Consider the following 72,089-nt stretch of genomic DNA (forward strand, 5'->3'; position numbering starts at 1 on the left):
ACTAATTTAATTAGCTTAAGAATATTAGTAACTAAGATTGACGCGATTAGGAAAGAAAAATACTACTGTTATATGGTGACTTCAGTAAGCAAAAACTCTTTCTGTTTCCCTTTCTGCGGGTGCCATCTCTCTGGTCCGGTTTTCTGTGACCTCATGCCCTGCCGTGAGCCTCCGAGGCAAGGGGGCCGTGGCAGAGCGCGCTGGCAGAGATGGACGTCATGCACCATTGATCATCATTGTCATTTGAGTCTATTTTTGCTTGAAGAAGGGAGAGGAGGCACAACAAAACAAAGAAAAACTCTTTGTTTTTTTCTCTCTGGGGTGCGATCTCGAGTCCGATTCGTGGCTTCAGGCCGCCACTTCTGTTTCATCGATTTTGCAGATTTCTGTGCGATCTTTTTGGCATGATTGATTGATTGTGTATTCACATTGGGGGCTGCTGATTGTGCTTTAGGTATGCTAAGGAAGTTCGGTTTGACTCTGTTACTAGGTTTTCTCGCTAAATCTCTTACCTGGAAAGCAAGAACCGTTTAAGAAAACTTTTTCGGGCAAATATATGTCATCGAGATTGGTTGAGCCAATGCCAACACAACTAAATTGATTAGGTAATTTATTACAAACTGTTTGGTCTAATAGATGGTCTGCTGTTTTCAACATGGAATGCTAGCATCAATCTCACTTAGGTCCCGAATGGTTGAAGGCCATACTCTCTATTACGGCCACCAAACTCACTCGTGGCTTGCTCTCGGTTTTCCAGTTCCTTCATTCAAATCAGTCAGCAAAAGGTTCCCTTCTATTGCTCGAACTACCTGATTACACGAAGCAGATTGGTCTACTAGTGTGGAATAAGATTTGATCTTCGTGTAATCAGGTAGTTTGAGCATTCGAAGGAAACTTTTCCCTCAGTGATTTTAATGAAGGAATTATGCCAAGACATTGCAGACCATCGATGGCCCTGGAAAGCCAAGAACAAGCCACAAGCAAGTTTGGTGGCCTCATAGCGAGTATGGCCTTCAACTATCTAGGTTCTGGCTATGGTGTTCAACCGACTACCGAAGAGATGGAGTTGGGAATAACGGCAGAGGATGGTCGTCACGCTAGTGGAAGCTCTTAATATTAAGACAAGTTGCACAGTTCCATGAGATCTGACCCGTGGCCGCATGTTAGCACTTTTATTTGTATAAAGAAATGGACCAGATCTAGGAAAGCCAAAAAAAACACATCGTGTTTCGTTATGTTTATGTTGCTGATTTGAGTAAGTATAATTCAAGTTATTTTATTAACTGTCAACGCTAGTTTAGTAATGTGTAAGATTGGAACTACAAAAAAAATCATAGCAGGAAGGCTCTTTCTTTTGATCTTATAGGAACAGTTGGTTGCTACAATTTTTTGGTTGGAAAGTTAGAGAGCCTGGGCCGTTCTTCATAATGCTTAGAAGAGTTTTCTCTCCTAATCTTAATCTTTTCCTGGTGCGATCAGTGTGTATGATTCTAATCGTCCATACTCCACAAAAAACTCGCCTGTACCATGATACTGTAATATAACATTGCAGTTTTATTTCAACATTTCACATAGAGTAGTCTATTATGCAGACTAAGGTGGTAGAATCTTAGAGAAATAACCGAAACAATAAGTCTAAGAATGACTTCTATGGTATTGTGCCTTTAGGCTTAGCCAAAACCGTCATATATTCTGCGCAAGAATTTTTGCTCGAGCAAACTTGTCTCTCGACATATTAATGATGACACCCAACAGAAGTAGCAAAGCCAATAAAATTTTAGTATGATTTTTCTTTTTCCATTGCAATATGATAAACAAAATTCTTCGACCTACATATGTATACAGTGCTTTATTCAACAATCATACTCTTATTAAATCATCAACAATCCTCACTGGATCAGGCAATACTTGGGAGACCACTAGAGGATGTGTCGGATTTCAATCCAATTAGGAATGGAAAAGCATGTCTTGTAGCAATACACTGTACGGAAATCTGCTAGCCAATCACATCTTGGTTAAGAATCTCATATCATTCACTTGAACTCATTTCACGTTATCAGACAATGTTTGAGGATGAAGATTAAGCAATGCAAGGAATTATTAATGGGCAGATATTATTCCCACCTGAAACGAAAATTAAGTTGGATTCTCAAGAAAGAATCAAGAATATAATCAAACGAAAAATTTCGCATCCAATCAACTTAATATTTTTCATTAACTAATTATTCAAAAACATGGATCCTTTACCAACCTACAGATTGTTTTTGGGCGCCAGGGGGAAAGAGTCTTTGTCCTTCGGCTAGAGTCCTCTCCATTAAAACCTTCACTTTGAAAATACTCTATTTCATTGTTTTGCTTTTCTATTGTTAGTAATAAAAACACGTTGTTGGGATTTATTTTCTTTTTAGTTTTTTTTCTCTTTTCCTTTTTCTTCAATTAAGCTGGTTCGTTTGTTAAATTAAGATACGTTTACCCCTCAATTATTTTTTTTTGTGTAAACGGAGAAAGGCCATACATTAATTCAAGATAATTCTACATGATTCTCTCTAATATTTTAATTTAATAATAGATTGAGACGTCAATAAATTGAAAAATGTTAATCTCAGAAAAATAAAGATTGCGAATATCGGATGTATTCACAATTTTATTTGTTTTATCACTGAAGTCCGTCACATTTATAAATTCTAAATCTGCAATTTTGTACGTGGTTAGTTGGGGATCTCTATCTGATTTTAAAATTCCTCAGGAATTCAAAACTTAGAATCTCTTTTAGACCCTTAAGATTAAATTAAGCTACTTTGCCCAATTCTGTTTGGAAAAGTAAACCTATTCCTGCTTTAATCCACGATGTCTATCCCTCTATAAATAATCCATTCGCTAAGCCTTCAATAGTTTGTACATTAAGGGTCTCAATATCTCTCCTACGGGTTGGAGATCAAATTCATAAGGATTCACCATTCTTCTTCGGAAAGTTATGATGGCTGTTCTCAAAAGAAAGCTGCATTGGCTCGTTGAGAAGTTGGGAATAGGCGAGAAGCTAGCAAGAAAAGGATGCTTCGCAGTGTACATTGGCGAAGAAAGAGAACGTTGCGAGATCCCCGGTGAACTTCTTGCATTCTATAATGTTGCAAGCACTGTTGAATCAGTGCCGAGATCAGTTGGATGAGAGTATAGGGGTCTGCTTGGATTGCTTGCCCGAATTGCTCAATTGGGTTCTTCAAGTGGCCATGGCCGAAGTAGGAGAGACCAACCATAATCATCCGATCAAGAATGATGGGATCACACTTGTCGATATGCACTTGATTCAGTCGTTTAGTAGTTTCACTGTAATGCCGTAGGACTTGATCTTAGTTTTTCCGTTGGATTAGGTTCTAATGTACATGCGAAGATCATGTTTTGTAATTTGACTTAATGACTGAATTTCTCTGCAGGTATTGTTACTAATGTGTTTATTTTGTGATGAATTGCTCGTAAAAACTAGTACAAGCCATCACTTTTAGAGTCTTTTCTGCCATGGATATGTTCATCCTAGGTCAAATCCATCTAAAAGCATTTATCAAAGAGATTCCTAATGCGGCTCATGTTTCGATTTTTTCTTTTCAGAGGATTGAATGCCCAAAATGATCTCTGAAGAAAAAGGTTTCATGTTGACACATGTGGTCTCCGAACAAAAAGATATTATCTTGTTCAAATGAAATATTTGCATTTATGTGACAAGCAAATATTCTTAGCCCAATTATTTCAAGCATACATACGATATATCAATGTTTAGATAAATTGTTATCGCCTTATGCTTGGTATCGGATTTTATTGTGAAAATCATTTTTAGTAGTAATCATTGCCCGATTTAATCTACTGGAAGTGCTTTTTATTTTTATTTTTATCACCAATAGTGTCAAATGTAAAACTTATAGCCTCTGTTCCGATAAGCATGCCAGAATATTCAACTCCAAAAATTTGGCTATAAGGTAGAGACAGATTACATGAATATGAGACTCGAACGAGGAGAGATCGGTTGGACACCCCACCTTACAAGCGAAACAACAAGCCACTTCAAAAATTGATAATAAGATAAACAAAAATATTGTATTGATGTTAGACTATAATATAGTTAGACACATTGTTTTTCTCCGGAGTTTAATTTGTTAAGATTCGGATCACGATTATAAATGTTAGCGTATTACTAAAGAATGACCAATTGCGAAGCTATGGACTTTCTAAAAGTAATGATAGAGGCAGGAAGTCCAAACCATCTTCGTGATCAATGTAGGAGTCAACTTCGCTTTCGAGTTCTTTTGCTCCCACTCGAATTCATTCTGTTTATTTTAGAAAAGGCAAAATTAGATTGACTCAAAAATTGAATTGAACAAATACAATCACTCTAATTCGTTAATGTGGATTATGTACGATACTTTATGAAGATGAAGTCAATATAAGTCCGAAAGATAATATATGTAATTAATCACATCTATGTCATTTACTTATTCATCTCACTAAGGAAAACTGATTGTATTATTAAAAATATAGTGAATTGTCGTCTCATGTAATTATATGGTGTATGCTATATAACTCAGAAATTTAAAGCAAATTTGTGGAAGTCTATTGAACTTAGGTTCAACGAAAAGCAAAAAGAGAAATTTGAAATACAAAGTCAATTTGAAAAAGAAAAGGAAATGCCAAAGCTATGCAATGGAAATGGAGAAAAGTGAAACTAAGGCTACATTTGTTTTATGAAAAATAAATTATTTAAAAAATATTTTTGTAGAAATGATCGCTTATATTGCTTAATATGATTAGTTGATGGTGAATTTTTTTTTTCCGTTCACTCATTTTTGTAAACATTTTTCGAGTCATTCATTTTTTGCTAAACAAACCAAGCCTAAGTAATAAATAAAGTTTGACTATGTATGCTCTTATACACTCATTAAAGCCCAAAAACAGAAACCAAATTAAAATTTTCATAGTAATTACTATATAACAGAATATAACAGAAATATAGTCCCAATACCCTGGACAACTCTGGAATAAACTAAAAATATAGATCTAAATAAAATCGCACATAATAAAATATGATACTATAAAAAGGACTTTTAAATTTGGTGTCCAACCCCAAATTGACTAAATTACACCTAAGGTTTATACGATTTCACAACAACAAAATCGAAGATGGTAATTTTATCCATTTGACTAGGTAATTTTTCTGTTAATTGTCTGGTACTTTGATAAAACCACTCTTTCATTTGGAAAATTATAAAAAAAAAGTCCTAAAACAATTGTAATTGTGCCGATTCATTCCTAAACTTTTTTTATTTATTTATATATTTTGTCGATTCAATCCTGAACCTTTTGCAATTATGCTAATTCGGTCCAAATTTTGGCAAGCCGTCCGGCGACATAAACATTTCAATTCTTTTGTAATTTTTTATTCTTTTATTTTATTTTTCATTTTTTATTTTATTTTTCTTTCTTTTTTCCCCTCTTCTTCCTCTGACCGATCGCCAATATTAGAATATTGTGTCGCAACAAAGTCCCGTTTTCCCTTGATGTCCCTACTGTCTAAATGCAAATTACCCGGTGTCAATCTTTTTCAAATGAGATCGAGAGAGATATGTATGTGACTAATCGATCTAGGGTACCGCATACGAAAATCTACTTGTGATTATGTTCGATTTTGAGCTGTCATATATGACAACGAGCTTTGAGAGTTGTTGATCGCATGGATTATTTGCCCATATGAACATTGCGGTGAGAAGAGAAATAGAGATGTTTAGCCCTTCATGAGTAAGTGGGATATGTTGGAACGTTACGCCCATTTAAAGGCAAAATTGATGGCAATATTGATTATTGCTTTTATTCCAATATTTATTCTGATAATAATGGATATCTTGAATTTCCTAATTAATTATATGAGGTAGTTTTGGTAACTCTTCAATATACACCCTTCAGAACGTACAACGTTCTGTTACCTCTCCCAAAAAGCTCTCTCTCGTTTAAGACTCTCTATGGGTATCAACAACGGATGATTGGGGGATTCGGATTCGAACTCTCCTGTGATTGGGGCTTCTAATATGTGGCTATCGAGGTATGTCCGTTATATGTAATTTATCTCTTCGATTAGCGATTCAAGTCAATCTAGGGCTTGTATTTAGATGTAATCCGCCGTGTATTTGTACGTATTTCATCGGGATTCGTTTCCTTCAAGAGGTTTATCAAGTTCCTCTTTGAGGCATTTAACAAGAGTGAGATGATGCCTATGAAGTTGTGTTGCGGGAAGATGGGCTGCACTCGTGCGGAGGGTTGAGGAATGCGAGGAGTAGGTCTAGAGGAAGAGTCAATTGGTTCTAAAGCACGACACACTTCACTAGTGTGTCTCACCGATTAGTAACAAGGAGAAGAAGTTGAGTTCTCTAATGTAGCCGACTGAGGAATGTCGCAAGGATTAAGATTCAAAGAAGGAGGATGTGGAGGTGCTACAACAAGAATTGGACTCGAAGGAGAAGAAAGTTGCATCGGTGTAGAGTCTACTCAACGAAAATGCTCGAAAACTTGATTCGAATGTGGAGAAGTTGGCTTGCTGAAGTGTTGTCTTGATCATCGCACTAAGGCAGTTTAATTGACATTGAAGGAATTGAGTATAGTGTAGAGTCCACGAGAGTGAGAAGAGGTTGAGATTTTTGGAGTGCACAATTGAAGAGTGGGATAAGGAGGTCGTGAGCGAGAGAATCGCAATCCCCCAAAGATAAGATAAAGAACTGTCAGGTTGAACTTAAAGTTGAGGAGATGGAACTCTAGGGAATCCATAAATCCATGGAAGAGTGGAGGTCCAAGGAGCTTAAATCTGAAGAGTCAATTTGATTCCATCAATATCCGATTGAGAAGCATAAAAAGGAGCTTAAGTCGAAGGAAAAGGACTTTGAGAAAATCAATAGGTTGATCAATGAGCGGTTGATGGCACTTATTTTGAATGATAGGGAACTAAGGTCAATTGAAACATCTATTTGAAAACTATCCAATAGATATATCAATAGATCCCAATTCCTTGTCTTTCAAAATCAGTGCTATTAACTGCCCATAGATAAACCTGTTTATTTCCCCATACTCTTTTTCCTTGGATTTGAGCTCCTCTTTATGCTTCGTCAATCGATATTTTGATGGAATCATCTTGCCTCTCTTTAGATTCAAGCTACTTGGACCATTCGTCAATGGATTTACGAATTCCCCAGATTTCCTCCTCTTCCACTTTCAATTCAACCGGACAATCCTCCAATCTTATCATTAAGAGATTGGGATTTGCCTACCACAACGTCCTTGTCCCATGAACTCCAAAACTCTCAACCTTTTCTCACTCTCGTGGAGTGTCTCGAATCAATCATCAAGCATACTCCGTACCATACTCAATTCCTCTCTAATGAATTCAATCGCCCTAGAGCACTCATCAAGAGAACGTTTCACTAACCCTGACTTTTCCTTCAAATGTAGCTCCTGAGCATTTTCCTCGAGCAAGCTCTACACCAAGCGACTTTCTTCTCCTTTGAGTCCAATTCTTTCACAACACTTCCACCTCCTCCTCCTTTGTATCATAATCATTGCTACATTCCTTACACAGCTACATCATAGGACTCAGCTCCTTCTCCTTGTCCCTGACTAGCAAGATACACTCGTTAAGTGCATCGCACGTTAGAAACAACTGAGTCTCTTCCTTCTTATATTCATCCTTGCATTTCACAAGCCGCTTTTCCACTAACCTCTAGTTGCTTGTCTTCCTCCGGACCTTCTCGACCCTTCGCCACATAGAGTACAGGCCATCCTCCCACAATGTGACTTCGTGGACGACTTCTCACCCTCGTTGAGTGCCTCGGAGCAGCACTTGAGCGACCTTTGGTTGCTATCTAAATGCTCCTCCAGGTCCTTCCACTAGAGAGTAAGCAAGAGAATCAAGGCTGTAGACGCCTGCACTTGCTTGTATGTCCTTCTTCGGCTCTATCTACTTCAACTCAATACAAGCTTTTCTCCATCGAAGAACCAACATCAGAAACTACCTGAAAAGAGAAAACCCACCTACCATGCTTTTAAAAAAAAGAACACACGATATTAATCTCTCTCTCTTCTGTGCTCTACCACGGTATGTCGAGATCTCTTTTCTCTTGTCAAAGCTTAATGATGGAGGCTCAGCCAATGTGGGTTACATGTGGGTTATAGCAAACTGATAGAATTTGACTCGCAATACCTTTGGCTCGGCCAACGTTGGTTACATATCTTGTCAAACATTGACAGACTATCATATGGCTTACAGCAGAAAGAGTAGCACTCTGGGTTATAGTAGCTTTCTTATCGCCACTCCCTTTACAACTACCAAGGTTGTAGAGAGCATTAACTTCCACCTCACATTCAAACCATGTCACAGAGCTAACTACCTAGAGAACAAAGTAATTCAAGTAAAAAATTTACATGTTAAATTTCCAATTCCACTTGATCACGCGAAAAAGTTTCAATCAGGTCAAGTAGTTGATCTTAGTTAGAAAAGACCATAAAATGCATTTATCCAAGGAAACCAGTAATATTGAAGTTTATACTTTTGAGAAAAACTTAGCCTATATATATGAAAGAGGTCCTACAACGTTACAATTAATCACCTGACATTATAGATTCTTGCATAGAGCAACTTTGCTTTTCAACAACCTTACCCAAAAAAAAAAACCTTTGCTTTTCAACAAATAATCCTTAGGACTAAAAAGATTTGAAATTAGTGACTTGCCAGATATAGGGTTGGGTAGGGCCTCCATCGAAAGTCTCAGACTGAGTGTTCAGGGTGGCCCACAATTTTTGCAAAAACCCACGTGGCCCAGCCCACAAAAACCCCTATCTCCAACAATATATCCATTTATGGTAACCCAAATTCTGCTCAAAGAAATTACACTTTAGATTATCGAAAGCCCTTAATTTTTTCTCCCTCTACATTAGCCAAAAATTTGATAGAGGGGTAGTAGCAAGTATTAGTCTCTTCTCTTTATCAAACAGAAAACAAATTCCTTTCAAAACTCAAAGTTCAAGAGGCCTCGACCCAACGAATGCTTAAAAGTCACAATACAATATTCTCCTAGTTGTCTCACTCCATTGCTGTATTCTGACTCAAATGTTTTACACAGAAAGCACCTATTTACAATCTAAAACCTCTCTTTTGCAAGTTTTCAGTTCCAAGTATTTGATCACGCAAAAAAAAAAAAAAAAAGCAAATTATATTTGCTACTTTAGAGCTTTATTAACAGCAAAAGCAAGATACATATGAAAAAGGGAGGTTGTTAAAGTCAACATAGAAATGGAATTCTTGCCTATGAAATCTCTCTTTTATCAAGAGAGTCATCAACGGAATGGAACCAGTCTAAAATTGCAGCATAGTGTATCACATATAAAACAAGTGCTTCATAAATGTTTGGCCTTTTCATTTACCGAGTAAGTACTTGTTTAGTGGGAATGCCAAGCGACTCTTGTTTGGATAATACAACATCATTGTGTATCGTCACACAATCATTAGTAATTTTTCAAGGCATATCAACATAGATAAGCAACAAAAGATCCAGCTATACTATAGAAGAAAAAACTTACTGGAACACAAGAAGCAGCATCCATCTGCAACCCAGTCGCAGCATTTAGGTTCCTTCAATTCCGTCAATGACATAATTGGAGGTATTTTTGAATAACTGCAAGCATCATTGTTTCTTGTGATGATAAAAGGAAAATCTAGAGCTGTTTTTGGTAAATCCCCAAATTCAGCAAGACAAACTGCGAATCAAAAGATCTGCTCCACTCTTGCAATAGCACAATTATCACCAACAACTTCCCTACATTTGGAATACAGAGGAACAAAGGTTTCATTCTATCGGACATCCTTACTGTTGCCTTCAGAATAAAAAAATAAAGCCTTCTTGGAAGCTCCATACCGATGGTTTCACTTTGTTTCACCATTTTTTCAACCAGGAAAAGATAGAAGCCAACATGACATAGAAAGAGAGTTCCAGTTCTGACAATGGCTTCTTTCTTTTATCACAATGCTTTGAAGTTAATCACGGTGGTCTCTAGCAATCTAAATAGTTGTGGTAATAACAAATTTTGATCATATTTACATATTAGGAAAAGCAAGAACGCAAGCATGTCTTATGGCGTCTTAGATAAAACGAAAAAGCTATTTTATTCCCATCCACTCTGAATGGGATAGTTAACCCAACAAAAAAAATCATCAAGGACAACTATTCTCTATGCCTATCCCTTGGTCCCATGGTAATAGCAAATGAAACAAAGACAAAAGTAAGTAAAAAAAAAAAAATACAATATTGCCTCGATTCTTTTGGGGTGCAAGGACATATAAAAAGGAAAATGATACCTTCTGCTTTTGCTCTCCGCTGCCAAGCCTACATCTGAGCACAAAGATAGCAGACAGTGATGGTAATCTGAACGCCATTTAGTACTTGTGAGATGGCTAGCAATCACAAGAAACCCGGCAGGAAGAGTCTACAACAATATGGAATAAGTCAAAATCCATCTAGTAAATCACAGCATAACGTCACAAACTCGACAATTTTCCCTAGTACCACTTGCAAAGAATACTAAGGGAAAGTGCGTAGACCTCAACATGTCCTGTTGTGGCTTCTCGGCCAAGGTTTTTCTTGCAGCCGATCCTAAGCTCAAAAGCTTTTTTTTTTTTTTTTTTTTTGGTCGATAAACTCAAAAGCTTGCTCAAGTAGCTTCTTATCATAAAAAACCATGGTCTCATGAATGACCTCTCAAAGCCTATATTCGCTATATGAGACATAGCATCCAGCAGCTGCAGCAAAAGCAACCTTGAAATTTTACAAAGCAAATTTATGGGTAACATTCCAATTACATTAGAGAACATAAGCGTCCTAAAGGAGATGTCCGTACACAAATCCACGGTAAACCAGCAGTTGAGGCATGGCCCTCTTCTAACATTTCAATATGAGGCGGCAGTATCATATCCACAATTTAGGACTTACTAATAGCAAAATTCAAATCTACAGTATGCTTATCAGATTAAGTTGCACAACAGGAAGTGCTTGCTTCTCCTTTCCATCCGGAAATTAGTAAATATTGCATACACATCTAAACAAAGATAGTTGAAATTGAAAAAAGAAAATTTAAAAATACCAAAAGAATGTCATCAAATTATAGTTATAAAACAGGTAACGAGGTAACAATGAGACTCAAGTGGACTCCAATCGATGAAACACAAGTAATTTGAGAAGAACATGCTCATATCTTACATACAGGTATTACTCGGCCAATATCGACTATAATGCTTCTCTGATATTCATCCAACCTGTTCAACATAGTCATTCCTTTCCCGGTCACGCCGCTAATCCCATGATAGAAGTGTCCATACGAGCCCGGTCCTTGCTCCAGCCATATTCAATCACTTCACAGCTTGCTTTCGTTACACTTTCGACCTTGCCTACTGGCCCACGCATCAGCCTGCGGCAAATTGTAGTCCTGAGAAAAGAGTTTTGTGGATGAAAACATCAAACATAGTAAAAATTAAAAGGTCGAGTTATCATTTACATAGATTAAACTGATGCTAGCGACACGATCGGAAGAGACGATCACTAGAGAAGGGAAGAAGGTGAAGTGATCGGAAAGAGATCAGTAGAGATTTGATCAAGATTGCAGGGATTTGTTTCCTAACTAGATTGGTTATTCTCCTGGTTTTTAGCATATTTTGTGAACCATGTTATTCATGTATCTTTCATGTAGTTAGATAAGATTCTATCCTCTATAAACCAAACTGACCAGAATACAAAAATATTTTTGAATGATTGACGAATATTGAAATATTTCGTAAATGTCGTCTTTATCATCTATAATTGATTCGGTCAAGATTACAAGGATTTGTTTCCTTAGTTTTTAAAAATTCAAAAAAAAAACTTCTTCATCCAAAACAAGCTTCCTATGGCGCACATACCTATGCAACTTGGAAATTCGAAACGTGAAAGAGGATTGTGCTACTGTATGTGGGTTATACGAAGAGATTGTTGATGGACGAATTTTCAAAGAACTGTTGCATATATATATTTAAAGGGACAAGAACAGTAGGAGTGCCATAATTTTTGTTTGATGCTTACTCGAGTGCCATAAATTTTTTTCACTCACTTATGTGTCACAAATATATATAATATATATATATAAAGAAATTACTTGAATGCCATCGGCAATAGAGAGCGGACCGTCATCCTATATCGAACTATCTTTTACAATTTTCCTTTTTCTTCTAAATATGAAGAATCCATATCTTAAATTTTCATTCATGATGAAACTAGGTCCACTACTATCACCGAGGAAGGTAGCATTTAGTTAGGGTGAAAACATTATCATAATTTTAGTTTGATGGGTCATTATCAGTGGATTGTTTGCTCACGAAAGACCATGACAGCTACATTATGCCTTTTTTTAACACCAAAAAAGCTTGTAGTTTTTATTGAAAGCTTCAGCGATGGCCCACGCACCTATGCTGAGATCAATTGAAAACACCACTCCTAGCTATTTCATACACTGACTAGTGTTACGAGATTACAAATTACATTGGCTTCTTTCGAATTATGCTTTACTTATACTTAAATTATCATAGGGATTGGTTAGGAAAAGATCAAGATTGAAGAAGATACTCTAGATGCCGAGCTCAGTTGGAGCTTAAATCAAGTGAGACATTTGGATAATTGAATGTTGTCTACAGATTGAGCCCCGTGCATGGACCAAGAGACACATCACCCACCACCATGGTTGGATTAGTAAACTTTTTTTTTTATTTGCTCTAGCCAGATCAATGTGAAGTACAGATTTTTCGGTTCTCTCCCTTGGAGAAACTTAATGGTTTCAATGATTGAAAGTTAATGGATTCTGATATGTGTTGAAATATCAAGGACTTTGTAAGATCCGAATTCCTAACAAAAGATGTGGACATATAATTGAAACAAATAAGGAAATTGCAAGTAACTTTTATTGAATGAGTACAAATTATTTAAATTCTTGGACGCATGCTGCTTAATGACTGGACTTCAACAATAAACATCTCCATGGAAGCCAATAATGTGCATAGAGATACTAAAATGCTTAACATACTCAACTGAAACGCTTTTATAACCGAAGATAAATACTCAACCAAAGAAATATAATCTACTTTGACTTTCGAATTCAAGAGTCAAGCAAAATCTACTCTGAAAATCTGATGGGCTTCTTGATTGATGTTGTACAATTCTTGTTTGAAGTGAATTGTCTGCATTGAATGTCTAGAAAGACATATCTGTCATCCTTGATTCTTCCTTATCTCTAACAGGGCATTTCGTTTCCTCCCAAGAATCCCTAACTGTCTTTTGAGATTCGCCCTACTTCATGGATGGCTTGTAACCATTTATGATCTTTTAGCTACAGCTATCCCTTAGTTGATGCATACTTCTTGCCTCATATTTTGACTTTCTTTCATGTTTCGGTTACGTTTATCGTTGACACGTGTAACGAACTCCACCTTCCATCGATGGGTTTCGTAAGCTACTTGTGTTATTATGACCTTTAAGATCGATGAGCTTGTTTGTCCAACTTTCCGCGGTGAAAAGGTTCATGCAGCTATTGTAATCTATGAAATCCCTAGAGTAAAGAACGTCACCAACCTTTTTAACCTCCAAATCATTGCAATCAATAGAAAAAAGAAAAAAAAGAAAAATTAATAAAAAATTCAGAAAAATTCAGAAAAATTCAAAATTCAAAAAATCCACATCAACATCAATCGTGCCACGTAAGACGATCATTATTAAGAGGCTATGTTGGCAAATTATCAAAAGCTTAGGCTGAACTGGACAAATTGAAAGATTTAGGACTAAATTGGAACAAGTATAAGAGATTTAGGACTTTTTGCAAGACGCTTATTTTTTGTTAAGTGAATTTTATTTCTTATGATTTTATTGTATAATTGAGTGCACAATTGTCATTTGTTAAGTATATCATTATCATTTTGATTTTTTATTATTTATTAATTAAAATGATCTTTTTATTAAACTTTGTTGGGCAAATTTTCATTGAGCAAAGTGCGCACTCACCTCTTCGTGATATTCGCATGTGTCAAGTTCGTCCTTTACAACTGAAGCAATACAATCGCGGGTTGCCGTAGCTAACACAAATACATATCAATCAATGCAATGCACCATAATTCTCAATTAAAGAGAATTATATGATTGAAGTCCACGTGTTTGAATTTAACCCATGGAATTGCTCAGTGATTAGAGGACAAATTTAAGTGTCGTTTAGAACAGGACACGTGTCCGATATCACATACTATCAAGTATACATGATTCAGGTCACCAACATAAAATGAACTTATATGTCCCACGTCACTTCTTTCTTTGTTGTTGTGGTGAAATATTTTGTCTCGGAATATCGTTCAAGCAGTGTTATGAAAATTTTAGTTCTGATTTTCAAATATTTATCTCTATCGGATTTACCGACCTGTTTTCTATTTATGGTAATGGGTTTTATTGGTTTTTTTTAAGACTCCAAACAAGAAAACAAGTCTTGGGATCAGGTTTCCCTATCCAACATGAAGATTAAGAAAAAAAAAAAAGTCAACACTTTTACGGATAACAAGATAAATCACTTCTTTTTATCCGAACTCTAAGAAGAAACCCGTTCGATAGTGCCTCTTCAATCCTTGTTATATCTCTATCTGAACTCTAAGAATGGATATGTCTTTGAGCCCTTCTTCTCAATCTCCATGGAATGGAGTGGATACAAGACCAAAAACGTTTTTTTTTTTTTTTTGTTAAATTGGTGGGCATCATAGAATGAAAAGAAGGTAAATTTTAAGAAATCTAAAAGTAAGACAAAGAAGTATCTTCCCATCTATTTACTAATAAAAGGTGCACAGATATTGCATGGTTGTAAAGATTTGACATTTTAAGAATTTCATAAAGTTGTTTAATAACGGATTATTCGAATTATTTATTAATAGAAAGAAATTGTTGAAATAGTATCTGAAGAACCTGTTCATACATTGTATAATTTGTTAAAGATTGAAACTTTTCTTTTTTTTTTTTTTTGGTAATATAGGAACTTTAAAATTAATGGATTTTCCTTGATGAAATATTTATAAAGTACCCAACTGAGGATATTTTGAGAAAGAAAGTATGAATGTCATCCACAAAAATTAAGACTATTTATGTTATTAGTAGAACTTAATTCGATCATGATATTAGAGCTTAAATATTCAAGCTGGGGGAGGCAACAGAACTGTGTTACAGTATTTAAATATTAAACAACACTTTATTTAACAATTAAAAATTTTAAAATAATTGACACTGATGTTATCAAATTTTACGGCATTTTATGATGTCACCGTGATGGAGATAAAAGGCGTGAATTGAGGGATTGACTTCCCAAGAAACCGAGGGGATTCCTAACCGACTTTTGTATTTCTTAATCGAGAATCACGTTTCATTTGTTGCAGTCGCGTTAGAATTTGGATGATGTTTTTTTATGCCAAATATTCATATCCATTTGGCGTCAGTTATTTTCTCACTCATATCTAATTTTTGATAGCTCTATGTTAGGGAAAATTGTCAAATAAGTCCTAAACATATTACACTTTTGTCAATACAGTCATAAATTTTTTAATTTTGCTAATTAAGTCATAAACATTTTAGATTTGTGTCAATTCAATCCTAAACCTTTTACATTTATGCTAATTCAATCCATTCGGCCAACTTTAACTAGTCGAAGCTGGCGTGAACCGACCCGGTCTTGACGGGGCAGTTTTTAATAATATTTTAATAATTTTTCAATTTTTTCCCTTTTCTTTTATTTTTTGTTCATCTTCCTCGTGAACAGTAATGAAGCCGGCCACTATTCATCTTCTTCCTGAACGCCGCCACTGTTCATCGCGAATTTTGCAAGTGCCGGCCATACCTGTTGAAAGTGCTCGGCCAACCATGGTGTGGCCAAATCTGAAAACGGGTGCTCGAAGCTTTTAATTTTTAAAGAAACTTGCAAACTTGTAAGGATCTGCTGTTTCGTTTGCTCTGGGAAAACTGTGACTGAGCCATGTCCATTGGGATTCCATCGCAGTCAGCATCCTCCTCCTCTCTCACAACCTTCCAAGGTTGTTGGATCTTGGATCACCCACAAGAAAAAACTACACAACACAAGGACCAACAAAGTGAAAAATCACAACTTTCTTTCTTGCTGTTGCTGGGATTATTATGCTGCTTTCGCTTTATGCATCTGGATGGTATCTCGAGCACCTATTTCCAGATCTGGGCCCAGCTCGGCCAGCCATGGCGTCGCCAGATCTGGGCCAGCTTGCCATGGCAGGGCGAGCTTCCAGCTCGCCCAGATAAGGCAATGCCATGGCTGGCCGAGCACTTGCAATAGGTATGGCTGGCACTTGCAAAAGTCGACGAGGGTTAGCAGCCTTGCCCATTCCGCTGCTCGTGATTGCAAGGATCGCGATGAATAGTGGCTGGCCTTGCTACTGTTCATGAAGCAGATGAACAGAAAATTAAAAAAAGGGAAAAAATAAAAACATTGAAAATTTTTTAGAATATTATTAAAATCGCCCCGTCAGCGTCGATCGGTCAAAGTTGGTCGGATAGACTGAATTGGCACAAATGTAAAAAGTTTAAGATTCAATTGACACAAAAATATATTTAGGACTAAATTGGCATAAATCTAAAAGGTTTAGGATTTAATTGGCAAAATTAGAAGGTTTAAGACTAAATTAGCAAAAGTGTAATAGGTTTAGGTCTTTTTTGACAATCTTCCCCTCTATGTTATGCTTATCGTTATGCGTGCAGTTCCGCGAAAAATTGAGCAAAAAGCCATTGCATTGGCCCTTTATATACAAGACAGAATGCAGGTAGGACATATCGAATGAATCCTAGTTAAGTAAAACACCAACGAAATGGTTTAAACGAAAAAGGAGAAACGAGAAGATGAAGTTCTACCTTATTCAGGCCTCTTTGATGTTTTATAGCTTGAATAACTGTCAAAGGATGTTTGATGTTTTACAACTTGTGTTTACAGCTTGTATAACTGTTAGCATTGGAGTACGAGCATTCTTGTTGGTTACAAAGTTCCTATGTGCTTTAGTAACTTGATTGTGATACTTACGTTTTTAATCTTTGCTCTTCATGTCTGCAGTTATAATGTCAATGTAACCGCAATTCAGTTCTTAAATTCTTGGAGACATTCGAAGGTACCGGGTGGAGCACTGTTTGCGGCTGCATTTTTGTTGGAAAGGGTTGGTGATGTTGGGAGGCTCTCTTTCTTACACTGTCGAGCCTCGATGAAAAATTTGAGAAACTCGATGCTGCTACCATAGACGCGACTTCTGAGGTGACTGCAAGGCAATTCCTATAGCTTGGAACATTAATTTGAGAAACTCGATGCTGTTATAATAGTTGCTTCTTTTGAGGCGACACAAGGCAATTCCTATAGCTTGGAACATTTCAGCACCGAATTAAGAATGGAGGAGGTTAATGCTTTTATGTCCAAGATTTTAGAAGTCGCACACCTGCGACGCCCTAGTTTTGCCTTATGACTCCCGACTGTAATGCAACAGCAATTTAGTTCCTTGCCTGTGACCCATCTTGTCGAAGTTTGGTTGTCCATAGACGTGTGCATGTATTATGTCATCCAAATGCGATTTCCTCCATTTTGTTCTTTTATCAAGCATATCATAGCGCATATCAATTCGCTTTTACGATTAGAATTAATTAACTTCGAGAGTACAATCCGTTCTTTTCTCACTAGTCGTTTTAAGCAACGACATGAAGGAACGACTTGATTGGACCATATGATTCATTATAATCGGAGAGTCAAAGCCATGATTAATATCATCAGAATGACATAATTTCATGTGTTTAGACCATCTGTCGTTCACAATTTTAATATAGAAATATAAAAATATGTTAATATCACGAAAAACTCCAAACCGGTACACATATGACAAATTTACTCCGGACTAATTTGTTGACAACAAAAAATCCCATCTTGGTATATTTGTGACAAATATGCCCCATACTAATTTTTTGAACATGAAAAACTCCAAACCGGAATACCGGTTACAAAATTATCGTCGATTAGTTTCCGTTAAATTAGGTTAATATCACGGATAACCCCAAATTAATATACCCGTGACAAACGGTAGGTAAAAATCTCAAACTGTCTCAAACTGGTACACCCATCAACTATCACATGTTAAGACTAAATTTGTCATATGAGTATTAATTTGGGGATTTTTATGGTCAAATAATTAATTTGGGAAAGATTTGTCACATAATTATCAGTTTGAGATTTTTTGTGATATTAACCCAGGTAATTTTGCCCCCAAAATAATTTTTACCCGCTAGAACTATGTTCTTGTGTGCGTCTTCGTCGCTCTTTTTACCTTCGGTTCATTTGGCATGAACGTGTCTATGTTAAGGACTATGGACTCCATAAAAGTTCCGTCGTGAGTTTCATTAATAGGATTAGCGCGGAAGATGTCTCTTTTTAACCCTCGTTTGCTTGATCTGTTTCCCATTTTTTTTTCCAAAATTCTCCTTTGACCAAGCATTGCCAGCCCACACGGTCTCTGATGCAAAGTGTTCTTTGTCGCTTCTTTCAAAGGTACGCAAAATGACTACTGACAATATTACAAAACCCAATTATATTCGGTCAACATGAAAACATCAAAGTTTGTCAAGGAACATCAAGTCAGAACAGCTTTAACAAACCCAAACACAAATCAAATACTAGTCAATCTTTTCTCCTTTTCTTGGAGGGTAGAGGTGTCAGTGATGGCTCAAAGTTAGCTGTTAGTGTATCATAGCACTGTTGACGCCTAAATTTTGATTAATCTATTTTTTGCATAAAAATTATAAAAAATCATCTCACATATTTATTTTTAGCGTACATTGCATTGGCATATAATCGGGCAAGCGGAACACTTAATTTAGCATGCGTCTAGACTAGGCACGGGATGGAAAAATACACCGAGAAGATTTGAAACTTCAAGGACTGTATTGCAAATACTTAAAATTTCAGGGATTGTATTGCAAATACCAAAAGAAGATGAAGAAGGGAAGATGATGAAGGGAAGATAATGAAAAGAAGATGAAGAAGGGAAGATGATGAAGGGAAGATAATGAAGGGAAGATGAAAATGGAAGGTGAAGAAATGAAGATGAAGAAGGGAAGATGAAAATGGAAGGTGAAGAAATGAAGATGAAGAAGAGAAGATGAAAATGGAAGGTGAAGAAATGAAGGTGAAGAATGAAGGATGAAGAACTTTGCCTATAAAAGAGAGAGCTCTTGAGAAGAGTTTTAGAAGGGGAAGTGGAAGAGAATTGAGAGAGAGAGTAGAAGAGAATTGAGAGAGTTTTTTTAGGAAGAGTGGAAGAGAATTGAGAGAGTTTTGAGAGAGTTTTTGAGAGGAATTTTTAGAGAGGAAAAGAGAGTTCTTGAGAAAAATCGAAGAGAAAATTCGAGAGTGAAGAAAGTGTTTTAGTCGAGCATCATCTTCGACGAGTCCCGACACATATTTCGCCTCGCAACCCAACAACGCCATTGCTTGCCATTTTCGACGACAGCCGCGTTCTTCCACTCCGAGATCTTAAAGGGAACTATAACGTGTATGTGAGTAAGATTTTGTGTAATAGAAGGTAATCCTTTCCATCTCGATCTACAAAAATGTAATCGTTTGGTGTGAACATTCGTTTGTTTATTTTAGACACGCCACGTGTTCCAAATTTTAGCATTATTACATGTTAATTTATTTTGTAAATACTGTGATTGGCTGCGTTTTCTTTCTTTCTAAATCACCCATGGTGTATATCGTACAAAGTTCAATGTTTTACATCCCCATAAAAAAGAGAAAACCAAAAAAATTGCATCTTTGAATTTCAAGTAAAATCCATCAAAATTGCCAAATCAAATATTTTTCATGAAAATGGTACCGAAAGGGCGTTAGAGAAATCGACGTAACCAAATCCCCCGAATTCAAAATCTCGGTTCGCGGAAATAAGATAGTTTTCTCCCGCTATTTTATTTAGGTTTCTAATCAACCTACCGAAAATGATTAGTGGCGACTCCAATTCAAAACACGTTGCATGTTAATTATTTGAATCTTAAGTTGTGATTTGGTATGGACTTGGGAGAGTCCGAGTTAGGTTAGTTAATTAATTAACCTGATAATCCATTAGCCCGAAAATTAACTTCGTTTATTTTTTAGGTCGCGACAGCTTGGCGACTCCATTGGGGACCCAAAGAGGACTTAGGCCAGATAATTTCATGAAAAAGAAATCAATTGATTTGGTAAACTTTGGTTGAATTCTCATTCTTAGGTGTTAAATGTTTTTGCAGATTGGGAGTTATAAGGGGAGGAGTGATCGGCTAACCCTTTGTTTTGTGTGCTTGGTGAATTGGAATTGTGATTTAACTTTTGAATCATTGAAGCGGTGTTTGCCTTTAATTGTTGTGCATGATTTATCGTATTTGCACTACATTGCACACAACCCGTGACCGGACCTGGGTCACACTAATAGTTTTAAGATGGTATTTAGATGGTTCTTTAACCTTGGCGGTAAGGTTTCGCTAAAGGTTATCCCATCTGGATCCCGAAATTTTTTTCAAAAATGGCTCAAGGGTTGTTCTCATGCACGTGAGGCTACGATGCATGATAATTGCCCTTGTCGACCGAACCAAGCCAAGTGATTGTACCCGACTAGTCATGACTATTGTAGCGAGGTTGCGACTAGTCATGATGATCGTGCGCGAGGCTGCGACATGTCGTTTGTTCATCATTTCACTTTGCAAAGCCTTTTGGATAGATAGAATAAGATTTAAACTCACAATTCATGCGCATGTCTTTGTGATTGACATTTTCTTCCTATGAACGGTAATTTCTTGTCTCTTTTACCCTATTATCTCATTTTTATTTTGAGCTGGTCCATGGTTTAGGAGTATCGTTGTCTTATTTCCAATTTCGCACTTTGCTTCCGTAGCTTTTACAATTTCATCAGTTGTCCTCAATTCTGATTTGGCTTGTTCTTGTTGTGCGATTTTTACTAAATTCTACGATCGAGCTTTGAGTAAGTGCCAAACACAAAAGTTGTAGACCTATGTTTCAACTAATATCTTGCAAAATTTCAGAATTAAATTCATAATTTAAGATGGCTTTTCGTTTTTTCAACAACATGCGGTTATAACAGTTTTCTGAACGTGATTTTTTGGAAAGACACATTAAACTGATTTGATCCGTGCATTTCTAGTCCGATTGGCCAACATAAAAGTTGTTCATCATCTTCTCAACTATAAGCTCGTAAAATTTGGACATGTTTTGATCAACGTGCAAATTGATACGGATTTTTCATAAAAGCGGACAAACTGAAAATTACATGTTTCAATCCTTTGGTTATGATCACTTTATTCGTTCGAGTCTAGAGGGATGCCATGGACCGGCTCGCTATTCTTGCTCCCTGTACTCATTTTGGGTTTGTTCTGCGTACGGGTAATTTGTCACGGATCCTCTACACATTACTCGATCGTCGCAAAGAGGATGGCCGACATCAACGCTATCGTCGTGCTGCCCTAGACAGAAACTTGGCTCCTTGACCGAGCGCTTTGAAGGGATGATGTCCCGAAAGATGGAAGAAATGATGGCCACCTTCACCGCCAAACTTCAATCATCCGTCGCCGATCCGCCATTCTGCTCTAATTCCTCCTACGGACAACGTCGGTAAAGCCCTAAAGCTACTCCCTATCCGACAATGCCGCTAGAAGATGTGATCATCACGGCGTGAACTCGAGCACGCCGCCCGTAGTCCCGATCCCTCAAGCCAGCCCTACGGCCTCGGATTGAATGGTGATACGGCTAAGCTGTTGGCCCAAATGGAACAGAGGATCCGAGAAGTCGAGGGACTCACAACATACCCATTGACATGTCTGTCTTTTCAAAGGTCATGGTGCCGAGAAGTTCAAGATGCCGGACTTCGAGAAGTATGATGGGACTTCCAACCCGGTTCAGATGTCCGGATGTACCGGCAAGAATGAACAAGCATCGACCAACGGCCCTAATGGTCCGGACTTTCCAAGCTTTAGTTTAAAAGAAGTAAAGGCTATGAGGTGGTATACGGACTACGAGATCTACCGGATGGATGATTGGAGGCACTAATGCTTTCATCAAACATTTTAGCTTTAACTTGGACGTCTTGACCACCGAGAAGATCTTGAACGGCTTGAGATGAAGAGAGGAGAAATAATCAAGCAGTATGCTACCAAGTGGAGGAACGTAGCATCTCAGCTCGAAACCAGTCCCTCCCGAAAGGGAGCTCATGAAATTGTTTGTTTCCACTCTGCCGCAAGGTATGAGAACCGAATTTTGGGATCTGCCACGACATTCAGCCATCTCATCGCAATGGCTGAAGAAATCGAGAACGGTATGAAGAAAGGCTGGTACGATGATGTCACCACAACGACTAAGAGGTTTGCGGTAAGAAAAGACAAGGAGCCGGCCCTACAGGTCAACATGACCTACGGCCAAAAACCCACGACCCGGCGCGGTCGTACGGGTTCCAAATCAGCAGCGAGGCCAATTTCGGGGTGCAACGACAAAGAGAGAATCAACGGTCCCTCGGCGTTTACCCCTCTACCGGGAACCCCGTCGCAAGTACTCGCGGTTCTACGTAAGAGGTTTGCGACTTCCGAGCCTCTACGACCCGGTAACACGAGCTCGCCAAGATATGATCCATCAAAGAAATGTGATTACCACTGCGGGGAGCTTGGACATGACACCGACAGTTGTTTCGTGTTGAAGCATCGGATCCAATATCTTCTTGATTCTAAGGCATTCTCGTTCCAAGGCAACAAACAGCCAAATGTCTAGAATAATCCTTTACCAGATCATTCTGGTAAAATTAATGCTGTATTCAGGTTGGGAATCGGACGGGGGATACATGAGGAGGGGAACTTAGTGGATTCAGAAGTATACGACCTAGATGAGTCCAATCCAGATTATGAGGAAATTCGAACGACATGAGGAGATCAAGCCCTTGACCGGTGAACAAACTGTCTCGGTCAACCTAGGCGATGCGGAAAACCCTAAAGATGTTAAGATCGGGGCAAACCTTTCCAAAGAGATGACCGAGCACTTGACTAAGCTCCTGAAGGATTACCGGGACATTTTTTCCGGTCATATGCGGATATGCTCGGTCTTGACCATTCCATTGTCAAACATTGTTTGCCGACGGATCCTTCGGCTAAGCCGGTGGTGCAAAAGTCAAGGAGGGCCGGACCAAAATTGGTCCAGGAGCTCAAGGAGTCAGACTGCTCACGGCGAAAACAAAGTGGGAAATCGTCGCCGTGTTAGCAAGTAACATCGCCCATTCGAGTATCGATTGCTCGAAAAATCGAAGATTACTTTGATGATGAGCTCACCACCTTGATAAGCCGGTTCGGAGCTTAAGGACCTCCAGAGTTGTGATCCGAAGCAAGTGATTATAGATCCTCAAACAACGATCGTTGGTGTATGATCAAAGACAAAATCGGTCGATCATTGGAATGGCCAGCAAGAGAGGTGGAACCAATCTCGCATGAATACTTCTTTGATTCCATGTATAGTTCCCCTGCGTGGGATATTTTTTTACTTTCTAGCTGTCTAGAATTTGCCTAGAGTTAAAGGGCGAATTTTCTCATCCCTTATCAAATGCGTGAGTTCCTTGTTAAGCTAGGCTCGTAGCAAATCAATTTGTGGACGACGCCCCTGAACGCCCGTAAAGAGAGATTCCGAATAGCCTTACTTGGGAGAATACGAGTAAAAGGCCAAGCGGGCTCAAAGATGGGTAACTCCGTATCGTCCCAATTGGCTCTCGGTCATTTCAAACTCTAAATTATGCTTTTTTTTTATTCTCGACGGGATTGCCAATGTTTTGAGAACAATATAGCAAAAGCGAACCAACCGTGGACGCCGACATCACCACGGCCTAGTGGTTGGGGGAATGACGATGGTCCGAGGCGTCCCAGTTCGATCCCGGGATTTGGCATCAATGTACAAATATTAATAAAAACCTTTTGCTTCGCATTCAATGCCGATTGAAACTTAGCCCGGATGGTTACAAGACCGGAGAGATAACATCCCGGACATACAATCCGATCCAGATGAGTTGATCTTTTCAATTCAAAGTTCACAAGAAAATTCGTACAAGGGTAAAGCGGTACCGTTTCAACTCGTTTAGAACATGAGAACGTACATTGATGCTTTCCCTTTTGATTTTTACGGGGTCATGCCTTTCCGGATAGGGAAGTATCCATTCTCCCTGAAAAATTAATGAAATAAGAAATTCCTGGAGCCTTTGACAATCTCATATCTCAAACTAGATAATGAAGTTTTGCAACTCATTTGCATGAGCAGGGGCAACTCACAATTCACGCCCTTAAGAATTTTCTTACGTGCTTGCACCAAGATAGAAAGTTGCTACATTTTATATGCTCGAAAACACTCATACATTGCATAGTTTGTGCATGACTGTTCCTCATATTTAATTTACCAACTCTGAATAAGGAACATGAACTACATAAGATACATCAAATGTATGGAATGGGGCATGACGAATGATGAAAGGCAATCATTTCCCAAACACGTCCAATTTTTTCAGGCGAGATGAACGGTGGCAAAATTCCGCATTCCCGAGGTAAAGAGTTTTCGCGAAAGGTACGATAACCGAAGTGACGGAGGCATTCATTTCTCTATCCTAAACACTACGGTTATCCATTGATTGACCATTTTAGCGGTGGTTTCATTTCTTTACCCTGTCAAGAACCACCCCATATCGGGGTCCAAACGAGTTAATTCCAGAGCAACACGAGGTAAATGGTTAGAAATTTTCTTGCTCGACTAACATTAATTGGGGTGTTTCTTTGCATTTATACTCGAATTTTAATTCAAGTGCCTTAGGATGATGAAGAGCATTCACTTCTCTATCCTATACACTTCATTCTTTGCATAGCCCACTTGAGCCTGCAAATTCATTTCTTAAACCCTTGTTGGTGATCATTTGCTCATTCCAAAGGCGAAGATAGCATTTTCCCAAGGATTAGAATTGGAGATGGTCGAGTACAGAGAATTCCCGAATGATCATTATGCTTGTTGTAATTCCTGGTTCAAAGTCATGGGATTGTAAAAAAGGAGAGGCAAACTCGGCTTAAAGGAGAAGGGCCCGCTCTAAAAAAAACAAAAAAACAAAAAAACAAAAAAAAAAGCAAAATAAAGAGATGTCGAAGGGCTCTCAAAGAAAAAGGAAAAGAAATCTTTTCTCGAAAAAAAGAAGAAAAAAGAAAAATGAGAGTCGGGAGTAAGAAAAGCAAAGGCGATCTCATATGAAAATTTCAAGCATAGGAAAAGCAAAGTGCCTACCAAAGTAAGGCCAATGCACATTCATTTGTAAAGTACTTCTGAATTTTGAATGTACATTTTTGCATGTTAAGTTGTAAATTCCATGTACATGTTTGCATTGTGTCTCTTGCAAATCCTTGACGGACACTTGTTATGAAGAAGACTCCCCAAGAAATCGGTTTGTAAAGTGCAATTTTCGTAGAAAACTACCATCCCTCATTCAATGATGGTATTCTTTCAAGACATTTCGGAAGACCAAGATCGGTGACTAGTCGGCGATGATCACCAACGTCAAGCCCCTTCTCATTTAATTTCGAGCCAAACGAGCCTTTTCGTTCTCGGTCCCCAATCCTAGCCTACGTTATAACCCTCCAAAGTCTCTTGATTAGGGCACTTGAGTTAACGTAGAGTTAAATGATTTTAAGCATCACTCGAAGAAGTTCGAGCAAGATTATTTCTCTCTCATTTTTGCAGGATTCTTGACTTGTAAATCCGGAGCAAATGATGAAGAAATTCATTTCAGCGACCTTGACTCAACTGGAGTCCCCTTTGTAAACCTTTGACCTAGCTCTCATTACGGTCCTAATCAAGACCTCCGGATCGACTCGGTCGTATCAATTGCGAGATTACTTGGATCCTTATCGAATGCGATGATGGAAAGATTGAGTGATTTCTCTTGAATCCGCAGACAGGATAAATAGCTTTTCTCGAGAGTGAGAGAAAGCCCTTTCGGTGAAGTCCCCCATTCAGCTCACATTCGAGGTATTCGTAATGTGAGAACCTCCCTGGACAAAATTGGTAATGCAAACTTGACAGAATGGTTATGCATGAACCATAATATGAGTGATTGCATTATACTCATTGTTGAATATGTTTGTGTGTGTTACCTCGACATTCTATGATAGGTAATACATTCCCGATGTTCGAGTTCCCTCCCAAGGTCTCGAAATTCATCCAAGGATTATTGAATGAGCAAGTTTTGCTGGCAATGCCTACCGTGTACGATACGGCAACTGTTTCGTTCCTTGATTAATCGTTTGGAGAACCCGGTAAGTTTTCGAACCCCTTTTCAAATTAACAACTCCTCGATGATAGTTGTTATGATTCAATTCGCAATATGCCCCTTTTGTACTTATCGATTCCATTCGATGGTGCTCCTATCAAATATTGTTCAATTCGGCAATATGCCTCTTCGTCAAGTCGTGTAGATATGGGCGATCTTGACATCTTATCAAATCACAACGACGTAGCTCTTATGGTTTCAATCTCGGGACGTGAAGACATATGCAGCGATCTTGACATCTTATCAAATCATAACGACGTAGCTCTTATGGTTTCAATCTCGGGACGTGAAGACATATGCCTGGCGATCTTGACATCTCTTCAAATCATAACGACGTAGCTCTTATGATTTAGTATCGATCACGAAGACGTATGACCTTGGTGATCTTGACCTTTAGTCGGCTCATAATGACATAGCTCTTATGATTTTCGGCTCCTTTATCAAATCATGAAGACATAAGCACCCATATTTTTTATCCAAACCAAATCATAACGACGTAGCTCTTATGATTTTGGTTCCCCTTTATCGAATCGTGAAGACATATGCCTTTGGCGATTTCGACATTTAATCAACTCACAACGACGTAGCTCTTGTGAACTTGATCCCACTTCTTTCGACTCACAACGACGTAGCTCTTGTGATCTCAAACGACACACATATCTTGCGTTGTCTTGCATTAGGGAGAAGTCTCGATATAGATAGGCCAAATACCTTAAAATCCTTGCATCTGCAAAAGAAGCTTGGAAATTAAGAGAACCATTAGCTTACGAGAAATTTGGTAAAACAGGTATTCTTGTATGCGATCCATGTGCAGGTTTCTCTAACATGAAAAAGGGAAATTATGACACGTGTTATTTATGGTCTTGCATATCATGCATCACTTCATTACATAAAAAATGGGATTAAAACTCCCGCCAAAAAGTTCATCCATAATTTGTTGTCAAAATTTAGGATTCAATTTGTCTTTGAGCGGAACCTCTACGAGCCTCCACTCAAAGAGGGTGTTGACGCCTAAATTTTGATTAATCTATTTTTTGCATAAAAATTATAAAAAATCATCTCACATATTTATTTTTAGCGTACATTGCATTGGCATATAATCGGGCAAGCGAACACTTAATTTAGCATGCGTCTAGACTAGGCACGGGATGGAAAAATACACCGAGAAGATTTGAAACTTCAAGGACTGTATTGCAAATACTTAAAATTTCGGGACTGTATTGCAAATACCAAAAGAAGATGAAGAAGGGAAGATGATGAAGGGAAGATAATGAAAAGAAGATGAAGAAGGGAAGATGATGAAGGGAAGATAATGAAGGGAAGATGAAAATGGAAGGTGAAGAAATGAAGATGAAGAAGGGAAGATGAAAATGGAAGGTGAAGAAATGAAGATGAAGAAGAGAAGATGAAAATGGAAGGTGAAGAAATGAAGGTGAAGAATGAAGGATGAAGAACTTTGCCTATAAAAGAGAGAGCTCTTGAGAAGAGTTTTAGAAGGGGGAAGTGGAAGAGAATTGAGAGAGAGAGTAGAAGAGAATTGAGAGAGTTTTTTTAGGAAGAGTGGAAGAGAATTGAGAGAGTTTTGAGAGAGTTTTTGAGAGGAATTTTTAGAGAGGAAAAAGAGAGTTCTTGAGAAAAATCAGAAGAGAAAATTCGAGAGTGAAGAAAAGTGTTTTAGTCGAGCATCATCTTCGACGAGTCCCGACACATATTTCGCCCTCGCAACCCAACAACGCCATTGCTTGCCATTTTCGACGACAGCCGCGTTCTTCCACTCCGAGATCTTAAAGGGAACTATAACGTGTATGTGAGTAAGATTTTGTGTAATAGAAGGTAATCCTTTCCATCTCGATCTACAAAAATGTAATCGTTTGGTGTGAACATTCGTTTGTTTATTTTAGACACGCCACGTGTTCCAAATTTTAGCATTATTACATGTTAATTTATTTCTGTAAATACTCGTGATTGGCTGCGTTTTTTTCTTTCTAAATCACCCATGGTGTATATCGTACAAAGTTCAATGTTTTACATCCCCATAAAAAGAAGAAAAACCAAAAAAATTGCATCTTTGAATTTCAAGTAAAATCCATCAAAATTGCCAAATCAAATATTTTTCATGAAAATGGTACCGAAAGGGCGTTAGAGAAATCGACGTAACCAAATCCCGAATTCAAAATCTCGGTTCGCGGAAATAAGATAGTTTTCTCCCGCTATTTTATTTAGGTTTCTAATCAACCTACCGAAAATGATTAGTGGCGACTCCAATTCAAAACACGTTGCATGTTAATTATTTGAATCTTAAGTTGTGATTTGGTATGGACTTGGGAGAGTCCGAGTTAGGTTAGTTAATTAATTAACCTGATAATCCATTAGCCCGAAAATTAACTTCGTTTATTTTTTTTAGGTCGCGACAAGCACTTCATGGAATGCAGAGTATGTTCGATTCTGTTCAGGTGATTCCCGAAACCAGTCTCCATGGTTTGAAGAGAATCTGTCAGCTTAGTCATCTGCTCCATAAGGCTTCTGACATTATCTTTCAGTTCGCTCAATTCAGAAGATTCTGTCTGCTTTTCTCCTCCTCGGGAAGACTCTCCCTGAGTCTTCTCCTTCTTTCTCTTTTCTTCTTTCTCTTTGAACTCTCCCTCTTTCTCATTAAGCTCTTCCTCTTGAGTTTTGGGAACATCAGTTTCCTTTCCTTTCCTTCCCCTCTGAGTTTTGTCATGTGCATGCTCTGCAACACCTGAATAAATTACATTATATGATACATAAGATGCACTTGTATCCGTGATGCATAGGTTACTAGGTTTATGACCATGGTGTACCGGTATCATCCATCTTTGGAAAATTAAATGTCCCTTTTGCCCATCAAGAACATCTCTTGTTCTTTGCTCAGACAACGGCATCTTGTTTTTTCGGTTGGAACACATAGCATCGAAATCATTAATATGCATGCATTGATGGTATGGTATGACAGAAGTAATCAAACATTCTCTTAGACCCTTTCATTTCTTCATAACACCCACTTTCCGGCGTGATGCAAAGTAATGACCTGAATGAGATGTCTAACCTGAAAGTTTTGATGCAATAAAAGGCTCGGACATTCTCTTTCTTTGCCCCAAAAGAGGGAATGGTGCTTTAACACAGTGATTGATTTTAACAGTACAAATCATACTAACAGGGAAAATAGAATCGAAAACACTGATTGCTTGGGGACCAATAGTTAGTGCAAAGGTGAAGAATATAATGTAATTAGAGCTCAATTTTCATTTTACGACAGTGTTTGTCTATCATTATGCTTAAATTGTACTCTCATGCGCATTAATACATGGGAGGTGGCTATCATTATGCTTAATTTGTGCTCTTACGCGCAAAAAGGCCTTCTCTTTCTCCTCCGCCTTATAAGTAGGTGAATGGAGACTACATGAATATAAAAAACATACATGATCCATTCACAGCCGATGTGGGATAACAACAACAACTTCAGCAGTTATATGGATTGTGCAAATGATTTGATTAGAGACGGGGACTCCCTAGAGAGTACGGAAGGTGATGAGGCCTTACACAAAGCTGTCGTTGCACTGCCATCATATGGCTTCAGGTGCGCCTTGGGATCAACCGATGTCATTTCGACTTCTTCCGCCTTCAAAGCAAGAAAGAGAGTGAATTAACCTTGTCGAGAATATGTAAACAAACTCAGATGCATGATAACTTGAAAAAGACCATACCTCAATGGTGCAACTAGCACGAAAAAATCTAATCCCATCTAAGTCATGCAGCTCTATGGTTGTGTCGATAACCATCCAATATATCGGAAAAATCATATCAGTTGCTGTTAGTTGGGAGAAATCAATCCACTAAAAATTTCAAAAAACATTGGAAGTAGCAACAAATGTTATAAGACAGTTTGCCGGGGAAGGCATAAGTAAATGTTCCAAAAAAAAAAAAATGGGTCCATAGGCCGCGGCATCAAAACTTACTCAGAGCTGAAATGTTTATTTCTTATGAAAGAGCTGCATATTCTAGACTGCTGACTTTGATGACTACTTGCCTCTTTCATGTATAAAATGCTCGTGAAACTTCATCTAGCTAATGCACCAGAACACTTGCATCGTTGGAATGGAGAATGGCAATAGTTACGTTACTTTAGTGAGAAATCAAAACAGAAATTCCATAAGAAGATAATCAACGAAATTTCAGCAAAAGGACATAAAAGTTACTTACCACTTTCATAGATAGTTATAGGGAGATCATTTGGGCCAAAATCGATTGAAGTATTGAGAAGAACGTACACAGGCGTTTCCGTGTCCATCATCAACTGTTAAATGGTAAATATACTAGAGTTATCAATTGACACTCGGAAGTCACTAGTGTAAATGCGTATAGCCATCATCATTTTGTAATCTGAAAACCGGGCAAACAATGAACAGAGAGATTCGAATTTGTCTGGAGAGAGCATACTACCATTTTGCTTGATAATTGAGGGTTGCACCACATTGAAAAACTAATAAAGGCATATGAAAAATCCATCATTTGCAATAAAACCGAAATGCAAACCATTGCTGGAGAATTTGAAGCCTACAAATTCAGACTCGAACTGTCTGCAGATATTCTCTTTGGCAATCCACGGAAAGGTTCATATTATTTAGATATTCACGATCAAGAAGTATTGCATTTTCTTTCGGATAGGCCCTGAAAGGAGAAAGGCTGGAATGCCAACAGGCATCTAGTATTGAATTTAACCGATATGATAGTGGTACTATCTGGGAATGTTCAGTGCCAAAGTCACAGAATAGGTAAGCCACCAATCTACATCAAAGCCCAAATGCATGGAACAAAATAGTGAACACAACTGCAGAAGTTAAAGATCGAGACCAACTAGAGGAGTTCTGCGAGTGGGCATATCGGATTCTTCTGCATCGCTCCCAGTTGAATACCATCCAAGTACATGGAAATTCGGGTACATCTTCTTATCTATCACCGATTAAAACGCAGAAAGAAAAAAGAAAGGATCAGAACACTAAAAAGGGAAGATAGATAGAGAGATTGAGAGGACGAGAGAAGGGGACTGAACAGAGCTTTTGCTGCTTGTCGAGAAAGGCGAAGTCGTATTTGTGAGTGATGGGGTTGTATAGAAGCTCGAAACTGTCGCATATCTCCACCGTGCGACCCCTCTGGAATCCGATCAAGTACCCGTACACTTCTTCAATGCCTTCGCCAGTGCCATGCTCGGAGGACGGCGATCGGAGTGGAGACTTGGCACGGATGGAGTGTTTGAAGATGTTGAAGATCACCGGGCGACGGATCTTGAACGCGAGGCCGCGGCTGGATGACATCATTGAAGCTCCTTCCTATCGAGCTTCGAGGCGCACGGTTTGTACTTGAGTTTGAGAGCGATGCGTTTACCTGCAGAGAGTAGATTCAATAAAATCTGTCTCCATGAATTTAAAGGGGGTGTTGGATAACCTGCTCAACAACGAATGGATCACGTTTCGCAACTCAATTATAGTCGTCCTCAATTTATCGTATACTAACACTTGTCGAAGCGATTATAATGTACACAATTTTTGGTCCACTTCGTCTATAGTCTATGTAACATGACAAACATCTTTTCATCAATTTGCGTTCCTTTTGCAGATCATTAATACTGGCCACTCTTCAATAAGTCTAAAAACTTAAATTATGAGATGGAGACGTGAAATAATATCTAAATATTCTAACACGGATTATCACGTGTTAACTACAATTTGGCATAAACGTAAAGAATGAAAATATACAATTGAAAAGGTAAGTAGAGGCCCGTAAAGATTTGAACTTAAAACCTCATGATCTAGTATCATATTATAATTTATTTGAACATGGTATTAGAGCTTAAATACTCTAAATTGGGAGGTGATAGATTTGCGATGAAGTGTTTAAATGTTAGACAATGACTTCATATAATCAATTAAAATTTGAAAACAATTCACACTGTCTACGGTATTTATGATGTGATTAAGAGACGTGAATTGAGGGATCATCTTCTAAAGAATCTGAGCGGTTTCCTTTAATTTCTCGAGTCCACCGAATTTTCTGTTTCGTAACCGCTCACCCCCATCCGTTGACTTCTCCTCAATATCTTTTCAAACTCCAAATATCCCGGATAACGCCTTTTGACCGAGTGCTTGTCGCTTTCGGTTTGTCAGCCTCAGTCCTACTTACTTCAAGTCACAACTTTTCCAAAACGAACCGATCATTCTGGGCAGTTTCCATGGGGACTAGTGGTTCCTCGTGGAGTACCAATTTCGTTCTTCAGGGTGAGAATCACCCATCCGAGCCAGACTGGACTAGTCAATTATATATTAATATGTATCTGAATTCCATTTGTTTAAATTTGACACTTTTTTCTTTTACTCCACCCCCGCGCATGCACAAGGCACACCCCTACTTCTCCCGCACGCACGCACGCTTTGTCTTAAAAAAAAAAAAAAAAACCCTAACTAGCCCTCCTCTCTCGTGCCTATACAACACCGACACCGACATCAACACACCGTGATTTCTCAAAAAAATATAAAATTTCAATATGTTGGGACATGTTGTATAATAAGTGCATATTTTTTTATATACATGATTAATTGTCATTTTTATGATTATTTGAATCAAATGGATCACCACCTATGTAGTACCGTCACTCTCCGGGAGTCTCCATGTCCCTGTCGAACATGTGTCGAATGCAATTGGGTTTGGGCAAAGTGGTGATTAGGTGGAGCCTTTTTTTTTTTTTTTTTCAGATTAGTAGGTTTTCAAAAGTTCACATATTTACCCCTAAAAATTGAACATTTCCAAAACTGACCAAGCATGTCATAATCGTGTGTCGAAACCCGGACACCCATATCGCTAGCATATCCGGCACGTTGGTGGTGTGTTGGAATTCCAACATGCACCGATAGAGTGTCTGAGTGTGTAGGACACGGAGACTCCCGGAAAGTGTCGGTGCTACATAGTTTCTTACCTCACCTCATCTTGCCACTCATTTAGTCACCCTCGCCGCTCGGTCACCTCGCCTCTCATAGTCTCCCTCATTTTGCTTGTACTCTCGCTCATCTTGGTCATACTATCGGCAGGGCCTCTGGCCCTCCCTTGCAGTTAGCCTCACTCTCCCTCTCATAGTCTTCAACATGGACGGGACCCTCACCGCCCCCATCATCAACTTAGCCACGGCTGTGGTTGGCGACAATGAGTACTAGAGGATTAGGCCTGAGACCCCATTGGGATCGACATCTTGCACCAAATGGAGGACTGAAGCCTCGAGAGGCAAAGGACGACCTACGAGGTCATTGTCGATTTCCAAGGGCTCGATCATCCTTGCTATCAGGTAAATCGGATACATGGACCCACTGGGGCGATTGTTGGTTTCAATTTTATGGAACCTTGGTGAGTGGTTTTAGGTTCTAGGGTGAAGACCGCCCACCCTAGAACTGTTCACCCCTAATTCCAGCCATGTTTATGCTCGAGAATCACGTTTCATTATGGTAGTCACCTTAGAATTTGGTGGGTGTTTTTTATGCCAGATATTGATACCAAAAACATCCTCTAGAATCACGTTTCATCTATTTTAGTAGCGTTAGAATTTGGAGGAATTGTTGTCAAATAACGCGTGAAAGAATGTATATGATGATACACGTACTTTTATACAGATTCACATGTCAGGAATTTGAAGCATAGATTAGGGTAAGCAAAAGAACTGGACTAGACTAGGAACCGCCAAAACCTTTCAATTTTTTTATAGATTCACAACTTGTTTCTCGTTTCTTTTTCCAATGATTTCGCATTGACTTATTTGCTGAATACAAGATTAACGTCCACATGTCAATTTTGTATTCAACAATTTTTCTAGGACAGTTCATGTATTTATACTAGCAAACGCACGTAAATGCTTTGTGTGTGCAAGAAATTGACATTTCAATAATTAAGCAAAGTCAATGTATGTAAAGAAATTATTGATAGCTATACACCCAACATAGATATTGCATTAATACCCATAAGAAGAAAAGAGTATTTCATGGTTTTGAATTCAATTTGGAAGGCTGTTCTATATTAGAAATTATCAAAATTCAATTATCGAAGCACGCGAGAGATAACAAAAAAGTAATAAATTTATGCATTTGTCGATGGACATAACATATGTAAATGGAGCTGCTGCCCTAACGATCTGATAGCATTTCTGACCACGCGATTTTTAATCAATGAGTGTTTTATACAAAACATGCGGTGATGGTTTATAGATTTACAGTTGAGATTGTTCCGTCCCCGATAGTATATAGATGACTTTTCTCATACCGAGTGCCTTATGCAAAACACGCGGTGATGGTATGTGAATCTACAATTGAGATTGCACCATCCCCGATAGTACATAGACAATTTTCTTTCCTCCTATTGATTCCATAATGGAATTTCCCTCAATTCTAGCTTCTTCACTTTTCATGTATTAGTTGCTCTCGCGAATACTCAAATTTCATCTCCTTCAATTGCTCTTCATTTCTTGCCGCATCAAAAAGCATATTAAGAAGGAAATCAATTCAGAAGAGAGAGAGAGAGAGAGAGAGAGAAAGAGAGGCAGGACCCTCTCAATCCGATTCCACTCAAGATTTGGCATTTGGATTTTTGTGAGAGGCAGACATCCCCAATCCGATGCCATTGAAAATTTATCTTTTTTAAAAGGGTAAAAGTGAAATGATTACATATCAGTCTTTTTTGTGACTTTATGCTAACAGTTTATTTTTGATCGCAAAAAATAAATAATAAATAATTAAAATTTATTATGAGATTCACTTTTTTAAGAGTTTGCAGCTCACAACACACTATTATTTTAATAATAACCCAGAAGGCATTATGCTAGCAAATCGCGGTAATTGGTTCCGAGTTGTTGTCTTCATCCCCAATTCTCCAACACATTTTGAGGTAGGCTTAAAGCGTAGAATACACTTAAAATGAGAGTGAGAGAAAGCAAGTGAACTTGATTATAACACACTTAGAAAATGTTAGTACCTGATTAATTTACCAATTGACTATTTTCTTAACTCTTAACAGTCCTATTTGATCAACTTATATTACACAAAGCATTTGCAAAACAATCTCACAAGTGCTTTTTTTTTTTTTTTTTAATTGAGCAAACAAATACAAAAGCAAACTTGCTCAGATGTACCGCGCACGTAAGGGCAAGTATAAATTAAAGAGAACAGCTTACTTTTAATGGATCACTTGTTCTCTTTCCTCTAAATATCCTCATTTATTTATCTCTCACATGCTTCAATACTTAAATTTCAATATTTTCTAATTTAGAACAACCTTCTCAAAAGAATTTAAACCATGAAATATTCTTTTCTTCCCATGGGTATTAATACAGTTTCTTTGTTGTGTGTATCTCTATCAATATATATATATTCATAATGTGACTTTACTTAATCTTTTACATGTCAATTTCTTGCGAGCATAATATTTATGTGCCTTTGCTAGTATAAATAACTAAAGTCAGTCTTAGAAAATTTGCTGAATACAAGGTTGACATGTTGACGTTAAGATAGCTTAAAATGTAAATTGAAAAAACCATATGTGCTTCCATACAAACTTTATTATTCTCAAGCACCATCAATGGAGATAGTGATAGATTATTGACAAGAAAATTGTCAAAAAAGTCCTAAACCTATTATACTTTTGCAAATTCAGTCTTAAATTTTTTAAGTTTGCCAATTGAGTTCTATATATTTTCATTTTTTGCTAATTCAGTCCTATTGGCCGGAAATCGCTGATATAACCGATGGCCATCATACGTACCTCGGTCGGCAATGATATGGATAATCTTGAGTATTATTTTAATATATTTTTTGAATTTTTTATTAATTTTTATGAATTTTTATTTTTCCTTTTTTCCTTTTTTTTTCCTTCTGGCTTTCTTCTTCAATAGTGGACGAGGGCGTCGCGGCCCTAGCCCAATGGCCAGCGAGGGCCTGGCGACTCTCAGTAGCCACTAAATAAGGAAAAATGAAAGAAAATTAACAAAAAATTTCAAAAAACATTTTAGAGTATTATTAAAAATTATCCACATCAACTCCGATGGTACCATTTAGGACGATCGACTTCCACATCAACGATTTTCAGCCAATAAGGCTCAATTGACAAAAGGTGAAAAAGTTTAAGACTAAATTGACAAACTTAAAATGTTTATAACTAAATTGACAAAAGTACAAAATATTCAAGATTTTTTTGACAATATCCCGAGAGGCAATGGTATGACACCATCTTGAAAATGGACATGGCAAGTTCTTGCCAAGGACGTTGTAAGGTACTCTATTAATTTTAAGGCAATCTCTGAGGATTGGCACGTTTGTTTTAGTAATTTATGGAGCAATATCGAAGTGGTGCGAGGGTTTTTTTTTTTTTTGTCAGAGTTCAAAGGTTTATTTACTACCAGAAACACCATTTAAGCAAAAAAGAAAGAAAAAAGGAAAAAAAGAAGACGCTTCCTCATAATCTTTTTATCACTCCTTTTTTTCCTTGATTTTTTTTTTTTTTACAATACCCTAGAGGTAATCAATTAGAAATGGGATTTTCGACATTTTATCCTTATTTAAAAAGACATGAATCTCTTGATTTCTTTTAACTTTTTTTCTCCAAAATAATTACGTTTAGAATGGTAAATCCACAATAAGATCTCTCTCATAATTATTCTTTAAATGAGGCTTTTCATTGCCACGTCATGCCTGAAAGTTGCCTGGCCATCATCCTCTTTATCCTAGTCACATTTACCTCTATCCCACAATTAGAATAATTTTCAACAATAAACACAACCTCTATTCTTTCATAATAAATCTATCATAAAAAGTTTAAATGGTCGAACGAAACCGCATTCATACAACCACTAATGTTTTAATCATTGATCTATCCCTCTACATATTCAATCTTTAGGAGAAATTAAAATATAAAATTGCATTCAAACCATAAACATATTAGTGAAGTGTAAAGCTTCACCATTGATAAATGTGTGCATGTGTGTGTATATATATAATAGTTCATTGCAAGCCTCCTAAAAATTGCACCTAAAATTGAAAAAAGGTAAACATTGATGTGGCTTTCTTACCCAGTTCAATAGAAGGATCGATTGCATGGGTACGTCGCGATTCTGTCGTCCGGTTGCTGAATGGAGGAGCGAAACCAGTGGCTGCGTCGTCGGCTCTCTTGCTCGAAGCCCTCGCCTTAGTTGAAGCTCCGAATTGCACACTCTCTCCTCAACAAGATGAAGATGAAGCACTAAATCCTAATCTATGTCCTCTGCATGATGAAGCAGCGATAGAGACAAGACTGTTTTTAGTGGAAGCACTTTCAAGGCCCCACAAGCTCACGTAGGAAGCACACGTGCCCATCAAGATGTGCAAGGAATAACTGCCTAATTTTCCTAATATTCACTTATCTTAGGATACGCGTGATAACACTTCTAAAAGTGAATTTTTGCTCTAGAAGTGTTTCTAGAGCAGAAATCCGTTTGTTAATATAACTTCAGAAGAAGAAATTCGTTTGGTAAAAATTTTACTTTTAAAAGAAATATCTACTTCTGAAGTTATTTTTTTCTCCAATTTAAGAAGTTAAAAATTAGGATTATTATCATGAAAAAGCCCTAAACTGGTACATCTATGGAAAATTTATCTCAAATTTTTTTTTTTACCACGAAAAAAATCTCAAACTAGTACACCTATGACAAATTTATCCCAAACTATTTTTTTGACCACCAAAAACTCTAAACTGGTATATCCGTGACAAATTTATCATAAATTAATTTTTCTAACCACGAAATACCCCAAACTAGTACACTTGTGATAAATTTATCCTCCGTTGAATTGAGTTAATATCACGAAAAATCCCAAATTGATAAACTTATGACAAACAAAATGTAAAAATTCAAAATGGTATACCCGTCAACTACCACGTGTCATCCAACTCAGTAATTTTATAGTTAAATTTATTGAAAACTAACGGAAGGTAAATTTGTCACGGGTGTACCGGTTTGGAGTAAATTTGTCATAAGTTTATCAGTTTGGAATTTTTTATGGTAAAAAAAAATAATTTGGGATAAATTTGTCACAGGTATAATAGCTTTGGTTTTTCCGTGGTATTAACCCTAAAAATTATTACTTCTCAACTAAAGAAATACTTCTCGCTTCACCCTTTTTTCAATACGCCCTCATCCTCTTTTCGATCACGCCTACCTTCGCCGATCTCCGCCACCACCCACCACCACCCGCGACCACCACCACTTGCCGCCGCCCTCCGACCACGGTCGGTAGCCGCCATCGCCGACCTCCACCGACCGCCACCTATCGCCGCCCATGACCACTACCAACTACCGCCTCCCATTGAAGATCTCCACAGCCGTCGTCCATCGTCGCCACCCGCCGACCGCCCACCAACACCGACCACCACCACCCATCACTACTTGGTACCATTACCGCCAACCGCCGACCTCCATCGGCTGCAACCGCCCACCACCACCGCCGTCGACCACCGCCCATAGCCAACTTCCGCCAACCGCCGACCTCTATTGCCGCAACCACCCACCACTACCACCACTAACCGCCGCCTCCTGCCGTCGATCATCGTACCGCCGCTACCGCAGTCTAACGTCGAGCTCCGTCGATCGGTGCCGCCGAGTCATCGTCTCCAACTATCGAAGTAAAAAATAAATAATATTTTTTTATTTTTAAAAAGTAAATAATATTTTTTATTTTAAAATTTTAAAAATGAATTATAAATTTTTTAGCCATCGATAATAATTTTTCATAAAAGATTTTGTGTTAATAATTTTTTAGAAGTAAAAATTTTTAATTATTACCAAATAAATTTCTCTAATCAGAAATTAAATTTTGAAGTAGAAGTAAAAAAATTAACTTCTCAAATTTACTGTGTATTGAAGGTCATCTTTCGGGCTCCTTCGTTTTGAACTATTTTAAAGATAAGTTTGTTATGACAAAATATATATATATATTTAATAAGACGCGATATTCCCTCAGTCGCTGTCTCTTTCTCTCTCTCTCTCCGTTGCTGTCATTGTGTGAAAGGGACTTGAAGAGTCAATCCTCCGATTCATGGCTCACCCAAGGTTCGGAGCCGGAGCGGAGGTGGAGATCATGAGCCCCATCCAATGCCTCCGGGGAACGCTCTTCCCCGGAAGAGTCGTCGCTCCGTCGCCCCGCAATCCCCACGCCTTCTTGGTAGAGTACAAAACCCTAATCGCCCAGGGCGATGCCGGCCGCCCCTCCAGGCCATACCGAGAGGAGGTCTCCGTCGGCCTCCTGAGGCCGAACCCACCTGCCGAAACCAGCCGGAGTTTCCATCTCGATGACGTCGTCGACGCTTTCTTCAACGGGGGGTGGTCGGAGGGCGTGATCACCAAGGAATTGAAGAACTCCCGGTTCATGGTGTACTTCCGGTGTGTGAAGCAGCAGTACCGGTTCGACGCAGCGGAGCTGAGGCTCCACCGCGAGTGGGTCAACGGGAATTGGGTCCCGCCGTTCGAAGCTGAGGAGGAAGATGGTGACGGTAACAATGATAAGGTAGATTGTCTCTCGTTTGAATTCAATTGCGTTTCTTGAAAGTGGAGTGAGTTCTTTGTCTATTCTTGATTATAATAGGAGATTGGACATGATAATCTCAGTCATTCGAATGAATTGGAATACTTTCTCTCTTTTATCGTAAAGTCCCTTTACTTTGTTAGCTATGCTGTGGTCTCTTAGTCTCTGAAAGTTCTGATTGAATTGAAAGTATTTAAATTAGTAGTTGTGAAGGCCTAATTCAAGTAGGTTATGACATTGCTATGTCAATTGAAAGGTAGTGGCAAGTGGCGACCCTTTTTCTTCAATAAAATTCAGCCATACATTCCTCTTCAGATTCTGTGAAAAGTAGGTATTAGCAAAGAATGCCCAAGTTGACAAAATGACAATGTTTTCTCACTCTCAATATTGATTGTATACAAGATGCAATTTTGTTAACTTTATGCTGTAGATGATATGTAACATGCTTTGCAATCTCTGTGACGTCGTGTTTGCATGACAATGAGGAAGTCACCAATAACTTAGAATGCTTACCTCAATGTTTGGATATTGCAGGAAGCAACCTCAATAGTTGAAAAGAAATCTGGCGGCATCTGCCAAACAGTGAAGGGAGTGTTCGCCAAGGGAGCACTGGTTGAGGTGAGAAGTGACGAAGATGGACTCCAAGGTTCTTGGTTTGCAGCCACCATAATCAACAAGGCAGCGAGGAACCAATTCTTCATCGAGTACCAAACCCTCAGAGCGGAGGATTCTAGCTCAGAGTACTTGAGGGAGCAGGTCGTGTCAAGTTGCCTGAGGCCGTACCCGCCGGAGACCATCGTGGTCGACCCTTATGAACAGAATGCAAGTGTCGATGCCTTGTACAATGAAGGGTGGTGGGAGGGCATTGTCGAGAGGCCTCTCGCCGGGATGTGGTATCAGGTTTATTTCAAGGGCACTAGAGATAGGATGGAGTTCCATCACTCGGAGCTCCGTCCTCATCAGGATTGGGTCAATGGGAAGTGGGTGATGCCTTCTCGAGTCTCAGAGGACCAGCTTGTGCCACTGCATATAGTGTAGTTGGTCTTCAAAGTGAAGTGTTAAGGCGTGCTCTTTATCTTGGGATCTTGAGCTGAGGTTTAGATTAATAGTGTGAATAAGGTTTTTGGAGTAGGACCACTTTTCTTGGTTTCTTTACTGGATTGCAGTTTGATGAGGTTCTCATGGCGCAGATTCGATGGAAGTTAATGGTTGAATTGCAGGTAGGTATATCTTTACTGCTACAGATGCATCAGTCATCCTGGTTAAACTCCTGCAGATCAAAATTATATTCAGTCTTATTCTTTGTGCTTTTGGCACATACAGTCACTTTCAATGCTTAGACAAGAGAAATTGTTTATGTTGCTTGTGGAAGTCATGGTCTGGGATTAAAGAGACTACTGACTGTATGCAGTTCTTGAAACTTCTCGGTAGTTAGGAAAATAGTGTTTTACGAAGTTAAGACGAGGAGCTCTTGATTGGATTCTTCGGGTCATACGTGGAAACTAGGTTAATTAAGTGAATGAATGTTTATGTCACCAAATATACTCAGTCATTTCTCTACGGATGGATGGAACTAACATGATATAATGGGTATAGTGGATGCACCTAACATCAAGTAAGACGGCTGGATTGGTAGATAGATGCTAGACAGCTCAAGTTCTTTAATTGGAGTTTAAGAGTCTCCCCTTCTTTCAAACTATAATCCACTGAAGAGTGAAGACCTGTGCCCGGTAATGCTGTTCCATCTCTTCAGCAGTTTCCTTGTTGTCCAATTATATTGACAAATCAGCAAAAGCAAGTCAACCAATGAAGGTAAGGAGTTGAAAAGGGAAGTACTTCATGTGGTTATGCAAGGCCGCTTGGAAATCATAAGCCTCCGTTCTAAATTTGAAATCCAATGCCGATAAAATCATGCTGCATATGACCACCTGCATAGCTTTAGACTGGTTGTTCTAAGATAGTTGCGAACAGGGAAGTACTTCATGTGAGCTATGGAATGTTAAATTGTTCTGTAAATTCATGGGTTGTCTTAACAGGTTAAGCAACTATGTGACCAACTGCATTATTGGATAGATGACACGGATGGGAGAATGCCAGAATGATGTGGAGGGCAAGTTCTCCAACCACTTAAAAGATCTGCAATATTCGCGAACCGAAGATTATAAGTTCACCAAATAAGATGGTCGATGCTTTTCCAACCTAACATATAGGACATTACTTCATCTCATAAACTTCCCTTTGCCTAATCAATGATTTTACAGCCAATCGGTTTTTTTCTTTTTACTGACATGCTTCAATATGATTCCCCTGTTTCTGAATTTTCCAAGGTGATTCACCAAATGAGATTTCCTTATCCCGGAAACGTTTCATTTTGTAGCTCTGGATATGTATCAAGTACATGCAGATACATTAGCATTTCTTTTCTAGAGTGTGTTTGTTTTGTGTAAAATTTCATGACGAGGAAAACATCTTTATTGGAAATTATTTCAAAGAAAATGGTCAGCTGATAAGTGAAAGCTAATCAGCTAGTCATTTCCATATCCCGAACGCTTTTCCAGCCACAGATTTTCAGCATACCACCAAACAAATGAAAACTAATCATTTTTTTCAATTTGAATCTCGGTGAATGTAAGCTGATAAACCTCCACAAAATGAAATGAAGCAGAGAAGCAAGGTTCATCCACAAACACGTCCACAATCTTTTGTGCACTGCTTGTACATGGACTGTCCACAATCTTTTGTTCACTGCTTGTACATGGACTGCGCCTCCACACAACAACGTCGAACTATCGCGAGTTTTGAATTTGATCTTCAGCCTACCATCATTTTTTCCTGAGGAAACCGTCCGATTTCGCGGGATAGCTCCGACAGATACCTCCCATTAAGATATTTTCCATGATTTCAATCAACTCTCGCAGCATTGCAAAAGAAGAAAACTTCTACCGTAGCAACGAGAGACGGGGTTTTCCGATGAAGGCGATGAGATCTTGAGTACTTGGACGAGAAAGACCTTGAGGGCTAGTTTTTAGAGTTTTAGGGTTCAGACTGCTCGCATGTCCGCTTGAGTGAAACAACGAAATGAATCATAAGGGACGACTCCATAGGAATGATCACATTGCAGAGAAAATTAAGGAGAAGAGCATGCCGGGTTTCCTCTCTTCATTTGGGCATGTCCAACCGCATATGAAAGCTTATACCACTGGGATTAATTAGCTAAAAAGGTGAATTAATCGTTTCATTGCCTCATGTGGTGATGTGGCATATGGAGACCATTGGATACTACAGTTATTCCCTTTGTCACTATCTGACACTGCTTTTCCATGGTACACAACATTACAACCTAATTCAATGTTAACTTGGGGACAAATGGAAAGAATGTTTCATGGTCAGTTTCAAAGGGTTGCTCCCGATGTGTTAGTGGCAGATTTGTCAACTGTGGGGCAACATAATAGTGAATCGGTTGATCACTTCATTTCTCGATTCAAACGGGCAAGAAATAACGGATATACTCAATTGGCAAATTGTGAAAATGTTTAAGGTTCAATTCACACAATTGAAAGGTTTAAGATCAGATTGGCCAATTGCAGGACTACTCGAATAATTTTTTCAAGTTTTGACTTTATTTAGAGTGGAAATGTTATAATATAATAATAAGTAACGAGAGGAGAAGAAACCAATTCAGTTGTGGTTCAATGCAGACAAAGACCTATTGACACTCAGATTTGTAACCGACAAGTTTGTAAAAGCTAAAGCTCGAGATTTTGGTTTCTGATCACCACAAAGCTCAATTCTTAGCTAGAAAGTGTCATTTAGCTCTAGCATATCATTTGATATTAATTTCAAGAAAATCCAAAATGCCAATTTTTGAGTTGACTTTTTTCAGCCATTTTTGACCAAAAAGCCAACCCACGGTAAAAATTTTTATCTTTGCATAAAACCATCTAGATAATGTCAATTACTATTTGCAAAAAAAAAAAAAAAATCGAAGTTTGATCAGTCAATTGGCTTTTCGACCCAAAAGTGAAACTGACAGTCAACTTGGACAAAAAAAATAGAAAAATTCTTTTTTTTGGCCAAGGCAACAAAAGAAAAAAAAAAAAAATTCAAAAATCGCAAAGTCGGCTCATTTTTACATCAATTTCACGTTGGCATTGAAATTTTTACGAAAAGCACTTAATAATTGATTTTTCCCTAATTTGGAACTATCACTTCCTAATTGATCAAAATGTCTAAACCATTATCGGCGTTCTAATTCAATTTTCTCTTGACTCTGACTTTTGATCTCGCTTCGATGATATAGTGCCGTTAGTTTGCTCGTTGATCTGTGTCCACTTTCAACATTCTCTTGCAAAGAAGCCCAAGTTAGCTCATGACATCATTATATCGGGATTAGCTCTAGCAATTCCTTTATGTCCTGTTTACGGCAAATTACATTTTGCACAAACGCTCACGATCTTTTGGTTAAAGTGACGTCATCATTTTATCAGCCTATCTGTCTAATGTTCTCATATTTACAATATATTGTGCCCTCTATTGGTATCGTTCCGTATACTGAAAAGGCAAGAAAGGACATTGCCAAGGAAAAATTGCGAAGTAAGATAATCTTGCTCTTACTTGCCTTGTGACGCCTGGAAATTCGACTTTTGTAAAGTGCTTGAATTCAATAAAAGGATTAATATTAAATTTCGTCTTGTATAATATTTTGGATCATAAGGACCTAAGTGACGATAATTGGACGTTTCGCGAAGTGTTGTCGGGTTAGGTTAGGTTTCGAAAATCTTAGTCATCGCGTTTTAGGATGTAAGTCCTCGCGCTCGAGCCTAACCCCAACCGAGCCCAACCTGCGATAAGAACAAATTACCCTTTGTCCGGTACGCCAAATGCCCAATCAGTCTCGAATTGTGAATTTACCCTTTTGCCCCTCCCATTGATTCACTAAAGTCCAAGAATTTTGAATATCTTAGTGGGCCCTTTCTTGTCAACCACCCACTAAAAACAAAAAAAAAAAAGTGGTTAGTAACCACCACCTCATCAGCTTACTTGGCATGCATGGGCCACTCAAAATGAGACACGTGTTCCACGGGACACAAAAAAAGAAATCGAAATAAAAGACTTTCTTTTCTCTCTCCCCCCCAAAAAAAAAAAAGACAATAAATGCTCACATTGAAACCCCGCTTCAACTCTCTCTCTCTCTCTCCTCTTCTTTTCCGGCTTCCTTAATTTTGAAAGCGCGCCCCACTCCCTCCCTTCCGTCCCTCCTCATCTCCTTTCTCTCTTCTTCCCTCCCCTCCCTCCCCTCCCTCCTCCTCTCCCCCCAGCACCCCATGACCTCGCCCCTCGAGCAGCGCGCGTTGGACAAATGCTCATCTCCCGCCATCAACCCCAACCATCGTATTGCTGCTGCTGACGCCGCTCTCGTCCGCTAGTTCTCCTCCCTTTCCCGACCCCTTCCCTACATCCTTGCTCAAACCCCTAGCCATGCCCTGTTCAAGTGAGAAAGGTTTTTTTATTTTTTATGCTCAAGCAACATGCGGTTCATCTCCACCATTTTGACTTTGGTGCCTAAATTCCCATCTATGAGCAATTGGTGATTAGAATATATTGGGTCTGTGAGCATTGGTTGCCGCACTCCTGTTCTTGGCTCACAAATGTCCTTTATCTGAATTTTGTGGACACTTGCTCCAAAAATTAGGACGTTTGAAAAGGTTTAGAGTGGGCATTGTTCTACTTAGGATCATGCAGCTCACGGTTGATCGTTCATTCTTATTAGTTTATTTCGTGGAAGATCGGAAAGAACTTAGCCAAGGCAATGGAACATGAAGATGGAGTAGAGGGGAAGGGCTCTATACAACTACTTTCATCTATTTGTAGTTTGTGTCATTCATGCATTCCATTCAGTCGACTATTTCAATGATGTTTTGTGTCTGATTGTCACCGTTAACCTGTGTGACTATTCAATCTCTAGTTGCAAATTGTTGTTTTCTAACTATTGGTAATGTAATTTTGTAAATTTTATGATTCATTCGTATCAATTCACTTTATTGGATGGGATAGAAATCATACTTAGACACTAAAGTCACTTATCATTCATATAGAATTCCAATTGACCATGTGGCTTCAGTTTATAAACCATTTTGCTAGTTTTTTCTTTGCTTCTATAATGCACATTCAACTTACAGAAATGACTTAGAAGAGATCAACTCGATTTGGATACTATGACTCTTTAAAAGTAGGAGAGTGACTATTTTGCAATAAACCTACTCTTCACAATGGGCACGTTTATGGTGTATGGGATGATAAGAACACATCAAATATGGTAATGGTTCTTTGCATTGATAAATCAATGTAAAATTATAAAAATTAAGTGGGTTGACCCTGGAATGAAGTGATGGCAAATCGCAACAAATCACTCAAACATTACTTGTTCGATACTCGCTACCCTCCTCGATAGAGAGATTGAAAAAAAAAATTGTGAGAAATTTGCACAATCCTTCCGTTCAATTTTTGGTGGAAACTTGAGAGGAAAATATTGAGCTTTACAATTTGGGAAATGCAGCACAATAATGCACAAACATTTCAGAACTCACAATCTCAATGCTGGCATTCAAGACCCTCTTTTCCAGAAATCTCCCTCTTCAATCACGAAAGAACCCGAACTCCCATGAAACATAATTTACCAACACAAGCATGTTGCCCTCCTCCCACCTCCTCAACATGGAAAATCCCTCCCTCCCTCCGCCTCGTCGACCGTCCTTCCCTCCCATGGTCTTCCACCCCTCCGCGCCACGCCCCCTCCCCCCACACAAGCCCCTTTCGTCCGCTCCTCCATACCTCCACCTCTCTCCAAGCCCTTCGCGACCTCCTCCTTGGCCTTGTGCCGGCGGAGCCATCATGCGTATCGGACATCTTTTTGGTTGGACCGCCACCGATTGCCGTGAGCTCGGCATCTTCTACGTTGTCTTCGCGCAGCATTTGGCCTCGCCTGCCTCTACTCCGTTTGCGTGAGCCCGAGGGTGGTGAGGTCTGTGCCGCACTAGAGTCCGGCCGCGACTTCATATGGTTGGTGAGGCCACCGGATTGGGGTTTGAACAAAGGATCGGGGAAGGGGCTGCTCGTGGAGAGGTGATGGCGGAGACACTAGCGGACGAGACGCGGTGGCGTTCGACGTTGCGAGCGAATTTGGGCGCAGCAATGGGGTACCGATGGTTGGGGTTCGGTGTGAGTGGCATTTGTCCAACGCGTGCTCGGGAGGCGAGGTCATGGGGTGCTCGGCGAGAGGGGAGGAGCGGCGGAGCCGGGGAGCTGAGGCGGTGACGGGGAGACGAGGGGAAAGGAGATGAGAGGGCGACGAAGCGGAGGGAGATGGAGATGATACGGGCGCTTTGTCAAATATTCAAACAAATGGGAGCCGTGAAATTGAGAAAGAAGAGAGAGAGAGGAGAGAGAGTTTAGGGAGTTTCAATGTGAGCATTTATTGTCGTTGCTTTTAAGTCTTTGAGAAAAGAAAGTCTTTTATTTCGATTTCTTTTTTTTGTCTGTTCCCGTCATGAACACGTGTCTCATTTTGAGTGGCCCATGCATGCCAAGTAAGCTGATGAGGTGGTGGTTACCAACCACTGAATAATTTCTCCATCCCAATAGTCAATCAACAAGTTAAAGCCCCACCCACTCTCTCTCTCTCTCTCTCTCTCTCTCTCTCTCTCTCTCGTCTGCCTTCTCTACCATGTTCACTGCGTGAGCAACCCCCTAACCCCAAAGCAGTACTCCTCCTCCATCTGCCTCCTCCTTCCTTATGCCACTCCCCCTCCGCCTTGCAACCACCTCCGACCACCACCACCTCAAGCCTCCGTTGTCGACCTACCACCACCACTCTAACTCATCGCCACCGTCTCGTCGTTGTCCCGGCCACCACCACTCTGACTTGTCGCTGCTGTCCATGCTTTGCCAATGGATTGGTTGGTTTGATTGTCATGTCATGTTTGCATCGTATTATGTGTGGCCTCTAGAGGGCAAGTTTGCATGTGATTGAGATATCTGTTTTGTGACGTTGTGGTTACTTGTTAGGACGTCCTCGGTGAATCAACACCCTAGTTGGGCTTAGGCGTTGATTCACCAAGATTTATTTCTCATCCCTTTGTTTAACCATTTCGGGGTTCCTCCCAAGTAATAGATTTATCCACCCAATAACACCCCCCAACAAAAAGTTATCCACCATGAGGAAGTGCCATCGGGACGGGTTTGGGAGCATCATGTCACTCAAATTTGGGTGGATGAAGGGTTTCTACACTTAGTGTTGCACCTCTTCGAGGCTTGGTTTTGAATGACCATGGTGTGATCCATGGCCTGCTACGGAGATTTGAGGGATCGCCTAACCAGCACCCTTACATCCCCTTTTGGGATCCCATGGACTTGGATATGCCGAATGGGGAGGTAGTGAACCTCGAGTCTAACATGGAGTTAGAGCCCTCTTCTAGTTAGGGTTCTAGGGCTTAGACTTGATAGCCTCTCTTTTTGGAACCCCATGGATGCTAAGGCGAGGGAGTTGTGAGATTTTGGAATAGATGAAAGTTTAATCTTACTCGACCTTGTATTTTCTTTTGAGGTCTTAAAGAGCCGCCTCGAAATGTGGGGTTGTATATGTCTATAGGTAGCTTTGTATGGTTAAAACTCATCTGTTTTTGGTTAGTGAAATGAAATTTTCTTTTGATTGAATGATTGTATTGATTTCTTGCTTTACTATCTCTGTTCAATTTGGTTGTTTGGAAGAGTTCACGTTTCCGTATGTGTAAATAGGTTATAGGTCAATAGCGGCCTAAAACGTTATCCTTCGTGACCTATGGGTGTTTTGGTAGGGATGTCGCGAGCTTGAGAGTCGGGCGTAACATGCCTTTTCAGAATCATACGTATAATTTTGAAACTTTATAGTGAATTTTTTTTATAGAGTGGTATTATGCTATAGTCTCTCAGTTATGCTTTTCCATCAATGTAATTTATGTCAAGATCATTTTGACCATTTCATTTTGGTAATAGATTTTGGGCTCGCTAAGGATGAAACCAAGCCTGACCACTAGGAGCAACAAGAAAAGACATTTCGATCGGATAAGGAATGATGGCAACATTGACATGGTATATAGATTTACGATTCCTTAACGGGACAAGTGTGGTAATAACAATGAGGGACCCCTACCTCCTTGATGCCCTATAAAGAGCCTATGCTCACGATTAAAGGACGGTAAAATTCGAGCCGAAGCGCAATACCTGTCACGAAAGTCAAAACATCGCATCACATAGGAGAGCAAGGAGTTATATCTCGAAGTCGCAAATGGCGATGAGATAAAAAACAGAATTATCTTTGAGGATTATTTTAATTTAGAAATTCTCAAAAATAATTATGCATCTCAACAGATTGTCATTTGCATATTCAAGATATAACTCTCCCATGCAATGCGACGTTTAGACTTCGGTGACAGGTATTGTTCTTCGGCTCGAATTTACCTTCCTGTGATCGTAACCATAAATTCTCCGAAGGACATTAAGGAGGTGGAGTCCCTTGATGCCATGTCCATAGAAAACAAAACTTCAACAAGAGTTGTTTCTATTGCATCCCTTACATTCTGCTTATTTCAAGCAGTGCATGATAGATCAGAGACGAAGAACTAAATTTCTGTTGCGTAACAGTCGGATGTCCACCCTCTTCAGGATTCAACTGAGGCGTATTACACTAGCAAAATCCAATACCCTCTGTATATCAATCACTTGTACTAATTTATTTATTTAATTAGCCAAAAAGTAAAAGTTAGCCAGAAACCTCAGCACAAAAGGGTAAATGCACAATCTTCCTCCGTTGTTAATACGGTGCTGAAATGTACCAAGCCATAGGAACCGACTCGTCTCACCTCAGAAGTGGCGTCTTTCATAGCAGCATCAAGTTTCGCAAATTTTTCATCGGGGCTCGATAGTGTAAGCAAGAGAGCGCTCCCAACATTAGCAACCCCTTCCCACAAAATCGCAGCCGCATCTGCAATCCCATGCTCCTGATGGAGTTGCAAACCATTCTCCATCCGGCAGCTATCAAATGTCTCCAAGAATCTAAGAACTGAATGGCAGTCATATCGACGTGGTAACTGTAGAACGGAAGAGCAAAGATTAAGGACCTGAGGATCACAATCAAGTTACTAAAGTGCATAGGAACTTGACAGCAAAAAAAAGGTGCAGGATATCTTGGTCACTTAGCAAGCTCAAAGTTTGGCACCTAAGCCTCATTCGACAGTTATACAAGCAATAAAACATCAAATGTCGCGAGGGCGGAATAAGGTTGTTTGTACTGGAATCTCAAAAGAGAAGAACTCGATGCTTATGTTTCTCCCTTTTCGTTTAAACCATTTCGTCATTGTTTTCCTTAACTAGGATTCACTTTCATCTGTCCTACCAGCATGCTATCTCATATATAGAGGATAGCAAATGCCGCATGCATAACGATACGCATAACATAGAGCTTGACAAGAGTTATGATGCAACACCCCAACAGCAACTCTAAGTGCTATGGTCGTGTTCTTCTGTTAACGTAGAATATATGTTTGCCTAGGTCATGTTCGAGAACCGCAGCAACAAAGAATATATACAATAAGTCAATAACCATCTTGTTACCAAATAGAAACAACTCCTGCAGAGAAAAGACAGGTCTACATAATCATCACTTGGGCAACATTTGCATAATCCAGCTACAATTTAAATGTGTGATTTTAAAGCAGTCACCTCAAAAGAATGCTCAATCATTTCCTTGGCGGTGTGAACCGCATAGTTGCACAAATACTTGGGGAAATCAGAGATTCTCTCCAAGCCCATCTCAACTCCGTGAACCTTCTGAACTGAGATGATAAAAGCCGAACATGAATGTTCCTTCTCTGAATTCAAATGAGATGAGATTAGATAGAACAACATCCATGAGTAAACTTTTGCAAATTGGTCTCAAATGCACATGTGAACGAATTGGCTCTGGCATGGTATTTTTGGGTTCTGTCGGCGTCGTTGGACTGATTTGAGGAAGGGGATATTCGACCTCATCATCGAAGTTGTTGGTGATCTTCCGCAAGTTTGTGTAGATTATGCTCCAGCAGGCTCATCGCCATGCCTGTGATATTTAGATTAAAACATAAACTCTCAACTTTGATCTCTGCTAAAAATTCATGAACAATGAATACTATGAGTTAATGTCAAGCGAGCAGTACGGAGCAAATGGTTATAGGGAGAGAGAAGACCTCTGATTGATTCAGCTTGATTTTCTCGATTATAATCGGTTAAGGTAAGCTCGATTTGAATGAATCTTGCTTTTGGCTTGTTCATCATATATTTCGCTCTTGATTTATCTAAATTCTCTTCATTTGTGCTTTTTCGTTTATGACCACGTCTTTATCGCATGATTGCAACAACTGAAATTTAGAAAGTCGCTTGTCTTACAAAAAAAGAAAAAAAGAAGAAGAAGAAGAAGAAACTTAAGTTGAATGATGGATTGAATCTATGAATCAAACATATTGGAGAAGGTGGTGATCGCAAGGAAGTCGATGGATTGCACTGTTTGCACGAGGTAGATTGGCGTGGGTTCGAGAGGAGCTCGCATGCTTTGTTCCCACATTTTTTGACGGAGATTGCACCGTCGGGTGGCTCGAGAGAAGCACAAGTTTTCCCAAATGTACGATCGAATTGCCTTAGTAATGTCACATTGTGGAAAGCCCTTAATTTAGCCATGCGTAACCGTAGTAATCAGTGGAACCTCCATGAAAAAGCCCGGCTACCATTGGACCGTTCCTACTGTCACAAAAGCCCCACCTTTAGGCTAGCCGGGCTCTAACTCAATTAATGATGTTTCGAAACTCAGTTATAGTCCTCCTCGATTTATACTGCATTAACTTTTTTTCGAATTACCAAAATATAAGAATGTCGGTCTACTCCATTTCTAATCTATGTGACATGACAGACATTCTTAAACATTTGAATATCTCCCATTTGTTAAATTGAAGTTGCACTTGCATTTTGCTCAGTGCATTGATAAAGTAAATCATGCTACATTGGACATTAAATACAACCAACTTGTTTAAAGGAATGCTTTTACTCTGTGACATCACTTAATACACTAGTTTCTTTTGCAAAAAAAGAAAAGGACAAAGAAAAGAAAAGAAGTTGCCTTGCATTCGTGCGTTTGTAAACTAATCTTGTTGGAGTCCTCTGGGGTTTGACTTTAAAAAAAGAAGCTTTATACCCTGCGAAGAGAGTTTTGGTCCACGAGGTTCTGAACGTTAGATTATATGAGCTGTAGTGGTGTCAAATGGGTGGATCGGGTTGAGTCGGGTTTGGATCGGGTCGAATATGATCTGACCCATATTGACTCGTCTAATCCGTATTGATCCATATTTAATGATCTATATTCGACCCGACCCGCAATTGACCAAAGCCGACCCGACCAGTTTTGACCAATATTACCAAAACATACTAATATTCTAGGAAACTTATACAACTCATTTAACCATTTTAAGCTCTTCGCATGTATATGTTGCTTGGATAAAAACTTCACAACAAATAAAAAATGCAAATTAAATAATAAAAAAATTAGTAAATAAAATAAAAATGTGAAAACCATATAAATTGAAATAAAGAAAAAAAGGCTAACATAATGGAGTGTGACCCATATTCGGTGAGCCGGTTTCATATGGGTAACTCAGTTTTTGAAGCGGATATACATGTGTCCGAGGAACTTAGCTGGCCGTCAAGCATGTTCGACCTGATTTCTTAACTCGTTTTCTGACCGAATCTCATTTTATTGTTTTTGGTATTAGGAGTTGTTAAAAATCGATCAATTCTGTTTAAGGAGAAACAGTGACATAAGACTGTAGGGAGTAAAACAAAACAAAACAATTGCGACCTCATTTGGAATTGATCCATCTAGACTAAAAGATTGACTAGTTCCACACATATATAATCTCCAGTTGCAAATGCAAGTTTTAGCCGAATCCAAAGTCAACGTTCTAAGTCGCAAACATATAGAAAAGGCAAATCCTTTGTTTCAATGACCCGAAAATATGCATATGTCAACGGGGTCTAGTAATTCAGCAGACATGTCACCGAGCTCGGCAGTCCAATGTTGAAACATTTTCCGCTGGTCACCTTGTAGTTGAATGACCTGCACCAACATATCATGCAGGACAAATTATACCTCTACCTAAATTGAGAAGAGCTCCACCATCTCATTCACTACAGAGAACATGAAGCATCGTAATTCTCATCCATTACTGATTATTGAAGAGTGTTCCTGTACTCTGGACTTCCATGGCACTTGGCTGCATCATTTTGAAATCAGGAGATTGTGGAGTTATAGTCAATGATCCGTGACACGTAAATGCTAATGCTACTGCAATAGAACATGAAGTCGGTAAGCGATAAGTCAATATGTTTAGGTATGCCAGGAACAAACGATTAGCATGTCATCGACAACGAAATAGAACCAATTGGATCGTCTTTTCATGTTGGTGAAGTCTTTATAATGAGGAATACGGTCTATTATCTCCGAGGGCTTGATGGTTCTGAAATTGAGAAACTCATCCTAAGAATAAATGCTATTGGAATCTCACTTATCCACCAAGAGGAGAAAAGGGCATCAAGAAACATTTCCTCATGAACCAGCTCAGAAAACTGATTACATGAAGCATGAATTAAATAACAGACCGCAACGATTTGCTGGCATAACATCAGGCTTGAACATCAATGTAACAGAGTTCCTAATGTTAACGACAGGGCAGTTTTAGGCCAACACATAGAACAATGTAGAAGCTAGTGCACTGCCGCAAGCATTATGCGATATAGATACTATTTCATGCCTATCACTCCTGTAGCGTAGATTCCGTAGTCTTTCACTTTGCAAAGGAAAACCATAGCTAATAGAGGTATATGGCTGGGAAAACCATATGCAATAACCATATCATCTAACCAACACATGCATGAAATCATGTGAGTAAATCAAGAGGAGAATGAGATAAAAGAACGTATCTAATGCAAATAGTCTTCAAAGTTGACAATGAGAGACCATACATTAGAAGTGAATCTTTACTGTCATTTAGGGAAAATAGAGTTATTTTCCTCATTCTCATCAACTAAGGATGCAACTCTACGTCATTTGGATCGTTATATAGTTGAATATTCTTTTCGATCCTAATTAGATCTTGATATGTCAACTAATTAGTCAGTGACAATATGAAGTAGAACAAGTTGTAAAAACTGAAAGAAAAGATAACATCCACAATTTTTCATTCCCACTTATATTTTAAGTTTTAACCGGCTAATTCCAATTCAAGATATTGGCTCCATTAACTGGTCAACTTCCGAAAGAGAAACAATCCAACAAGAGACACCAGAGGGAATAATATTCTACCAGGACAATTTGACTGGCTCGTTATCGTGAACTCTCACTCTCTTAGACAAATTAGCAATATGCAAATAGCAAGAATGCTTTGGGGGAAACATTTTATCAAGAGGATGTCCTCATCATCTCTAATCTTGTGGACAAACAGAGTCATAGGAAATTATGCAAGCACGCAGCTCCGACAAATGACATTGAACGGGAACTTGCAAATCATAAGAATTGCCCTACTCACAAGGCCTCGTGAATGGAGCCATGGGTCCGGCATCTCCAAATCAAACCCCTACGACCAAGAAATGCCCAAAATCAATTTCATACATCAGACATTTTCGCAAAGCAACTCCTGGGGGTAAAACTAGCACAATTAAGCCTGTACGCATCGGACCACAAACCATAAGGAGAAGGATGCCAAAACTTCGCCCATTTCTCACTAGAGAAGCTTGACTGAAAAAGGGCGAGCATCAAAATACGGAACTCTCAAATCAAGTCTTCCTTCTTCATAAAAAATTAGCTTACATCCCAAAATCAACTTTGCGCACCGCAGTTATGTTCCCATAACATTTTCCCAGACACTTTAAACAACAGAAGACCAAAGAAAGACAAGGTACTAGAAAAGAGGGAAAACTCATGAGAATACAAGGTTTGAACTGCGAGCGATGTCGCAGTTGACGTCGTAGTGCACGGCAATGGCTCCACACCAACTAACAAGGGAAGCTTCAGTGGTGTCTAAAATCACTAGTTGACTTCAAGGCAGTAGGACGATAGTTTACCTCTAGCGAGTCCAAAAAGGGAGGCATCGGGAAAGAGAGGGTGATCCGGAGGTTGATGACTGTGGCTGTCACGCCCACTCTAGCTCACATCCCTACCTTATCGCCTGTCATGAATGATAGATCGAGCTATCACCTACAAAATTTCAGCGCATGCGGAACTGCAACTCCAAACAAACAAAATCAACGGATAGTAGGAAACACCACAATTCACAAAAGACAATTTCATTAAAAGTCAAACGGACATCTTAACCCTCGAGCTAAAGAAATATGTACAACCCCATTCTTCGCGCTCACTAAGACCTCAAAAGACACAAGGTCGGAAGGTTAATCCTTCGTCTACTCCCAAAATCCTACCACAATCCTCTCGGTTTAACGTCCACGGCCTTAACGGCCTGAAAATTGTTAACCACGACGGGGTGAGAAATTAATCTCGTGAGCCAACGCCTAAGCTCGGTTAGGACGTTGTTACACCCTAATAAGCAGCCACATCAACATAAAAAAATTTCAACCACATGCGCTTCCCTCCGAAAAATAGTCAACCAACCAAACCGATTCAACACACTGCAAGCATTACAGACTTGCATGCACAGGACACCACACGTAGTCCATTTATTAATCTACGGTCGGCGTGTTGCGCACGCCGGTGTGGCCCCAACACTCGCCGGCGGTGTCTACTAGCGGGACCGGGCATCTCCCTTCCGCGACGGCGACCGAAAGCTATGTATCTGCACGGCACGACATAGCAATGTATTTCCAAAAAAGGGTTTCTTCTTAACCCCCCCCTACATTCAATTACTCTCTTTTTTTTAATACCACGGCGCACGGCATTCCGTCGCCGGCAGTTTTATTTTTATTTTTTTTTTATTTATTTTAATACTTCAGGTTTGAAAAATGATTTTATTTACGTGGTCACATAATGCGCAATTTAAATCGACAACCAAGCAATTTGCATTAACCTCTAATCGACCCCACGCACAAGCACTCACGCCAATAATTCCATAATTCAATTAATCATGCGCATTATTAATTCTTTCATATCAATAATAATAAAATAATTCTAATCTAATCGATAAATCATAACTAATTAGACCTAACCAATTAGGGCCATTGAACCTAAACCAATTTTAACCTATAATCGAGCACCTAAATACCTAATAATCTAATTAATCTAATCCGAACGCAATTAGCTCTAAATAGGCTAACTCACAATTTATTGTGGCTAAGGGGGGACTCTGGCCCGTTGCTCGGGCGGATGGGCGCTTAGGGTGAAAGGTGAGAGCAAAAAGAGGCGTTGGGGCTTTTTGTTTCGCTTGAAAGCTTGAAAGCTGGGGTGTCAAGCTTTCGCACGGCGCCGTGGAGCGCGAACAGAGAGACAGAATCGGCGAAAGGGCAACCCAACAGGGCAGTCAAACGTGCGATGTTGCGTGCTGACTAGGTCGACAGAGGGGGTTGGCGGCTTGGGGCTGAAACAGTAGCGCAAAACCGGCGAAAACAGACATGACTTCGGTCTACCGGCTTTTGGGGTTTCCGTGTTAAAGCCGGGGTTGCGGACTCAAAGACACGAAAGAGGTCTGTTACTGCGGCTTGCAAGGTAGTTGTTTAAAACAGAAAGAGTATGTAAGTTGAGAAAGAAAAAATAAAAAAAAAAAAATTATCTTTGACTGTGAAATTAATTTGACAAGATATTTTAAATATCTTGTCTTTTCATTATTAGGAATTTATAAATTGATGATTTTGATTATAAAATTAAATTTTGTTTAAATTTAGAATTAAAATTGTCAAAAAACACAACTGTCAATTTTTATATAAAATTGACTAAAATTTTTATTAATTCAATGTGGCAATCAAACGTGAATGGGGAAGGAGAGGACGAGGATCTAAGTGAGTGAAGGAGAGACCCGACCAGAAGCATGCGACGGAGGTGTGCGATGGCTGCATGTGAGTTGCGAGGGCAAGACGTGAAGCTTCGTGCACCGAGAATCACGATGAAAGAATCGATAACCTAACCTTTTTATGGGTCGAAAATGGGTTTTAGGTCAGTTACATGTGTAAATCATTTTTGATCCACCATATTTAGCTTCAATTTTTTGATTCCGTTTTTACTAGGCTCTCTAAAAGCTAACAACATATATAGAACCCATTTATGCAAAATATGGGTAAAAAACAGATCACTAAAAGTTAACAACATATATAGAACCTATTTATGTAAAATATGGGTCAAAAATAGGTCATGGACCCATATTGACTGCTCTAGTGCCAACATTGGAAATATATTAGTAATTGCGGATTAAGTCTAGTTGAAATTTATTTTATTTTTTCATTAGCATGCGTGCATATGATGCACATGTATCCCCAAAGTGGACACATATTAATGTGCTCAAAATATACATACGCTGATTGTGTACTCTTCTTTCAATAACAACAACATCAGAAACAGCAGCAACAACAACAACAATAATAAAAGAGGGGCATGTGCACACGATAATCAATTGTTGCTGATACATAAATGGTTTGTTTGCGAGTTCTTTATCCTTTTTGTGGGTACCGTGTTCCGAATATCAAGAGTGCGGAGAATTGTCTCCACAACGTTATTGGCACAATTAAGATGGTGATTACTCGTAAGTTCTTTCTTCCATTTGACATGTTATTGGTGGTGTGTCTAAAGTAGAGACCCGACGTATGTGGAGCTTGAACTGAAGAATGTTTGAACCAAGTCGTTTACGAGATGTAATCTGTTGAACCCCCGCTGTTTTAATGATTATTAATTAAAATGCGCGAACAACGTCTCTATCGATACATGTATGTTTTAATTTTACTTTTTGCTTCCGCTGCGTTTATTATGTTTTGGCTTGTAAATGTTCCGTAAACACCAATATATTATTCTTTTCATCCCTTAGAATTGGATCACCACTCTCTCCCTTATCTCGGGCTGGAGCCAATTATGAAATCGAGAGTTCCTTAAGCGCAATCATAAACTTTTCTATACATACCACATTGTATAATATTCTGGAAAACATGTGTTGTTATCTTAATCTACACACTAAAACTAAAATTGTATTAATACTTTCAAAATTAGAGAATAAAGAACCAGCTCAAGAAAGCCAATCAAATGGGGATATTCTTTTGGAAGTTTGGAATATCCTCATTCACTTATTCTAGCAAAATGCTTTTTTGTTATCTCCATTAGGATAAAAAAAAAAAAAGCAGTCAGTTAAAAAAAATATAATATATATATATATATATATATATATATATATATAAATAATATGTGTGTAGCCTTTCTGCAGCATGGCAATAATCCCTACAAGAATACTTGTCTTACTGAAGACCCTTGTGGAGAGAAACTCCCCCTCCTCTTCCTTCTCTGATAAAAGATCACGCAAATGTCACACCACAACAAGCAAAATTAAAACTACAATCTCAATCCCCACTATATGTACTGCCATCGTTCGCCGCAGCAACTCCCCATTTGGAGGAGAGATGGAATTGGTCTCCCAAGTGATCTTTGGCATATCCCTGATGGGAAATGCACTCGTCGACTAAATGGGCGAAGTCGTGATGGGGTCCTTCCCTTCCACCAAAAGAGAATCCGCCAGCGATGACATTGGAGGTCAACGAGTCTGAGGCATGTTGCAAGTTACTCTATTTGCTACTTCAAGGGAAATTCCAAATGGTTGTTTTGTCCTCCATCCATAGCCAAACACAACCATTTGGATTTTCCCCCAAGAAAATCCGCAACATGCCTCGGCTTCGCTGCCCTCCAATGTCGTCATCACTAGCTGATTCCCTTCTGGCGGAAGGGAACGGCCCCATTGTTACACTTCGTCGATTCAGTCGGCAAGTGCAATTCCGACCAGGGAGTACTCATCGAAGAACACTCGAGAAACCAATTTCATGTATCCTCTAAATGGGGAGTTGCCGCGGGGAAACGTGGCAACACATATAGTGGGGATTGGGATTGCAGTTTTAATTCTCCTAGTTGAGTGCATCTACGTGATCTTTTATTTGAGGAGGAACAGGAAGGGGAGTTTCTCTCCACGAGGTCCTTCAATGAGACCAACATCATATCTCATAGCACAGAGGGTTTAGAAAATTTCACCATTCCATTTTTTCATTAATTGAGGTCTTTAATATGTTTATGAATGTCGTAATTAATGTTGGTAGTAAAAATAAGGGTTTAGAGCCCTTTTTTTTTTCGGCTTGAACATGACGAATATAAGGGGCACTCGAGATTGATCCATATATAGTCAGCCACCCCTTATCGTCTTTGACCCAACATCCTCGAGAACTAAAAGAAACCAAACCGAACAACCGAGAACACCCACCTTTGTAGAGATAGAGGAGAGTCACTTAGGTTGATTGAGGAAACACTGAGAGCTAGAAGGCCACTATTACTGGTGGTGGTGATGATGGATGAGGAGGGTGATTTGGGAGTCACAGGAGGTAGATCGGAAATCCTATCAAGGAGTTGAGAGAAACCGTTCGATTTTACGTAACTAGAGATTATTGCTTATAGGACTTGATTACCTATAGCCATTAGGTAATCATAAAAGACATGACCATGCTTAAGGAAATAATTCAAAAGTCAACTACCTAAGTAAACCATCAGGAATTGCCCTAATAGCCACTCTTCCTATTTGAAAGAGAAAGGTGGTGGGTTTGGATCCCAACCTTCAAGGCAAGTAGGGTGGAGAATTGTAAAGAGGGAGCAAGGTTTCATAACTTGCACACAGCACATGACACATACAATGCGGCATGTATAGTAGAGTAGGACGGGATAAAACCACACCCTAAAAGAAGCTACCTAATTGTACTTGTGAAGAAAAAAAAGGTTAGAGATTATAAATCTGAGGATTTGGCTAACTGTAGGATGGATATTTCACGATGTTCTTTCAATATCGAAACTCTATTTTCTTGAAAGTGGTAAATTTATTCATGATCTAATTTCCTCAGTAGGAATCATTTTTTTCTTCAAATTTTTAGACTTTGTGAGAACACTTATTCAACATCGTTATTGATTACAAGGCCATTTTCTCTTTCGTGTTATTGGATTTTTGTGTGAGAATCTATGGATGCAAATAAAATGTCAACTCCAATTGCAACATAGAAATTCAATCTAAATAGCAAATTCATACTCATTATGATAAGAAAAAGCATGACACTGAAATGGCATGGCAAGAATGCACACATAATGAGAATATGACATTGACAAATTCGAAATTCAACAAGAAGATAAAAGACATGGCAAATACAAAATTCAAATAAAATAGGTATGGCAATGAAATGATGAATTTCGAACGTTGGTGTAACGAGTAAGATGTTTTCAAAACATGAGAAAATGACAATAGAATTCACCTGAATGGGTCACATCCATAGTCGACGTTGTAAGTATCTGAGCTACCACAAGCTCATGGCAATTATGTATAGGCAGGCTCATCGTCAAATAGTTCTACATCACATAACAAGAAAAGACACAAATACTAAAATAGCCCCAGCTAATAGACAAGGAAAACACAACAACAATTGGCACCAGCAACAACAACCAGTAAAAAAGGCTTCCATATTCCATATGATGTCGTATTAATGTCAGATCATACATACATAGAAAGCGGTGAATTACCTACTAGAATTGCATAACTACAGGAACATGACACGTGCTTTTAGAACTTCGCGAGGATCCATTCTAGATATATATTGGCAAAACATACTCATAATCAAAATCTCATCCAAGTAAACACAACAACGATTAGCACTAACAACAACCAGTAGAAAAGAGACAAGATAAACACGACAACGATTGGCACCAACGACAACTAGCAAAAAATGCTTCCGTATTTCGTATGATGTCGTATTAATATCATATCATAGATATGTAGAAAGCACTGGCAGAAAGAGAGGAATACTAAAATAGCCCCAGCTAATAGACAAGGTGAACACGACAATGATTGGCACCACCAACAACAACCAGCACTGTGCTTCTGTATTTCGTATGATGTCGTATTAATATCAGATCATACATACATAGAAAGCAGTGAATTACCTACTAGCATTGCTTAACTACAGGAACATGACATGTGTTTTCGAAACTTCCTAAGGATCCTATATATATATACACACACTAGCAAAGCATACTTATAGTCAAAATCTCATCAAGTAACTACCCATAATCAATTATGACAAAGCTCAAAATCTCCTCCGAATCCCACAAAAAAAAAAAAAAAACCTTTAGATTGTCGGCATATAAGTCTCATCAAGGTTATAATCCGCGGAGAGAGCCATTATCTTTAACCAAATGACGTCGCAAAGAGCATAATTTATACTTATGACTGTCAAAAGCATCGTATCACCAATGACAATGAGAAGAAAATTTTGGTCAATAAAAATAAGGAATTGATGAAAAATCAAACCTGGAGCTTCACTTACTTATGGAACTGAGCGTTCACCAAATAAGGCTAGACGCCGTTGGATCTGAGTTTCTCCAAAGAAAACCACCATAAAAACAAACCTAATGATCAATTATCCAAATTCTTCCTGAAACAAAAAACTTAGGGAGAGAGAGAGAGAGAGTATTGCCAGTAAGCGTCGAGGTTGTCGCTGCCAAAGGAGTAGAGGAGGCATCGGCGGGTCAGAGGGAGCACGCAAGAGAGAGGAGTCTAAATTGTTCTCAAACGCACACGTAAAGGAATTGGAATTGGCTCTGGCATGGTCTTTTTAGATCAGAACGTAAGCTCTCAACATCACTAACTCTCTACTTAGCTTCATGTCCAAAAACTTCTGTTTGGAATTTCGACGAATACTATGATTTATTAATGTGAAGCGAGCAGTAAGGAGCAAAGGGCTATCGGGAAAGAGAAAACCTCAGGCTTATTCAGCTTGATTTTCGCTGATTTTACCGGAATCTGTTACACTTTGATTTGAATGAGTAGGGGATGTTGGACGACGCCATTTTTTGCGGAACCGAATCCGACTAATTTGCATGGTTCTGGCTGAAGTTGTGGAGGGGCTATTGACTGTGATATCCATCCAACCTATTCATCCTCGTCATTCCTTTCCATGACACCCCACTAATGCCGTGATAAAAATTTGTATACAAGCCCGTACTTGCTCCATCCATGTTCAATCAATTCACATATTGCCTTCATTACGCACTCAACCATGGCTACTGGCTCGCCTGCTGTAAATTGTATTCCTGAAAAACGAGTTTTATAGATGAACACGTAAAACAGAATAAGAACTAAAAGATCGTGTTAACCTTTACATAGATTAAGCTGCTGCTGGTGATACAATTGATAGAGGGAAAAGTGAACAGGGTGACCTGCATGATGGGAAAGAGATCAATAGAGATTCGGTCAAGATTACAGGGCTTTCTTTCCAAACTAGATTGATTATTTCCTTGTTTTTAGCATATTTTGTAATCCCCGTTATTCATGTATCTTTCATTTAGTTAGTTAGACGAGGTTTATCTCACATAGGCCAAATCGATCAGAATGACAAAATATTTTTCTAAGGATTGATGAACATTGAAATATTTCGCACATGTTGTCTTTATCTTCTGTGTTGACACCTAAATTTTAATTTTAAGAAATTCATGCATAAAATGAAAACTAGTCATAGTCTTCACAAAAATAATTTCCCATGCATTGCATATTTATTTTTTCTGTCAATCATTGCATTTAAGTTCAAAGGTGAGTCAATTGGACTAGATCCAATGTGAACTTTTCGACTTGAGCATAGGGAGTGTGCCGAATTTTGTTTGAGTAAGTTGAAACTAATTTCATGCCAATTTTATTCGGTTTGAGCTTAACTATTTGAACAAGGCATACAATTAAATGTTCATTATTCAACAAGTCATATTTGAGGACCAGCCCATTATTTGCATTAAAATTTTCGCCCAAGGCCTTGAGGAGATATTCAAAATCAAAATGAAATCAGCTCATTCTTCTTATTAAAATTATGTCAGGCCATTAATTAATATTCATTCAATTAACAAATGCCCGAGACATTGTTGCAAATCCACGAGAGAGTGTGGAATTCGGCCATCATCTGCACCATCAAGAAGCCGAGTTCCTTAGTGTCCTAATGAGGATAGGTCTCTTCAAAATTTCGAGAAATCCAAGAGTTTAATTAAAATCGGAAATCTATCTAGCTAGAGTTCTCGTAGATGTGGAAACTTAAGTTCTAAAGGTCATAATCAAGTCCTACTCAAGCTAGGATTGTTGATCCGATGGTTCAAGTAAACTCTTGTTCCTACTAGGACTACCGGGTCTAGCTCAATATATACGAGGGGTTATTCACGTTCAATCAGGTCGGCACATTGAGGGTTCAGCACTCCCATTTGGCTTGACCAGACCCATTCTAGCATGACTTCTTTTGATCCTTCCTTGGCCCAAGCTCAACCGTCCAAGCTCGTTAGTAGAAAAACATGGACATGCCACCCCCGCTGATGGGCCAAATATTAAAATTTCAAAATAGTTTGCCATAACTCGAGATATTAGAAACCAATAACACAAGCCAAATGTTTGCGCATGAAATTAATGTGAGAGATTGCAATCTGTATTATTACCTTCCACAGTATTCATTGATGAATTGCTATCAATGAAGATGGCAACAATGGTTGATTTGACGATATCAGTGAGAGACTTGGGCAAGTCAACTAAACCACATGAAAACAATGAGAAATCTAGAATCTGTCGTTTGAATTCTTAAATCAAGGATTCATCCATAGAATCGAGTTAACCGAAATATGTTTTTTGGATCAAATATATCAACCAAACTGACACTGCAAAACAAAAGGTCAAGTGGTCATTTACATTGATTAAACTGTGGCAAAATTTCCAAGCCTCAACCACATTTTCAGCCATTGAGAATGGAACAAGGTGGCATGCATGATAGGAAACAATCAATTGAGATTTGGTCAAGCTTAAAAATTTCAAAAAATTATGAAACTTGTTCCTCAAAAAAAGGCTTCATATGGCGCACATACCGATGAAACCCGAGCTTGGTCGCCACGCGTACGAGCTTTTGGGTGTCCACGTTGGCTGCTCGGAGCCGGGTCAGCAACCCAGGATCCATGTCTGGATACATGAAGTATAGTTCCTTAGCGAACAAAAAATTGAGCACTGAGTCCCTGATGTACTCCAATCTCTCGTAGCAAAAAGTCTTGCCCGCAAACGTATGATGCGTGAGAGCTTCTCCGAGCAATCTTTTGTCATTGAATTTGTACTGCAAGATCTCTTCGACGTCGTCGAGGCTCGGTTGGCTCTTGATGTGAGTCGAGTCCGATTCGAAACTGCCTTCTTTTCCATGTATGTCGAGCTCTCCCAATCAACGATAAGCGCTTCCTCTTCTCCTTCTTCCTCGTGATCAGGAAGTGATTCTTCTTCTTCTGAAGATTCCATGGCAAACAAAATCAGTTCATCGGAAGACTCCCAATATTCGAAACAAGGAAGAGGACTGCGAGCAGGTTATACGAAGAGACCGTTGGGGAAAGAACTTTCCGAGATTTGTTGCTGACATATATAAAGAGTAGAGACCAAGAAAGTTGACTTCTTTTGGATAATTTTTTACTTTGACGTCCCTATCTATTAGAAGTTCAAATTGATAAGGAAACTATGATCGGTTAATTTAACCATGTCAGTATTTTTTTAGTATTTGAAATTTTTGCTCCTTAGTTCGTTATTGGTAATTCCCCTTCACTTTTATTTTTTCTCTGCTTATTATGTTATTAAATCTCATGTCTTAGCAACTACTCTTAACCGGGCAAAAAAAGTTTATTCTTGCTTCTTCTTCTTCTTTTTCACTCGAGAATTATTTCCTAGAACTTTCCCACATCTCCTTCTTTTACATTTATGTAAAAGCAAAAAGTTCCCGTTAAAATATGAAATATTATTTAAATTCATAAAGTTATTGATATGTGCATGAATTTACAAGTCAACATTTGAGTGTCGTGGAAGTTTCTGAAAAAATCAAATTTATGAAAATCGAAGTGCTCTGGCAACATGATTGGTGTTATGCAATAATTAAAAGGCAATCCAAATAGACTTTCGAAATGTAGGCAACTCTTTAAATTATATTAAAAGCAATGAGACTACCTTATTTCGTAGAAGCATGATGCCATCTACCTTATGTTGACAAACGATCAAATGGCAATGCTCCTCCATGTGATGCCATTTCGAGATACTAACATTGGCAAGTGGCAATATCCATTCGTTCTTGAATTGAGGAAAATTTTGAGAATAGTTAGAAAGGGAAAAATAATAATAATAACAATAGAGGAGCTCAGCCTACAATTCCATGCAGAAGGGATGTATCATCTAGTATGTGTTTTCGACTCAAATAGATGTATCACGTCATTTTCCATCAAAGGTCCAATTTTGACACGGAAACAAAAAAATAAAGGACCGTCATCCAATATCGAACTATCTTAAACAATTGTCCTTTTTTCTTGGAAAATGTTACGTCCATATCTTTATTTATCTTTCATGCATCAAACTAAGTCCACTTAACACCGAGGCAAATGATGCATTTAGTTTGGGTGAGGGAGAGTCGTAATTTTAGTTCCACGGGCCATTATAGGCGGATTGTTTGGTCGCAACTGACCATGATAACTGCTGCCTTTTTTAGCATAAAAGAACATGTAGTCTTCGTAAGCTTCACCGATGGCCCACACTTTGCCGCTAAGATTCGGTAGAAACACCATTTCCAGCCACTTCATACAATGACTATTTCACAGATTCCAAATTTTATTGAATATTTTCAAATTATATATATTTTTTATACTTATATAATCATAGGGATGGGTTAAGAAAAGATCGAGATTGAAAAAGATCCTCTAGATGTCGACCTCGGTTGGGGATTAAATCAAGTGAGACATCTAGATGATTGAATGTTGTCGACAGATTGAGCCCCTTGCATGGATCAAGAAACCAATCACATCATGGTAGGATTAGTAAGCTGTTCTTTCTTTCTTTATTTCACTACCCTTGCCACATTAATGTGGAGTACAGATTTTTCCATTCTCCCCCTCAGAAAAAGTCAATGGTTTCAATGATTGAAAGCTAATGGAGATCGACATGCGTTGAAGTCTCAAGGACCCTGTAAGATTCGAATTATTAAAAAAAAAAAAAAAGGCGTTGACATAGAATTGAACATAAGGAAATTTTAAGGAACTTCTATTGAATGAGAAACTTGGATGCATGCTTGCTTAATGACCAAATTTGAACAATAAACTTCTCCATGGAAGTGAACGTAGAAATAGTATAAATCTTAAGATACTCAACTGAAAAGCTTTTATAATCAAAGATAAATACTAAACCTAAGAAATCTATTGTACTTCGAATTTCAAATTCAAATGTCAAGCAAAATCTAATCCAAGCAATCTTCTACAAAAATCTGATGGGCTCCTTGAATGATGTTGAACACTTCTTTTTCGAACTGTACTGTCCACGTTGAATGTCTTGTGAGATATATGTGTCACCATTGATTCTTCATATATCTTGAACGAGGCATTTTGTTGTGCGTTCTAATCTTTATGGCAAGGATCTCTAACTTCCTCGCAAGAATCTCTAACTATCTTTTGCCTTGCGCCGTACTTCATGGATGACCTATGACCACTCTTGATCTTCTAGCTATTGAAGTTTGCTTATAAAACAAACAAAAAATTGCTTTTTCCAATCCCGCTTAGGATAAAAAAAGAGTGTAAGTTTCTTTATTAGTTAGAAGGCTCTTTTAAAATAAAAAAAAAATGGCAAGTGGACTAGATCTCACTGTACCCACGTGAGATTGCCTAATTATTAGGCTCAATTTGCACATTTATGCAGTTGCGAGTAATAATCAGCATTCCTCAACAATCATATTCTTATTCTTTTTATTTTATCTTCGAAATTAAATTTAATAAAATTTAAGTGTAATGTCGTAGCAAAACAATGTGACTGTTCACATAGGAGTCACTATTATTTTTTAATATTAATTTTGAATTTTAACTGATTAACTATGTCCAATAGTGGCGATTCTTTAGACTTGACAATTCAGACATAAAGAATTGCACCCGTTCGAGTTAGCGGTTTTAGACTTTCGAAAAGTTGTAATCTTTCATACAAAAATTATTTTCAGAAAATGAAAAGGTATGATGGAATAAACTGTTTGGGACACAAAGAGTTACATGAGAATTAACTACTTTTCGAACGCAAAAAATTATATTTATTTCTCATTACATATTAAGTGTTCTGTTCATTTTCAGAATTTTTCTTCTTCAATTTTCGTTTTTTCCAAACAAGAGAAGTGCATCTTTTGCTTTCGATTGTTTCCTAGAGAGTTTTTGGAAAAATATTAGAATTGCTATCTAATATTCTTGTTTGAGACTCTATTATATCTTAGAGGATTTTTGTCAATAACTATTAGCAATTTTGTAGGGGCAAAGAGTGCTATGAGTCCTCAGAATCTAATTCTTTTATTAATCCTATTCGACCATATTTTACCAACACTAGCTACAATTATCCCTTAGTTGACGGATCCTTCTTGCCTAATATTTTGACTTTCTCTCATGGTTCGAGTTAATGGATCCTTGACACGTGTGATGAACTCCACTTCCCTTACCGTGTCAACTCCGGGTTAATTAACTTTGCTGGAATTATTCTATTTAACTTTTGTAATTTTGTAAAAGGTCACTGACAACAATAAAAGTCATTTTGCACGGTTATGTGATAAACAGATAGTTTATCAATGAAGCGGCCCAGACAAGCGGCACCATGCAGGGTTTGGGGGTGTGGGTAAGGTACAAGAGGTTTTCTGGGGCTGCATGATTTCAAAATAAAATTTTAATAAGACATTTGTAAGTTTTTGTAAACTGGATGAAATATGGTCATTAAGATTTCACAGCTTTGTTCCTTAGACATTCAAGAAAGCTGAACGAGTTAACATACATATCAACAATGACACTTCTTTACAAATCTCAATGTCCTAGGAACTATTTTGTGAATGTTGAAAAGTGTAAGTTTTAGCGTCAAAATCTTATTACATTTTTTTTCTATAAATGAACGAAAAATTAGCGTGCTCCACTTACTCCGCTATAGTATCTCACTAGTAAATTTCGAGAATACTCCTTACTAATTTGTGTAAAATGTATTCGATTTGTCTTGATAGAAGGAAACAAGTAAAGAACTGTTTTTCATGATATGTGCTTTTAACTTGTTCAGCTTTCTTGAATTTCTAAGGGAACAAAACTGTAAATGTATAACTCTTAATTAACAGCTTTTTAAAAACTTGATGCTCAGTTCACACTTGATATAAGATATCGCTACACAAGATTTTACTCACAAGAAAATTGTAGGACTTTATATTCTTTCTGATCTAGTGGAGCCAACAAAAGATTCACAAGATACAATCGATAGAGGCGACGAGTTGGAGAATGATCAACATTGTCCCAATTGCGTCGAAGAACTAAAAAACCGACAAAGGGATCGCACAGAAGGGAAAGCGACGATGATGTTGGTGATGATCGAAGGGCAAGGGTCTACACCAAACAAGAGGGAGAAAATGTCGTTCTCGGAGAACAGACATTAAGAATTGGCAGAGGGATTGCATCAAAGGGAAAGTGACGATGTTATTGCGGGAGAAATTACCGAAATCAGCCATCCTTTGGAAGCAAGAAGATCGTCCCAATTGCATGAAGAAGTTTTGCGTGCACCAATAGTCGGGATGTGTTGAAGCTGGAGATGATCAAACTACGAGGATAGAAATCCAGCAAGAGGAAGAGATGAAGATGATTAGTCATCAAGAATCAATGGTATCTATACCACACTGTGAAGCAATCTTCAAATTGCATATAATCACACGTTCATTTTGCCCATACGTTTCATAATGCAATTTACGGATAGGCATAAACAATAAGAGGAATTACTAGCGTCCAAGTAATAATAGTGAAAAAAACATGGGCTGGTTTGTAGACCTGGGACATTGGCTTAGCAAGGGATGAACCCCGTAAGAGCGTAGTTGTGGCTCGATTTAGTAATGCTCATGATTTGAAGAAGCAACAGGTCTCTACGTGCAAAAACTAATCGATAAGGGAAGAGTGTTCAAACTACAAAAGACGCAAGGACACAATTTACACTTTAAATTAATGATTCAACGGATTGAAGTAGTACTTTATCTAAAGATATCGTCTCGCCAATTGATGTTCCAAATCCTCCTCGAATGGATTTTTCCCTTTTCGGGTCAGAAAAGACTTCCTTTCATTTTCTCAAGTGGGTTCATCATTACAAATTAGACGGGCCTCAGAACAGATGAGGTTTCATAGGACACTGGGTGGATTATGAAGCCAATCTTTAGGAAGGTAGTAGCACCTATGGACCTTTGCAACCCAGTCGCAATTTGGTTTGCACCGTAAAGCAATGGGCGACGCTCAAAATGGACAAGAGTTCACGTTTAGGTATCCCTTGCACACAAACCTGAATGGTGCTTCGGCCAATTGCCAAAGAGAATGTCCCCCGTATCCTGGACAACAAATGGAGAATCCGAGTCCACTCCTGTTTCTCTTTTTGCCCGAGATTCAGTCAAAACCCTTATTCATTTTTTCCCTTTTCAATTGCAGGAAACTTGCCCCTTTTCCCTTGTCAATTTCGGCATCCCCTTGTCAATTTCGGCATCCCCACCTTCCACAAATGCTTTGATTCTTACTTTCCTTAAGGTGGTCCAAGGGTTTGCGTGCATGCTAGGGCTTTACTAAAGAATTCTGCATTAATAAGAAGATGGCCGGAAGGAGGCTAATTTGTATTATTATTATTTTTTTTTTTGCTTAATTTGGTTATGAATTCCCATGATTTGGGGAAAAATATAATCCTAATCGAAAACAAAAGTGTCCAAGATGAAATTAAAATTAAATGAAAATTATTAAGTATTTTTTCAGATTTGTCTAACCATAATTGGTATTTTTCCCAATTTTCGGCCATTTTTAAATGAACAGGAATTTCAAAAATACAGAAAAATATGAAAAATATTTTTCGTCAAAATTGGTTTCTTAGGAATGACCAATGGTACCAAGATTTATTTTTGATTTTATGAATTTTAATTTATTTTAAATATTTTTCTCAAAATTAAGGAAAAAAACAAGTGTCAACGGTATTAACATAAGATTGATCCGTGAGACGAAAAAATGCAAGGTTCTCTTTCACCTCTGCCTTGACTGGTACTATTCACTACCTATGTTCTTTGGCGTTTCCCGGCGGCGTCCCCGTTGGATCCTCCTGATTCTTGGTATCCAAGGTCACCCCACCCCCTTGTCCATCCTCTCCATTGGGATTTCGAAAAGGGGTGCTCCTTCGACTGCTATGGCAGATCCGAGAGGATTTCCATGGCCTCCCAACTTGTGAAACTTGCGAATCGGGGAGACTTCCTCCCACAGAAGCCTTCTGCTTTGGCAAAGGCTCAACCTTCCGTTAAAGCTCGCGTCCTCTAAGCGGGCCTCTACAATATGCTCGGGTGCTACTGGTGATGGGCCAAACTTTGTTACACTTACTATTCCCGCAAAGGGAAAAAAATTATGCTACAGCAAAGGGGAAAATGGCTATTGGTGCAAACAAGGCTAGGAACCTCCTCGGCTCATATGCAAGTTCCACATGACCCCCGTCTTGGTCGGCATGGTCGAAGCCGCTCCAGGGCTTCCTCGAAATCATCACGGCCTCCTGCTAGAGTTTCTACCGAAGCAAACTGCTTGCCACGGCGCTTCCGGGCAACTATCTTAAAATCTGCAACGAAAGGGTACAATCTAACCTATATCCCCCTTCCACTGTCGGTGATAGAACTATGGTTAATATTTAGGAGGAAATTCTTGCGGTGATTGATCCGAAATGGAATGAATGTCTAGTGGGGTACTTCGTGGGAAAAAGGGTCCCCTTCAAACTTACCGAGTCAAAAGCTAGGCACACTTGGGGATCACATTTGTCTGAAGTGATGGCAACGATAATGGATTCTATTTTTTCCACTTGTCGGATTCTGAGTTCGTCGGAGGACCCTTGATAATGGGACTGTAATTTTTGCAAGGGTAACTCTTATTCTCCAACAATGGCATCCCCTAATGGACCTCAAAAGAGGGTAGCATGAGCCATTACCTATTTGGGTTCGGTTGAGGAGCATTCCATACTCTTTGTGGTCGGCTCCGGGAATCAACGCGGTAGCTAGTGCTGTTGGGCGGCCTCTTTATGTGGATCCCCAAATGGAGAATATGAAAATGATCTCCTATGCCGGGGTATGTGTGGAGATCGATGCCAAGCAGCCACTTTGTAATTCTGTGGAGGCATTGCTGAATGGTCATGCTCGATTGATTAAAATCAAATATGAATGGAAACCGATCTCATGTTTTACTTGTGGCACATTTGGTCACAAATGTCCGACGGTCACTTCTAATCACAATGATGCCTCCATGGCTGTTCCTCCCGATGCTCATACAATTGAGCCTCTTCAACCTACTGAAACTTGGGAAAAAGTAGGCAAAAAATAGGGTCGGCTAACGGTCATGCTTGGAATCTCTGACTCTATTGATGTTGCTGTGGCTGCGGCTGCAGCCACAACCTCTATATCAAATCCCGTAGTTCTGAATGCTCTAGTATGCGAACCTATATACGTGACACGGGATGATTACGTGGCTTCTTCCAAATCGGAGGATGAGATTGAAGAAGAGGCTAGCAATATATGTGGTAACGAAGAAGGGGACCCCCCTCAACTCCTCTCAACTCCCATAAGAAACTAGCGGATCCTAGAGGGGTCACTTCTCTCGGCATGCCACCAACAGTATGTCCCCCTCCCGTGGTTGATGGACAGCAAGTGCTCAGCTCGGATGA

The 72,089-nt window shown here is 38.8% G+C and overlaps 1 protein-coding gene and 1 long non-coding RNA gene across 2 annotated transcripts; one reads left to right on the forward strand and one right to left on the reverse strand.

Moving 5' to 3' along the window:
* Nucleotides 1–203: 203 nt before the first annotated feature.
* On the reverse strand, nucleotides 204–32,576 carry LOC125315181. The gene is made up of 3 exons (XR_007198537.1): nucleotides 32,564–32,576; nucleotides 25,947–25,951; nucleotides 204–346 (listed from the first exon to the last, which is right to left on the reverse strand). It is a non-coding gene; the product is annotated as an uncharacterized LOC125315181 (long non-coding RNA).
* Nucleotides 32,577–39,594: 7,018 nt separating this feature from the next.
* On the forward strand, nucleotides 39,595–41,274 carry LOC115728920 (protein AGENET DOMAIN (AGD)-CONTAINING P1-like). Its single transcript, XM_030659325.2, has 2 exons — nucleotides 39,595–40,062; nucleotides 40,615–41,274. Exons 1-2 carry the CDS (start codon nucleotides 39,595–39,597, stop codon nucleotides 41,116–41,118), a joined length of 972 nt encoding a protein of 323 aa, XP_030515185.2. The 3' UTR covers nucleotides 41,119–41,274.
* Nucleotides 41,275–72,089: the final 30,815 nt, after the last annotated feature.

Source organism: Rhodamnia argentea, chromosome 5, assembly GCF_020921035.1.
Source record: "Rhodamnia argentea isolate NSW1041297 chromosome 5, ASM2092103v1, whole genome shotgun sequence".
NCBI classification, from domain to species: Eukaryota; Viridiplantae; Streptophyta; class Magnoliopsida; order Myrtales; family Myrtaceae; genus Rhodamnia; species Rhodamnia argentea.

Coding starts and splice junctions, on each gene's coding strand:
- LOC115728920 (XM_030659325.2), top strand. CDS start 39,595: ATGGCTCACCCAAGGTTCGGAGCCGGAGCGGAGGTGGAGATCATGAGC. Junction 40,063..40,614: donor GTGACGGTAACAATGATAAG/GTAGATTGTCTC, acceptor TGGATATTGCAG/GAAGCAACCTCAATAGTTGA.